The 64,422-nt window shown below is 42.0% G+C and overlaps 1 protein-coding gene and 2 pseudogenes across 1 annotated transcript; 2 read left to right on the top strand and 1 right to left on the bottom strand.

Moving 5' to 3' along the window:
* Nucleotides 1–4,401: 4,401 nt before the first annotated feature.
* On the bottom strand, nt 4,402–5,100 carry LOC112217328 (annotated as a pseudogene).
* Nucleotides 5,101–9,185: 4,085 nt separating this feature from the next.
* Nucleotides 9,186–10,003, top strand: LOC112217327 (annotated as a pseudogene).
* A 1,001-nt stretch (nt 10,004–11,004) lies between these two features.
* Nucleotides 11,005–16,288, top strand: LOC112217583 (gap junction alpha-1 protein). The gene is made up of 2 exons (XM_024377990.2): nt 11,005–11,158; nt 13,490–16,288. Exon 2 carries the CDS (start codon nt 13,503–13,505, stop codon nt 14,652–14,654), a length of 1,152 nt encoding a protein of 383 aa, XP_024233758.2. The 5' UTR covers nt 11,005–11,158; nt 13,490–13,502; the 3' UTR covers nt 14,655–16,288.
* The last annotated feature ends 48,134 nt before the right edge of the window (nt 16,289–64,422 follow it).

Here is a 64,422-nt window from a genome sequence, read left to right as displayed (position 1 = left end):
CTTGAGAGTCGGGAGATGATGTGGAAACCGGCCACTAGGGGCAACAGTGAGCGCTGTTACCTTCAAGTAGATTTCGGATTTGCAAGGGCATTGGGGATGGTGGATCGGTGTACACATCTGCCTCTGATTCCAAAGGTTGCAAGTTGAAAGCCAGCGATAGAAAGATGTTTTTGAGAATTTTTTTTTAAGCCTATCCCAAACCTTAACCCTTACCTTAACCATTCGGCTTTAATGCCCAACCTTTAGGAATGAATGCCTAAACTTAACATTAAACACTTAGAAATGTTACATTTTCAACAACTTCAATATTTTACATTTGAGAAACCTGGACGAACGTTTAATTCTAACGTGAGACTGTGAGAGCTAGTTGCATAAAGCACAATGAACTCCAGATGAATCTTTTACACCTGCCGTGCTGCATGGGTAAATCTACTCAAACTCTGAATTACACAATAATTCATAATTGTTAACAAAAAGAACGAGCGATACAAAGACAGGGCACATAGTGTTGAACTTGAGGGTGCTACTAGGATATAAGACTATGATGCAAATAAGCTACTGGGTCATACCACGATACAGGAATAGATCTCAATAAATACTGGGAATAAATTAAAACCGTGATAGGATTTGAGGCTCTGAATGCACACTTTAAATAAACCCGCCGGCCTGTACATGAGGCTGCCTCTCAACAAACCTCCCGCTCAAGCTCAGTAGCTTAATGTGATAAATATGTATGGTCATATTGTTGATGTTTTATTTAGTTTGTTATTTTATTTTTTGCTCCTCTCTATCGTGTACCTGGGCCCCTAGTCCCGTGTCACAGGCATCTGGGAAAAAAAAGCAGTTTTGTGTTTGTCTTTCTCTGCCACCTCCACCTGGTTGAAGCCACTCAACAGCTCCAGCGTAGGGAACCAGCAGGTGCCACTCAGTGCATCAAGGATTTTTCAATTCTTGGGAGTGGGTAAGCATCTCATCTCGTTGTAGCATTCCTTCTCCTGTTATCCACCCACATCTTTATTGAGCCACCCTTCTTCATAACAATGACTATAGGTGAGGAATACGGACTGCAAGTCTCCCTGATAATCTTCTGCTCTAACAGCAGTTTGATGTGAGCCTTGACCTTCTTCTACTGACTTGGTGGAAAACATCTGTACCTCTGACATTCTGGAACATCATCCATGTGAGGAATCTTATGTTCTATCAGGTCAGTGTATCCTACATCTCCATCCATCCCCTTTAGCAAAAACATCCGAGTACTTATGCAGTAAACCCCTGACCTGTTCTTCCTGAGATGGACTCAATTTGTGAAACTGTAGTTCACCTGTTGTGAAATGGATGGTTTATCTGGTTTTGAACACAACTGAATATGTTCTATGAATACAGTAGACCTACTCTCATCGGGAATATCTGTAAACATAACCTCTGTTTCTGAACTGCTAAACACCACCTCTGCTGACTGGGTGGAAGCTAAATGCATACCTGGTTCCAGATACACATTCTCTACCCCCACATTCATAACTGGCCTGTTTCTTGAGCTATAAAGGCACTGGTGATTAAGATACCCGCTGGTAAGTCACCTTCCTCTAGTGTCAAAGGTTCTCATAGTTCTGGAGCCCCTGGGCTCAGCCCAACCTGGCAGCCAGTCGCTGAGACCAACTTCATATTGGGATTAAAATGTGTGCAGGGGAGAGAAGATTTACAAACTTGTTGTCCTGTTTGTCCTAGGCTCAACATACCTCTAAGGCCTGCCTAAATGTGGCTTCACACTGGTATCTGGCAGTATTCTGGACCATGATGCTGCTTGAGAATGCTGAAATAATTTTGAATTACATTCATTCCCACTAGTCCTGGAACCTCCCCTTTTCTCTCCCTGGTATCTGGGTCCATGGAGTCCTTGACCACTAAAATTCTATAAGGACCAACGCTGGAGTCGAGAAGCAGGTACGGGGAGTCAACATTTAATTAGGAACAGACATGGAACAAGACAGGAACAGCATCAGCACACGGATATACAAAGACAGACGACAATCAATGCAGCAGAGGGGAAGAGAGCTGGGGAACTGACAAATATAGGGGAGGTAATAAACAGGTGATTGAGTCCAGGTGAATCCAATAAATCCCTGATGGGGGGAGTGGGAGCAGGCATGACAGAATTCCTTGTTTCGGCCGCCTCCCGAAATGGGTAGCAGTCGAAGGCATTGTATTGCAGTGTTTGAGGCGTCACTACAGACCCGGGTTCGATGTTGCAGCCGGCCGCGACCGGGAGACCCATAATGCGGAGCACAATTGGCCCAGCTTCGTCCGGTTTAGGGGAGGGGTTGGCCGCCTGGGATGTCCTTGTCCCATTGCGCTCTAGCAACTCCTTGTGGCGGGCCAGGCACATGTATGCTGACACGGTCGCCAGTTGTATACAGTTTTTTCCTACACGTTGGTGTGGCTGGCTTCCGGGTTAAGTGAGCAGTGTGTCAGTTTTCCACAACCGACACGTGACCTTCAGGCCGAGCTGGCATGGTTTGGCTCCTGCCCCCTTGCTAGGTTGGGGTTCACATTCTGGTTACAACACCTGGCTATGTGGCTAGAACATTAACATTTGAAACAAATTGGTTGGTTAGCCACTTCATCCACAAGTGTTTTATGATGAGTTTGAACAGCTTCAAGTAGCTGTACTAGTATTGGGTATGTCTGATTCATAACCAATGTGGTTTCACAATCAACTGGATCCTGCACCTCATGATGTGATTTAGATTTTCCCTGAGAAGTTCCCTTGTCAACCCAGTGAAGGGCTATACATCTAGGGAAGATGGGTTAGGGCTTTGTCTAATCATTTTCTTTAAGTCTCTACATATTGCTTTATCTTTAACATTTTCAGGAAATACATTTCTGAGTGTATTATACTCATCTTCAAAGGTCTTGGGATCACAGCCAGCTAACCTCCAACCTACTCTCTGGGTTGTATTTAGGTCTGTATTTTATCTCTTGTTTATTTAACTAGGCAAGCCAGTTAAGAACAAATTCTTATTTCACAAAGACGGCCTACCGGGGAACAGTGGGTTAACAGCCTTGTTCAGGGGCAGAATGACATATTTTTACCTTGTCAGCTCAGGGATTTGATCCAGCAACCTTTCAGTTACTGGCCCAATACTCTAACCACTAGGCTACCTGTCACCCTTCCAAATCAAAAAAAGAAAAAGAAATCCACCGACTGGGTAGCTGTGATATAACGCGAACACCTTTTACATCCTCGACCCACTCATGAGTTATTACATTGCTAGAGGGTGGCCCACTAAAGATCTTCCAACATTTGATTTTGTACGGTAGATCCCTCCCTTTTACCTTTGCTGTGGCCTCAGTTGCTGCCAGGGCCGTAGCTACATATGAGGACACCGATGTCTGGATCTCTGCAATCCCCCTCCAGCAAAAATCAATCGCGGTCTCAACTTGCTGTTGAGTTAAAACAGTAGAACACCGGTGCAATGTCTAAACTTGGTAGTGCATCAACAGTTTTCCCATTGTTATATGTCACTCCCTGAGAGTCAGTCAATTAGCCCATGTTAACATTTACTTGATCGGTAGATTGGGCTCTGAATGCACACTTTCAATAGCCCCGCTCCCCTGTATATCTCGACCTCTTCTCAACAAACCTGCTGCTCACTCCCTCCGAGAACCATACCTCTCTGTTGCGTGCAGGCACAAGTTTGGCATGCTGCATCATGCGCAGCCATCTTAGTACCCGCGAGGGTACCTGAAACCCCTCCCCTTGCGCACTGCCACACATGGGTCCAGAGAAGTTGGCAGATGTATTTGTTGAAAAGGCACATTTTTATTAGAAAATGCACAGCACTATTTCATGATTCACAGAACAATCAAGAAACGCACAACAACAAAAAATGAATTCAGTCACATTTTAATAATTTAGCAGACAGTCTTATCCAAAGCCAATTAAAGGAGCATTTAGGGTTAAGTGCCTTGCTCAAATGCCCATAGGCAGATTTTTCACCTAGTCGACTAAGGGATTCAAACCAGCGACCTTTCAGTTACTTGCCCAACGCTATTAACCACTAGGCTACCTGCCGCTGTTAACCCAGATGTCGGCAGCCTATGCATCTAACCCTCTAACATTCCTAGACATATGAGATATTTAAGTCACAACTCAGCAATTTCTCATTATTCATTACAACATCCCAGTGTTTCCTGCATACGCATAAAAGGGTGTAACACAAATGTAACACAAATATCTATGCAATACATTCAATCAGTGTTACACAACAGAGTCAGAGATCACTGTTATGGTTGTGAGGTCTACACTGCATGGCATTCATCAGCATGGATATCTATACATGAGAAAACAAATGATGAAGACAGACAGTGATTCAACCGGACATCTAGCAAAAGGCATCTTTATCAAACTGTGTTTGTCATACGCCCCTGCCTAACCTTTGACCCAATCAGGTAGAGCATCTCGACCACATTGAGGAGCAAAGAGACACAAGCCATCACCTGCAGTAAGATGATAAAGACAGCGTTCTCAGTGGGCCGTGACATGAAGCACTCTACATGGCCTCCCTTACATGGGTATCCACTGTATTTAATCTTACTGGGCAACACAAAGCTATACAGGGAACACTGACCCACTATGAATCCAACCTCAAATAGAATCTTAAAAAAACACATGGGACATGTTACTGACAAGCAAGGTCCCCTTTATGTGAACTTTCCCCTTGTCGTTAGTGTAATTCGTGGTGACTTCACACTTCATTTATTTCCTTTTGATTGTTGGTATCTTAGTTTGTTCTCCATGCGGATGACGTGTCTGACATGAGCCAGGTAAACGCGAGTGGTGGTGGAGATGAAGACGATCTGAAGGACCCAGAAGCAGATGTGGGAGATGGGGAAAGCCTGGTCTTAGCACAAACTCTTACAGCCCGATGAAAGTGTTTTGCAGACCATATAGGATTGTTCATTTCCCCATACTTTGTCGATCCCTGCCACCCGTACCAGCTGTCTAAACACAAACAGGACAGTCAGTCAAACTTTCCCGACAACCGTAGAGTGGGATTGTACTTTGTCCAACAGGGAGGCAAGAAAGGACCAGTCCTCCATGATTGAAGTTTGGCTAAATGGTCAAAGGGAAGATTTTTTTTTTAAACATGAAAACGTGATAATAAGTGTGTTATTACAAATGTAGATAAAGTAGTCAGCCGATGTTCTATGTAACATGTTTTGCTGCCGCGTAAACTAAAGGATACAGTACCGGCTGAATACAACTATTAAACCAAAGCAGCTTTCTCACCTCAGAGGTGAGCACCGTCTCCTCACACCAGTCATTTTCTACTGAACTCTCTAGAGGAATTGGATTCTCTCCTCTCACAGTTTGACATCTGTTTGTATCATTATGATGTCAACACCGTCCACCCCCATACTCACTGACAACCTGCACGACTTTCATTCCTCTTTACAAATGTTTAAACCAAGGAAGGCGGAACTCATGCTCTTCCTCAGAACTGCCTTTTCAACTAAATATGTCATCATTGGCCAGTCAACACCCAATGTCTCATCCCTGTGAAGTAATCAAATGTCTGTAAATCCAAAAGGCCATGGTGGATTCATGGATGTTATCAAACACGATCCATGGTATTTGGTTCTTACCTACTGTAGAGAGTAGGCAACTGTACTTTTCAAAGATGCCTAACATCAACAGATGCGTTTGCTCATGGAGGATCTCAGCTGTGTACAATAATTTCAAGTACTGACACAAACATTCAGATAAGACAAACATCCGGTAAGAATCATTAACTTTCTGCAGACAGCACAGTCAGAGAGGGTTTGTAACGGTTCTCTTGTGGTGAAGGAGAGTCGGACCAAAATGCGGCGTGTAGATTGCGATCCATTTTTAATAAACCAACGTAAACCACGAATCAATACAAACACTACAAAAACAAAGAACGTAATGAACGTAACAAAAACCGAAAACAGCCTATACTTGTGAAAACTAACAAAGACAGGAACAACACTAAGGACAATCACCCACGAAACACTCAAAGAATATGGCTGCCTAAATATGGTTCCCAATCAGAAACAACGATAAACACCTGCCTCTGATTGAGAACCACTTCAGACAGCCATAGACTTAACTAGAACACCCCACTAAGCTACAATCCCAATACATACACACCACATACAAAAACCCATGCCAAAACCCATGCCACACCCTGGCCTGACCAAATAAATAAAGACAAACACCATATACTTTGACCAGGGCGTGACAGAACCCCCCTAAGGTGCGGACTCCCGGACGCACCTCAAAACAATAGGGAGGGTCCGGGTGGGCGTCTGTCCATGGTGGCGGCTCCGGCGCGGGACGTGGACCCAACTCAATCAATGTCTTAGTCCCTCCTCCTCGCGTCCCTGGATAGTCCACCCTCGCCGCCGACCATGGCCTAGTAGTCCTCACCCAGAACCCCACTGGACTGAGGAGCAGATCGGGACTGAGGGGCAGCTCGGGACTGAGGGGAAGCTCGGGAGTGAGGGGAAGCTCGGGAGTGAGGGGAAGCTCGGGAGTGAGGGGAAGCTCGGGAGTGAGAGGAAGCTCGGGAGTGAGAGGAAGCTCAGGCAGGTTGATGGATCTACCAGATCTTGGCTGGCTGGTGGTTTCGGCAGATCCTGGCTGACTGGCAGATCCTGGCTGACTGGCGGATCCTGGCTGACTGGCGGATCTGGCAGATCCTGGCTGACTGGCGGATCCTGGCTGACTGGCAGATCCCGGCGGATCTGGAAGAGACTGGTTGACTGGCGGTTCTGGAAGAGTCTGGTTGACTGGCAGATCTGGAAGAGTCTGGTTGACTAGCAGATCTGGAAGAGTCTGGTTGACTGGCGGATCTGGAAGAGTCTGGTTGACTGGCGGATCTGGAAGACTCTGGTTGACTGGCAGATCTGGAAGAGTCTGGTTGACTGGCGGATCTGGAAGAGTCTGGTTGACTGGCGGATCTGGAAGAGTCTGGTTGACTGGCGGATCTGGAAGAGTCTGGTTGACTGGCGGATCTGGAAGAGTCTGGTTGACTGGCAGATCTGGAAGAGTCTGGTTGACTGGAAGATCTGGAAGAGTCTGGCTGACTGGCAGATCTGGAAGAGTCTGGCTGACTGGCAGATCTGGAAGAGTCTGGCTGACTGGCAGATCTGGCAGATCCTGGCTGACTGGCGGATCCTGGCTGACTGGCGGATCCTGGCCGACTGGCGGATCCCGGCCGACTGGCAGTTCTGGCAGATCCCGGCTGACTGGCGGATCTGGAAGAGTCTGGTTGACTGGCAGATCTGGAAGAGTCTGGTTGACTGGCAGATCTGGAAGAGTCTGGTTGACTGGCAGATCTGGAAGAGTCTGGTTGACTGGCAGATCTGGAAGAGTCTGGCTGACTGGCGGATCCTGGCAGACTGACGGATCTGGCTGCTCCATGCTGACTGGCGGCTCTGGCTGCTCCATGCTGACTGGCGGCTCTGGCTGCTCCATATAGGCTGACAGCTCTGGCAGCTTCTTACAGACTGGCAGCTCCTTGCAGACTGACATCTCTGGCTGCTCCATGCAGACTGACAGCTCTGGCTGCTTCATGCAGACTGACATCTCTGGCTGCTTCATGCAGACTGACAGCTCTGGCTGCTCTATGCAGACTGGCATATCTGGCTGCTTCATGCAGACTGACAGCTCTGGCTGCTCCATGCAGACTGGCAGATCTGGCTGCTCCATGCAGACTGGCAGCTTCATATAGGCTGGCAGCTCTGGCTGCGCTGAACAGGCAGGAGACTCCAGCAGCGCTGTAGAGGAGGAAGGCTCTGGCAGCGCTGAACAGGCGGGAGACTCCGGCAGCGCAGGAGAGGAGAAAGGCTCCTGCAGCGCTGAACAAGCGGGAGACTCCGACAGCGCTGGAGATGAGGAAGGCTCTGGCAGTGCTAGATAGGCGGGAGACTCCGGCAGCCCTGGAGAGGCGAAAGGCTCTGGCAGCGCTGGGCAGACTGACGGCACTTGCGGCGCTGTGCAGACTGGCGGCATTTGCGGTGCTGGGCAGACTGGCGGCGCTGGGCAGACTGGCGGCACTGGCGGCGCTGGGCAGACTGGCTGCGCTGGGCAGACTGGCGGCACTGGCGGCGCTGGGCAGGCTGGCGGCGCTGGGCAGACTGGCGGCGCTGGCTGCGCTGGGCAGACTGGCGGCACTGGCGGCGCTGGGCAGACTGGCGGCGCTGGGCAGACTGGCGGCGCTGGCTGCACTGGGCAGACTGGCGGCACTGGCGGCGCTGGGCAGACTGGCGGCGCTGGCGGCGCTGGGCAGACTGGCGGTATTTGCCGCGCTGGGCAGACTGGCAACTCTGATGGCGCTGGGCAGACTGACGGCACTGATGGCGCTGGGCAGACGGGAAGCTCCGGCAACGCTGGAGAGGAAGGCTCTGGCAGCGCTGAACAGGCTGGATGCACTGTAGGCCTGATGCGTGGTGCTGGCACTGCTGGTACTGGGCCGAGGACACGCACAGGAAGCCTGGTGCGGAGAGCTGGCACTAGTGGTACTGGGCCACGCACCTCCGGGTGAGTGCAAGGAACAGGACACACCGGGTTGTGAAGGTGTACTGGAGACCTGGTGTGTATAGCCGGCATCAAATCCCCCGGAACTCCAACACACCGCCGAATGCCGCCCGAACAAGGAGAGGGACCGACTTCGGCGGAAGTCGTGACAAAGTGTGACAACAAGCATGCAGTGTGACTGTGAGTCAGGCTGACCAAACCCATCAGGTTTATAAGAATGGACTACCCTTTCAGTCTTTCAATATCCTAATCCATGGGCACAAACATTATTCCTCGCCTCTGGCTTGTTGATGAAAATGTATTTCTGACCTGAGCAACAAAACTGGTGAGTAAATCCGTTTTGTACAAACTGAGGATAATACAGTATCTCATGTAAATGTAGATATCAATAGAAATATACAGTAAACGATCATAGATTTTGATTAGAAATTATTTTAACTTAATTTTAAAATAGTCCTATGAAACTAATGTACTTCTCCAGTCGGGTTGACAGCTCACTAGTTTACTATCAAAGTCGAAGTATAATCTTAGTAGGATTTCACTATTTCTCTATGAAGGGATTCCTGAATAAAATGTAATTAGACTACTCCTTTTCTTATTCCATAGATACTAATAAGCCGCAATGGAGGACTGGTCATATCTTTTAAATTACTGGACAAGGTGCAGTCCCACTCAACAGTGATTGGGAAGATATGGATAAGTGTCATGTTTAGCTTCAGGATCCTGGTTCTGGGTGCTGGAGCCGACAGTGTGTGGGGCGACGAACAGTCTGATTTCTACTGCAACAACGAAGAACCTGGTTGTGAAAATGTCTGCTACGACTGGATCTTCCCCATATCACACATCCGTTTCTGGGTCATGCAGATCATCTTCATCTCCACTCCAACTCTTCTGTACCTGGGCCATGCCATGCATGTCATCAGCCAGGAGAACAAGCTGAGAGCCATACTGCACAGCCAAGAAGATAATGGCACGTTGAAGAAGCCCAAATACACAGATGACAGGGGGAAAATCAAAATCAAGGGAATACTGCTGCGTAGCTACATGACCCAATTGCTCTTTAAGATAGTGTTAGAGCTCGCTTTTATTGCGGGACAGTACTACTTATACGGGTTTGTCATGAAATCCTTCTTCCAATGTCAACAAGAGCCCTGTTCCAAACTGGATGCTGAACGCTTCATGTGCCGTCCTACAGAGAAGACCATTTTCATAATATTCATGCTTGTTGTGGCCAGTGTGTCTCTGCTTTTGAATGTGGTCGAGGTGTTTTATTTGATTTTCACCAGAGTAAAATGTGGAGCCAAGAAACAGTGCCCACTGCATATCAACTCATCTGAGAACACAGCCACCCTCTACAACCCAGAATCAGCATGGCACGGTAACATGGATGGACATAAAGATCACTCACTCATTACTACACAGAGTCCAGAGCGAAGCTGAACTGTTGGAGGAAGAGAAAAACACTTGTTAGGTTTCCAATAGATTTCACTTGATGGCGCTCTGCTCTGTGAAGTGGCATACTGTAATGAGTGGCCTACAAGAAATATAAAATGTGTAAAGTTACATTCCAGTGAATTGAGTATGTGTTTGTTCATATTACAGTTCATTTCTATGCTGACAGTGTGATGACAAATGTTTGGCAAGCTATGTGTACTGTAAACGGAAATGAGAAAAACACCACACAGCCACTCATTCCGAGAGCATACACTAGATGGCAGCATAAACTTGGTGATTGAGATGACGTGGACAGCACTGCTGATCTGCATCATTAGGCTATGTGTTATAGTCTTATCTATAGGTCTAGATCTTTGTACATAAACACACGCAACACAAGTTACCTTTCATGACACTTTCAGTCCGTCATTTTTATTGAACCTTTATTTAACAAGACAAGTCAGTTAAGAACAAATTATTATTTACAATTAAGGCCTACCAAAAGGCAAAAGGCCTCCTGCCACAATGGGGGGGGGATTAGAAAATACATTAAATATAAATATAGGACAAAACGCAAGAGAGACAACACAACACTACGTAAAGGGAGACCTAGGACAACAACATAGCATGGTTTAAGAAATGATGAAAAACAAGATTATCAAACATGTTTTGATCTACATGCGATTAATATGAATTATTTTAACCCATTAAAACATAGCCTATTCCACAACTAGGCTACTCGTTTACAGGTTTGCCCACAGGACCTAATATAGAACGCTTTAGTATAGGCTGTAGACTTGATCTTGGTAAACTCATACTGGTCTGAAAAAGGTGCTATTAATCTTTGTTAAAAAAAAAGGTTCATTTTTCTATTGCACAATTACATTTCAGTAGAAGAAAAGTTCAGAAACCGAGCGTAGGGATGTCTAAGTCTTGACGTAGGGGTCAGGTGACTGACTCCAAACTTTTCTGTCCATCGTTTATTTTTTTTCTCTCTCCCCCAGCCCGTATGTGGACTGTTATAAGCAAGGAAAGTTTGACAAGTCAGTCTCAGATTCTCCGTGGTCCCAAACTTGGATTTCAAGATAGCGGTGACTGTTTTCAAGAAGTGACGGAGAAAGTCCCTAAGGGCTCTCTTCTGACTTCTCAGTAACTTTCCAGGTAAGCTTTGCGCTATATCAACTGCTATTATTGACATGAAGAAGTAAAAATTCGTATCTATATATATTTTTGTCACTGTCAGAAGTTATGCGGAGAAACTAATTTGCGCTCAGAATCCAGACACACTGTGCCAATTCAGACGCATTGTATTTCTATAGGCTATCTGCTATAGTATGGTCCATAATATATCCTTTATAAAACATTTCATTTTTTCTGTGTTTAACAATGAAAAGTTTAAATGATCCATCTGTTTCTTTTGCTGTTTTTTTTTTTTTTTTTTTACCAATTTCGTCTGTTTAGTGCTTTTAAGATAAACGAGTAACCCGAGGCAAATTACTCAAAGCAGCATGGAATGATTTTATTTTTTTTACAAGCTTTATAGAGGACTTTAACTGAACAGTTTATCAACTGTAAACTGGGGATTGATTTGTTTTAAAACCAGCTACATCGTAACCAAGCATATTGACATGCTTCATTGATATTTTTCCCCTTGGCCTTATAGAATATCCTCGTGAAGTGTGATCAAGTTGGGCGACTCAGATCTTTAAAGGTCTTCCTTGCATCTCGAGAGCACAGTTCCAATCTAAGGGAATCTTGAAGTTGAGCTGATGTGCTTACAACCTTACACATTTCTTTATTCGCCCAACTTCTCGTTACATTGCCATAATAACATAAATTCAAGATCAGAGATCTCAGGGGGATGATGGCATCAGTGGGTTTCTTACTGTAGACCAGCAATGTCTACATGGACCTGTTTTTTTATTATTATTCAAGTTTCCAAATGGTACTGTGATATTAAATAGGCCTACAAACGACTCAGTGAAACATTTTTTAAATGTTTTTAAATTGTTTATCATGGTACCATCATTGTTGAGTAAGAAGCAGTCCTTGGTTATTTTCCACTATACTGTAGGCATCCTGCACAGTATGCAGTACAGTATTAGCTAAGTGAAGCCATGCTGTTGGTACACCCTTCAACAGATGGCTTCTCCTCATCCATGGTTGTTTATTTGTTTACTGACATCTTTCAGAATCTTTATTCGGATGGTACTCACGTTTACGAACTTGATTCCCATCTGACGTGCAGTGTCATTAGTATCATTAAGAATTGGGTCTTTGTAGCCGAGCTAGGCAGGTCACTAATATGCATACAATGAACTGGGGCCCTGTGCTCTAGACTCCGAGGCTCAGAGAGAGCGTGTTCCAGACACTCCCCAGCAGAAGAGCTGTTGGTCCCCAGTCTTAGGCTTGCACTGAGAGCAGAGAGCTACAGTATCGTGCCTTAGTCCACTGTCCACTTCCTTCATAGGCTGCACAGGTAGATTCTACCAGATTTTGGGAATTATATCTACTGAGGATGATAGGTAGTGAGGATAAAAATGACACATCTATTATGAAGATCGTGTAGTTATTTTCTCCGCTGACTAGTAAATGCATGTGTTATGTGCGGAACAGTAACTGTGTCTAAAACTGCCATACATTTCTTTGAGACTGGGGTGTATTTGCATAGCAATCCTTAGATTACACAGTACGGCACAATTTAACATGGACAAATGCTGACATACACGCTATTTGACATCTTTTAATTTGGTCAGCGTCTCTTATTTCGACGTTGTTTCATGTTTATTACAGTTGTTAACAAACGATGGTTTGCTGAGAAACAGGTCCCCAGCGCATGTTTTAATACCCTGCCGATGAAGGGGAAACAAATGTCTGCGCTTGTGTTTCACCAATCTGGGCCCTATCATCTACGATTACACTGTTCACTTACTCAGTATTTTAAGAAGTTCCATCAACACTGGTAGGACCACACAATGTGATTCTCCTCTCATGACTTCCAATAGCCTTTAAATTGGCTTTCTGGGTTGACGATTCATTAAGCATAGTGAAAGGTGGTCGTTGACATTGGTCTTGTTCAGGTCTTTTCCGGCAATTGGATTTGTTCTGTGCGTCACTACAGCCATCGCAAGACTCCTAGTTGTTACACATTTTCCTCAAGCATTGAGATTTATTTGACACATTGACTCTGTACCGGTACCCCCTGTATATAACCCCGCTGTTGTTATTTACTGCTGCTTTTTAATTATTTGTTTTTCTTACCTCTTACTTTTTAAAAAACTTTTTTTTTGTGGTATTTTCTTAAAACTGCATCATTGGTTCAGGGCTTGTAAGTAAGCATTTCAATGTATTCTGCGCATGTGACAAACACAATTTGATTTGATCCGATTCACAAATGTAACTTGAGATAGAGTGCTATATAACCATGTTTACTGTATATAGGAATATGTTTGAACACTTACAATATATTCATTATTTTCTGTCTGATTGCAGCTAAAACTCCATCATGGGTGACTGGAGTGCTTTGGGGAGGCTACTGGACAAGGTTCAGGCTTACTCCACGGCTGGAGGGAAGGTGTGGCTCTCTGTCCTCTTCATCTTCAGGATCCTGGTGCTGGGAACCGCTGTGGAGTCTGCCTGGGGGGACGAGCAGTCCGCCTTCAAGTGCAACACCCAGCAACCTGGTTGTGAGAATGTGTGTTACGACAAATCCTTTCCTATATCACATGTACGGTTCTGGGTGCTACAGATTATCTTTGTCTCGACGCCGACTCTTCTCTACCTTGCCCATGTGTTCTACCTGTTGCGAATAGAGCAGAAGATTAACCGCAAAGAGGAAGGGCTGAAAACCATCCAGAACGACGGAGGCGATGTGGACGTACCTCTGAAGAAGATTGAGTTAAAAAAGCTCAAGCATGGGCTGGAGGAGCATGGGAAGGTTAAGATGAAGGGAGCCCTCTTGAGAACCTACATCGTCAGCATTTTCTTTAAGTCCATCTTTGAGGTGGGCTTCCTGGTCATACAGTGGTACATTTACGGCTTCAGCTTGGCCGCTGTCTACACCTGTGAGAGGTCCCCCTGCCCCCACAGAGTAGACTGTTTCCTCTCCAGACCCACTGAGAAAACCGTCTTCATCATCTTCATGCTGGTGGTCTCTCTGGTCTCCCTGGTTCTGAATGTCATTGAGCTCTTCTACGTGACGTTCAAGAGGATCAAAGACCGCGTGAAGGGGAAACAACCGCCCGTCCACTACCCTGGCACTGGGACATTAAGCCCCACCCCCAAGGATCTGTCCACCACTAAGTATGCCTACTATAATGGCTGTTCCTCTCCCACTGCCCCCTTGTCACCCATGTCACCCCCGGGGTACAAGCTGGCCACTGGGGAAAGAACCAACTCTGTTCGCAACTACAACAAGCAAGCCAACGAGCAAAACTGGGCCAACTACAGCACGGAGCAGAACCGCCTGGGCCATAATGGCAGCACCATCTCCAACTCCCACGCACAGGCCTTTGACTTCCCTGACGACACCCAGGAGAGTAAGAAACTGACCCCAGGGCACGAGCTGCAGCCGTTGGCCCTGATGGACCCCAGGCCCTGCAGTCGAGCCAGCAGTCGCATGAGCAGTCGGCCAAGGCCAGACGATCTAGATGTCTAGCCCCTCCCCAGCCCCCCCTGTCGGTGGCCTTGGAGCCAGAGAACAGAGAGTACAAGGGGGGCGGGGCGGGGCGGGGCAGGGCGGGGCATAGCCCATTCACTGTCCTAACTAGAGAGTCAATAAAGAGACATTAAAATACTTACACTGTTGGAGGTACTATACATTTATTGATGACTTTGAAACTAGTGGAGCTAACAAGCTTTAACAACAAAAACATCTAGTGGGCATGTGACCCTGTTCCGATAACTGTGCCCACGTTTCACTTTAGAAGAATATGCCTTGGCGATGTATTAGTTATCATTATATGGCCTCACACAGTTACATTCCATTTAGAAAGATTGCACTTCAATATAATAGCAATGTGTCTTTTTCCATGCTTTGCAAGTAGTTTGAAAACATTGGGCTTGTATGTCTCCGTCACACTCGTCTTCTGTCTGACTTCCAAGTCGGTCTTGTGAAACAGGATTGTAAGAAGGATGCTCAGTTTCATGAATTAATATTTATTTATTAGTAACAGTACATCCACCACTAGATAAAAATGTACTACTATCCAAGGTCATATCCATATAAATGATATAAAGTCACTACACCCACCTGCATATTTATTGATAATAATAAAAAATGATTAATAGAATACAATTTTCTCAACAAATAAGAGGTTGCTTTTATTATCGTGGACTGTCATTTCCTGATAAACTTTGAATTTATGTGGTGTCGGTTGTTTTATTTGATACTTGTTGTTTTGGGTTTTGTGGGTAAGAGGTTGCTTTCAGACTGTGGACTCAAGTTGTTGTAAGAGAAATACAGAGCAACAGTTTCTTATTGCTACATTTGGGTCTCGAAGCATCTTTGAAAGACAGCCTTTATTTTTGTTCTCATTTTAAAGTGTACGTCTTCTTTTTCTTTTCTTTCCTGTAGGATGGTAGAGGAGGGCAGTAGAATGATAATTTGTCTTTACCTTTTTTTTAACTCAATGTAATCATTCATTGCTGCTTGAGAGATAGATTTTTAGTACTGTAATTCAAGCTAACTGTTTCACCAATGTGAGTTTTTAGAAGACTGCTTATAGAGCTAGACTAATATTTAGTCAAATATATTAGAAGGTATATGCCAATGTAGCTCCACAACTACCAAACACTTGTAGATGGGATTTCAATTGGACATTTTCATGTTTTCTGTGTTTTTTTCTTCTCTCCCAATTCTGCGTCATGGTATTTCGGTACGTCTACAGAGAGTTTCATGGGTTATACAGCTGCGATGGTGTTTGCACTGAGATCTTGACTACGGTGTAATATGAGGCAAAAAAAAAAGGGGGCAAGTGTTTTCTGATATCTAAGTTACTAATTCATGTTACTACACCAGGCAGAAATCACTACAGTACATACATTCAGACAGGGCTTTTTTTTGTGACCGCTGGTTTCAATGATCTCAAAAGGCTAAAGCAAAGGGCCTCCATTCAGAATACAAGACACACTTCGGTGTACATTTGTTTAATAATGGGGTCAGATAATGTCATTCCATGGAAATCCACTGTTGTACAGTGTGTAAGTGCATGAGAGCAAGAAACAAAAAACTCATTAATTATATCTGTGAAAGGCAATTTTAACCAATAAAGATTTTTTCTTTCTTTACAAGTCTGTCATCATATGCACCTCATTCTGCCTTTCCTCCTCTTGATTCAGTCTATGTCTATAGTCCAGACTCATTGGGCCACCAGAACCTAAGTGCCTTAAAAATAGGTATTAAATAGATATCATGGTTAAAAGATACACTTGTCATGTGTTGAGACAACAGTAGCCTTTCTTCTATCATAGGTAACAACCCCCCCCAAATAATCATATATGAGATCCCCTGCTCGATATTAAGAGAATGATAAGTACTATGTAGTATATGTAGTGAAAATGCCTTGGAGACTTTGAAAACTTCATAATATGCAAAGACTCAGCACTTTTTTCTGTTATCCAAGTTTCCTATTTAACCTTTCCACAAAGCTAAATAAAACCACATGTTTGGATCCAGTCTGCAGACCACATGTGGCTGGAGCCGAATAGAAAAGCTCGACTTTGATCCAATGCTAATTAATCTACATTTTTAATTTAACAATGACTTTTTATCAGGACTTTTAAACAAGATGTCACTGTAAGACACAAAAACAGTTGAAACACACCATTTAAAAGAAAAATATTTATTACATAACGTATTTACATAACAGTAGATACCAATTAAGAACTGTTGCCAGAGTTTGAAAAGTAACAGAGCAGCAGTTTACTCAATTAAGATAAAGTTATCTTAAATGTCTTTCAACCATCTGTATTCTCTGTTTAAAAGCAAATACATTACTGTTGAGTACTAAATGGCAGAAATAGTTCAAACGTAAAAGCAAAATGAGCAAAACTAAATCACAGCATTTTCACATTTCAAACAGAAGTCCTAACACATTCGAAAGCATTCAGAAGGTGATGGAACACTGTGGTACCACAACTTCTGACTCTCTGGTGCAGATGCACACTTGATAAATGTCAAATAAAGTCCTGGGATTGTAACTGCACAACATTTGACTGTGTTTCTGTATGTTTAATTGCTTCTTTTTAGACAACAAGGATTCAAATGAGAACAGCTTTACAGCACTTTAAGCTTTATTTACTTCACAGACTACTGTAAACCTCAATGTCTGAGTTACATTTCCACCGCCTGTTCAACCGTTCAGACCACAAGGCCAGGGCGGTGCTACCAATACATACTTGTAGTAAAGCTAGTAGAAACAGCTGGTGCCTGGTGTAGACCTCACGTGATATTTCACGTCACAAAATAAGCTTTTAAAAGTTATTTGTTCCTTTTATCATGTCAGTAGGGTGGAAAGGAGTTTTATTAGGCATCTTTGACAGATTAGCCCTTGTCCTCTAAAGGAAAGGCAGCGTGCAAAACGACAGACGAATGGGTAGCACAACACATCAAAAGTGAGATAAACTATCTACTGTACTGTATATGGTAGATATAGCCAGGTCTATAATTATTGGCAACCTTTGATAAAAATGTCCAAAAAAACCTGTATGAAATATATAATACAAATACTGAGCTATGTTGCATATTGCAAGCAAAATATTCCCATAACATCAAATATCCACCACCATTTTTTACCCTGGGTATGAGGGTACTTTTCTGCATATGCTTCTGTTTTTCTATGCCAAATCCAGCACTTAGATCGGAACCTGTGCCATGATCAGATGACATGAAAATAGAGCTCTTTGGCCACGCACACCAGTGGCGTTAAAAAACAGAAGCATATGTAGGAAAGTACCCCATACCGACGGTAAAATACGGTGATGAATTTTTGACGTTATGGGGATATTTTGCTTCCACTGGTCCTGGGGCCCTTGTTAAGGTCAAGGGCATCATGAACTCTACCCAGTGCTAGGACATTTTTTTGCCAAAAACCTGGTTGCCTCTGCCTTAGTCTGTGTGATTAATGGGGGCATAACTAAAGCGGTGTTTGTGAGATAAGGACATATCCCAAAGGGGCCTGTGGCAGGGTCTTTTTACAAAATCATCTGTACAGTTTGAATTTTTTGAGCTACAAACTATTAAAAGCTATCTATGAAAAGCTGAGAATCCCACGAATACACGTACTGCATGTTTTCCTCTGTTTCCAAGCTACACAAGAGTCGTTAGAAGATAAATGATTCTTCTACATCGAAGATCATCATAGGAAATCCCTATAATACTGTATTAATCTCACATAGTTGTTGTCACAAACTCCAAACTCCACACAGTTGTCATTGACTAGTTGTATATTAATTTACCCACTGATCAAACCATTTCTGTACTTACAGCATACATAGAAATTCCTTTTTTTATCAGGTTTTTGCTTTGGCAGACATTATTTTATTGTTTATGTCAAGTTGTTTTATATTCTACTTGTAGCCCTGGTTGTCCTGAAAATAAAATGGAAAAACACTTCATTGTAAGGCTAAATAGAAGAGCTGGACATGCAGATAAATGAAAGTCAGATAAATGAAAATACAATTTTTGCTGGGGTCTCGGGACTGATACTGTAGGGTTATGGTTTTAAGATCCCTTGCAACGCGTTATCCAATCTCATAAAACATTTTCGAAAAAGGCAAAGGAGAGGGTTCTGGAGTATAGAAAACGGGGTGCCAATAATTGTGACCCCTTTCTTTTTTAAGATGTTGCATTATTTGTTCAACAAAATCTCTTTCTCTGAGCAATTGTATTAGTGTAAAATAATTTTAAAAATTGTTGCATACAATACAGCTCATTATTTGTATAAATATTTTTGCTCATCTTTATCAATGGTGCCAATAATTATGGACCTGACTAGACAATATAGCATTCATTTTTTAACTGACCTGTTTGTTTTTTTTGTTTTTTACATGGCTTCAGTTTCCCATCTCTTGTTAGGACAAAGCTGTGGACACATTACAGACTTGACCCTATTTACTTTACAGTCACCATTATTGGGTCAGCTAACAAACTTCGACATGCAGCTCTTTCAAAATCACAGCGTGGAAACATCCCACCTGCTGCTGACTGGCGGTTGCAGGGATTATAGGTGAAACAGAACATCATGTTTCATCCCTTCAAGCAGGTCTTTCATCAGACTCAAACCGAGCACGGAGAGCATAAACCCAGGCTGGATAAAACTCAACCATTCCACATGTATGTGAGAAAATGTGGGAGATATCATAGTCACTGTATGTGCTACCTGTGTACTGTAATCGCAGATCTTCTTTAATTGGTAGATCCACAGTGAGTGATGTTTCCTGAGCTGTCTACAAACTCCTAACTCTTTCTATAAGCATAAGGAAAGGAAAACAATAGGATGCTTCCAATTTTAAATGGCAAGAGTAGCAGATCTCAAATGGTCTCAGCTTTCTTTGTGGTTACAAATTGGATTCATACCCAATACATTTTCTTCAAATCTTTCCTCTGCCGGACGGAGGCCCCCAAACAGAGCACTGTGGTTTTATTAAACACGGGAAAGCTGCTCCAAACATGTCTAATGAACACGAGGAAATGCACTGAGTCAAAGTAGGTTTGTGCTAATGCACTTTTACTGTCAGTTAGACAAGCACACAACACCATGCCCATTCTATTGGGGATCTGCCCTGACAGTGTCCACTATAAGCGGAGCCATAGCAGGATGTATGTGCTGAAATGTGGTGTCCCAGAGCATAGGAGCAAGTTGCCCCAGGGTTTCCTCTCACGGAAAAGGACATAAAAAGTTAAACAGTTCTGTGTCTGAACTATGTGTTTTTATTAGTTCATTTTTTTATGAACTGACTTAAATAGAAGAGTTGAATAATTGTTGAAAGTTACCAGACACTGAAAGCTAAAAGCATTCGTAGGGGTTCTTACCATAATATCAGCCATAAGACATCACTTCATTAAACTTAATGAATTCTTTTTTTATTAACCATTCTACCTGCACCTGCACACACACACACACACACACACACACACACACACACACACACACACACACACACACACACACACACACACACACACACACACACACACACACACACACACACACACACACACACAGAGAGAACAACACATTCATATTTTTATTATGCCTTTATTTCAAGGCACATAAACCACAGATTGCAGAAAGCTAAGCTGTGACCCAGACATTTTTGCTTTTGAAGTCTGTGAGCAGCATATGAGGTATATGGTTAATGAGCTTCCTTGTCCCACACAACTTGAGCCTAAGGCAGAGAGAGATGCAGAGAAGAAGCACTGAGCACAAAAACAGGGTCTCTCAGGTAGCTGGAATCAAATCAAAATCTAATCTAATTTTATTCGTCACATGCTTGGTAAACAAGAAGTGTGGACTATCTGTGAAATGCTTACAGGCCCTTCCAAACAATGCATAGAGAAGAAAAGAAAAGTAATAACATGACAAATAAATACACAATGAGTAACGATAACTTAGTTATATACACAGGGTACCAGTACCAAGTCGATGTGCAGGGGTAGAAGGTAATTGAGATAGACATGTACATATAAGTAGGGGTGAAATTACTAGACAACAGGATAGATAATAAACAGTAACAGCAGCTTATGTGATGAGTCAAAAGTGTCACTCCTGCTCCCGCTCCCCCTCTCTGGCGCTCGAGGGCGCCAGGAGGCCCATCATTACGCATACTTGTCACCATCGTTACGCGCATCAGCACTTCATGGGACTCACCTGGACTCTATTACTTTATTGATTGCCTCCCCTATATCTGTCACTTCCTCAGTTTCTTCCCGTGTCTGCATTAATGTTGTTTTGTTTCCCCTGTCCAGACACTGTCCGTGTTCTGTTTCATGTCCTTTGTTTATGAAATGTTCAGTCCCTGTACTTGCTTCTCATCTCCTAGCGTCTGTCCTTACACAAAAGTGTGCAAAAAGGATCAATGCAGATGGTCCAGGTAGCTATTTGGTTAACTGTTTAGCAGTCTTATGGCTTGGGTGTAGAAGCTGGTCAGTGTCCTGTTGGTTACAGACTTAGTGCCTCGGTACCGCTCGCAGTGCGGTAGCTGAGAGAACAGTCTATAACTTGGGTGGCTGTTGTCTTTGACAGTTTTTAAGGCCTTCCTCTGACACCGCCTGGTATTGAGGTCCAGGATGGCAAGAAGCTCGGCTCCAGTGATGTACTGGGCCGTTCGCACTACCCTCTGCAGCGCCTTGCGATCGGAGGCCAAGCAGTTGCCATACCAAGTGGTGATGCAGCCAGCCAGGATGCTCTCAATGGTGCAGCTGTAGAACATTTTGAGGATCTGAGGGCCCATGCCAAATCTGTTCAGCCTCCTGAGGGGGAAGCAACATTGTTGTGCCTTCATGACTGTGTTGGTGTGTGTGGACCATGTTCATTCCTTAGTGATGTAGAACCCGAGGAACTTGAAGCTCTCTACCCACACCACTGCAGCCCTGTTGATGTGGATGGGGCATGCTCCGCCATCCTGTTCCTGTAGTCCACTATCAGCTTTCTCTTGCTGATGTTGAGGGAGAGGGTGTTGTCCTGGCACCACGCTGCCTGGTCACTGACATCTTGCCTTTGGTCTGTCACATCGTCGTCGGTGATCAGGTCTACCACCGTTGTGTTATCGGCAAACTTAACGATGGTGTTGGAGTCGTGCACGGCCACGCAGTCGTGGGTGAACAGGGAGTACAGGAGGGGACAAAGTGTTGAGGGTCAGTGTGGCAGATGTGTTGTTGCCTACCCTTACCACCTGGGGGTGGCCCGTCAGGAAGGGTGAGAGCAAGCCTTGTATGAATCATTGATCACGAAAAGCGCCGCCTCTGGACGTGCGTGTTCCTGTTTGCTTATGGCCCTATGCAGCTCATTAAGTGCAGTCTTAGTGCCAGCATCAGTTTGTGATAGACAGCTATGGAAAATATAGAGGAAAACTCTCTTGGTAAATAGTATGGTCTGCATCGTATCATGAGGTATTCTAACTCAGGCAAACAAAAACTTGAGACTTAACATTATAGATCGTGCACCAGCTTTTTTTTAACAGAGAGACCCACCTCTCCCCACTCCATATTACCAAAGGCTACTGACCCGTAATGTTCACCTAAAAAGGTTTTCGGGCACTGAGAACATTTCAGGTCTGCTGAGTACAAAATTCTGTGCAACTTCCAGCGTGCGTTATCATTTTTTATTTTGTGTTTGAACTGTGGCCAAGAAGGCTACTGTGGCTATTTGATCATAATGTAGGCCTACCATGTGTGGTGTTCAATGTAAGTCTAACTACTTGAGATTTTTTTTTTTTTAAACATGCAGGTCTTGACATGAACTTGTTTATCCACTTGTCCTTCCGACAATGAGGTGACTGAACATTTTGTTGTGTTGTTTGATGCAAGAAACCACTTTACAAAATACAATTCATTATTATTCCAATACCATTATTACAGAGAATCAGACAAATTATGCTACCCTCTGCCTATTTGCTACTTAGCTTATTCAAACATGTCTCAAAATACACCACTGCCCTTTTAAGAAAAAAATCATCTTTACCTGACTCGCTTTAAAAAGATGGCAAGAAATGTACGTTTTGTGGTTTTGTAGGAAGCGATCACTCCCACATTGCTGACTACAAATTCGCTATATTCGCTATAACTCACTAACTAGCAAAGGATATGAACAAATGTGCACATGTGGCTACATGTAGCTCTCCCTTTGATCTCAAAACAAATGCATCTAATCACAACAGGTCATGCTGTAAAACAGTCCAGTTCAAAGTGAATGGCACAAATCCATATATGGCAATGGTCTATTTGCATATCCGGCTCTGATTGGTTATAGCGCACCGGTCTGTGTAGACTAAAGGCCTGAGTCGTGCCTGTCAATGCAATAGAATCCTATTCCGATGCGCTCGGCCTTCTACAAAATCTCTTGCATAGTTAGTTTGCATACTAAGTGTTGCAGAGTTCGTTTTGTTTCAGTATGATCCATTGAAAGTGATTAATATTGTGTTGATTTGATCACAATTCCCACAGTAAAGGGAAATGTTGATAGTGTTAGCTAAAGGGGAAAACTATACATTTGAGTGAAGTTCTATCTCGTGCTTCCCTGCGCTGGCTTATATTTCTTCTGCATGGCAGTCCCGGGGGAGCTGTGCGCCCGTGTGCAGTTTAGAGGGAACATTGCCGACCGGTCTCGACGATGCATGGAAAAACCAGCGAGATGTATATTATCCATGTCCTTGTTCAGTTCTTGTACAGTTCTTCAGGTTCCGTTGATAGGATAGCCTTGAACGGAGCTCGTCCAGTTTGTACTCTAGTGACTGTACGTTTGCCAATAGAACGGAGGGTAGAAGCGTCTTCTTTGCTCACCAGCGTAGTCAAGTCAGGATGCCAGCTCGCCTGCCTCTCTTCCGCTGTCGCTTTCTCTTTGGAGTCCCGGGGATTAGGGCCTGGTCCAGAGTAGGAAGATCGTCCAGAGCTGACGACTTGTTGAAGTAGAAACTGTAATCCAAATTGTGGTTAGAGATCGCTGTTCTGATGTCCAGAAGCTGTTTTCGGTCGTAGGAATTTATGGCGGAGACATTATGTCCAAAAAAAGTTAAGGTCAGCGTAAAAAAAACACATGTAAAACAACTGCTATCCACCGCGGCGCCAGTACAGTGGCTAAGGGTAACATGAAAGATGTCCAAGTTAACCTAAGTATTAGAAGCCAGTTCAAGCCACTGCCCATGAATCAAGATACTGTATTTGGATTTAGATGGATGGGATATATCGTAAAATTTTTACCATTTGACAGCTTTTTGTTCTTTGAAAGGTCATCATAAAGTACAGTATGTAGCATGCATAAAAAGACCATAGCTAATTTTCCTGGCACACACAAAGTATTTCCACATCTCACTAAATACTGTTCTGCACATTTTCTTAACACATCCACATCAGCAGTCGCTAACAATGTAGCCTGGTTGGTACATAGGCAATGCTGGTTAGTCTATATTTAGCCAGTTGGGTCCTGGTTTTCCATGGAAAGATCCAAATCTCCAAAATCAAGCCAGGAATGACAAGTTCTACATTATATTTCACATACCTAATATGCTTGAGATTGAATCACTTTCACATTGAAGCACAAGATTCTTTTGGCAATGCTGTACATATTCGCCATAGCAATAATTTCACCGGGAGAGGTCTGTAAGCAGTTATACGCTTGCTCTAGCTGAGGGAACAGAGTGAAATAACCAGAGGTAATGTGTGATTAATGGCTTGGAGAGTCACTGGGTCAGGCCCAAAGTCAACCTCTCACTTGCGTAACAAAATAAAGACCCTACAGTACATACTGTATACCACCTGGCCTCTCATGCAAATGAAACAAAACAAGACCAGTTGGTAGTAACATATAATTCTTAATCCCAAAGCAAGTGAGATGGCTTTAGACAGTAGGAGGAGTACAGAGCAGAACAGACTGCCCAGTGGAAACTGTTACTCACTGTAAACGGATCCAAATCTCCTTTAGGAAAAAAAAACTTTCTGATTATCATTCTGTTTTGATTGATAATCAGAACCAGTTAAGTCCGGTGTTTAAGCTAAATCTGGATTTGCACTAGCACTTAGCAATAGCTAAAGCTTACCTTCACCCAAATGACTACAGTCCTTAGTTTGCCCAAGTATTCATCACCACAGTAGCCTATATCACAAGATACAATTCATAAACACTTTGCAATCACACCAAGAATGCAAACCCTTAAACCCTCTGACATGTATATTTGTTTTCATATTACTCTTTGGAGTTTTCCATAACATGGTAGATCAACCTGGTCTCAGGGCAAATTTGTAGGATTTGGTCTGTAAATTTGCTACAGTGCCTTGCGAAAGTATTCGGCCCCCTTGAACTTTGCGACCTTTTGCCACATTTCAGGATTCAAACATAAAGATATAAAACTGTATTTTTTTGTGAAGAATCAACAACAAGTGGGACACAATCATGAAGTGGAATGACATTTATTGGATATTTCAAACTTTTTTAACAAATCAAAAACTGAAAAATTGGGCGTGCAAAATTATTCAGCCCCCTTAAGTTAATACTTTGTAGCGCCACCTTTTGCTGCGATTACAGCTGTAAGTCGCTTGGGGTATGTCTCTATCAGTTTTGCACATCGAGAGACTGACATTTTTTCCCATTCCTCCTTGCAAAACAGCTCGAGCTCAGTGAGGTTGGATGGAGAGCATTTGTGAACAGCAGTTTTCAGTTCTTTCCACAGATTCTCGATTGGATTCAGGTCTGGACTTTGACTTGGCCATTCTAACACCTGGATATGTTTATTTTTGAAGCATTCCATTGTAGATTTTGCTTCATGTTTTGGATCATTGTCTTGTTGGAAGACAAATCTCCGTCCCAGTCTCAGGTCTTTTGTAGACTCCATCAGGTTTTCTTCCAGAATGGTCCTGTATTTGGCTCCATCCATCTTCCCATCAATTTTAACCATCTTCCCTGTCCCTGCTGAAGAAAAGCAGGCCCAAACCATGATGCTGCCACCACCATGTTTGACAGTGGGGATGGTGTGTTCAGGGTGATGAGCTGTGTTGCTTTTACGCCAAACATAACGTTTTGCATTGTACGTATAGTATTGTACATATTTCTCTGAGACCAGGTTGCTTGTTGCATCATAACCACAAAGAAGAAAAATGGAGACAATTCAGGTTGGTGGTTGGGAGAACTAACAACAAAGGTTAGGATAACTTACGTAAAAGGTTAGGAGAACTAAAATGAAAAAGGAGAATTAGGTAAAAAAATACTTTGAAACAAAAGTATACACCACGCACACATGGTTATGGGCTTTAAAAAAAGAAGACACCTGTACAATGTCAGCTATAGACTTGAAATGTATTACATTTTGAGTTTGCATCCCAATATTACACTTTATATACATCACTGAAGACTGAAATATAACAAAACGGTTTAACATAGAAACACTGGATTTTTGTCGAACATTTTTTTAAATGATGTACTAACTATGAAATTATTAAAAATATGAATAACATTCCATCCATGAGGCCAAATATAGCGCTTTTGGTCATTGACTGCAGGAAAGGGCTAACTAGATTCAGTAGATTAGTGAGGACTGTAGGCTACAAATGACTTTCAGAGGCCAATACAACATGCTGAGTATAACATAGCGCCACTTTAAAGCTGTGGATGCAATCAACAAACAAGTTGAAGAACACATCCACCAATGTCAAAACTGAACTTGTTTTCATTGCCAAGCTATTACGCAATATACGTCTATGTACATGAGGCGTTGGTTATGTTGAAGATGTAATGAAGATGAAATGTCAAGATGAGAGGCTACTGTCTTGCCTCTCAAGCGATTGTAGTTGTAGTAGATTTACCGGGGCAATATCTTTGCTACTGATAATGAGTCACGCAGAGCATACTGCTTTTCTATTAGCATACACGCCTGCACACTGGGGTTGTGGGTATTTAGCTGGATGAAGCAGAATGAAAAGAGAGGGAAAGAGCATAAGCAACTCATGTAGAAAAGGAGGAGACAGGCCACTGTGGAAATTGAACAGGAAGTGGAGGGTACGTGTGCTTTGCAACAATGGGGACTGGACAGGTTTTGCAAAGCAACATGAAAGAAGACAGAGGATGTTGATCCTGCTAGTTCCTGCACACCATCCAGACAGTTTTTTGGGAACCCTCAACATCCTTTGTTCAATAAAAAAAGAGACTCTCAAAATGTTCACGCTCTGATAGAAAGGAGCCAATCCCAAGTGTTTTTGGACAGAACACAAAAGGCCCAAATGTGGAACAAACTAGTATGTTCAAGAGGGAAGGAAGGAGGACGCAGCACAAATGAACAGGATTAAATGGCATTGAAAACAGAGGACCAAAAAATGTAAGATGCTAGTGCCACTACCTTGGGGCAGTTCTAGTGATGAGATCTCCAAACATCAGAGATACTGACATATTCCCTCTCCATCATCCTAGACAAATGGTAATTGTACTCAGGACTAATGTGATAATCCGTTTGGTTTATGTTCTTAAATTAACTCATAGCTATTTTCCAAAACACTGCACATACAATGACCCTATGGCATGTTTTATGTACTAAAACATCAACAAATATCAAATGTTTCATGAAGGATTGTTAGACAATAACTTGTCATGTTTTCCACAGCATCTTGCAGTGGAATTACTAAATGGAAGTACAACAAAAAACTTGCCACATGGTACAAGCTGGTTGAATCAACGTTGTTTCCATGTAATATCAGTGAAATTACGTTGGACCAAAGTGGAATAGACGTTGAATTAACGTCTGTGCCAAGTAGGTTGGGTCGAGAGATATGGAAAGAGAGTTCTAGAAATGTATGACGGTACTGTATGAACAAGAGCTAAACACGTACTGCACGATGAGAAGGCCAAGCAAGGCAAATGCCTTCAGCAACCGAGCCAGGCACAAACAACAACAAAACCAACAAACATGTTAAACCGGGAACCAACAAGACGCTAATTAGTAATCAACTCACAGAGAACCCTTTGAAGAGGCTTGGAAATGGCACAACCTCTTGCAGAATGGACTTTGCCACCCTATTACTACCCATGGTAGTCTGGTAGCCATATCCCAGACATTGCTTTCTCTTGGCCAGCCATCTTCCCAAATCTAATCTCAATCAGGTCAATCACACAATGAAAATAATTGAGGATTTGTGTCCTGCCATAACAATTAAAGAAGTTTAGATACTAATTATACATTATTCCATCTGTGTTATTTCATAGTTTTGCTGTCTTCACTATTATTCTCCAATGTAGAAAATAGTAAAAATAAAGAAAAACAATTGAATGAGGAGGTGTTCTAAAACTTTTGACCGGTAGTGTAGGTCTAATCTGTTAATGATTCTGTTATTTTGAAGTGAAGCTAATGAGTTGTTACCTTGGCGACCCCCATTATCTCCAAGCATATGCACTGGATTAGACCTGGATATAATGGCTAATATGCACAGGGATTGGGGACAGAGGAGTAGGTACCACTGCAAGCAATGCACCGAACTCCAGGATTCAGCAGAGACTTCAAATCCTTCACTTTGACTGAGTACAGCCAGAGAGAGAGAGAGATCCTTCCTCACCCAAAGTATATTGGCAAATGTCTAACGTTCCAACCCAATCCCACTGCCAGAACTAATCAGCTGAAAATGCTGATTCAAAATGATGCTGACAAATAAAACCAAGCCCTTACTCAAGGGAAGGCCCATTCAAAGTGTATTTACTAACAAGGGAGCTGTGTACCCAGGCACACATTCAGGATTTGTACTTCACGGACATGAGCTCTCATTGCCCTTGACAGTAGCATGTAAAGTGACAGACCTAAGGAATGCAAGTATTTAGTCTCAATGTGTTTGATGGAAAGACAAAATGGCGCACAACTGCAGAGACACCCTCCCACATGCGCAACTAAACGTGTTTGGCTTTTTCAAATTTTCCCCGCATGAGCCAATATCAGGAATTTTTTCCCTACGCAACCCCACCTCTGCTTCGCACGCCTCCGAATGCCTTGCTGTCAGTCTTTGGGATGTTGGCAACAAAGAGTTGGACACATACTTAAATGCACTGCCAAGCTCTGTATGCTGTTATGAAGGTTTTAAAAGAAACACCTTTGAGTCCAAAAGTACCGTATGTATTTATACAGCAATTATAATTTCTATGGGTTGATTTAAAAAATGCACAGCAGAAGCAATGAGCTCATCTGATCTAGAGAAGTGGATATAAATTAGGGCATGACCACATCTTTTAAGCTTCAGTCATTGTTATGGTCAACAATTACTTCAGCTGTAGTACATACATGCATGTATACTTTGAAATAGTTTCTCAGATGGAAAATGATTTATGGTAGAAATGTGAGAGTAAGATTAAGTACCATTTAACTAAGCTAATGGACAGAAAGTGCACTCCAGGAGACTGAGTTCATTCCTTCACGTACTAGAGGTGAGTGCACTAAGCTCTTGATGTCTGCACCCCTTTGTACCAATATAGTTCACAGGCAATAGAAAAGTGTGAAGAACGGTAACCATAGCAAATCAGACAAGTGTTTAATTTGGCTCGCTGTCCCTTTCATCAAATGTTATTTCCTTCCTTCCTGTATGCGCAAACACTCTTCTCACAATGTTCTGATAGCCTTTAGGTCTAGTCTAGAGGAAAGACCTGCACATCTTTTCATTATTAACTTCAGATTTGTACTTCCTAGATTTTACGAACTGAATTGTTCTTGCCGTCGTCTGTGTTGTCTGTTGTAGATATGACTTGTGATGTATGTCTGTATTTATGACCCTGTTGGTGATGCTGTGCTGTTGTTTGTTGAGATGCAAGACAACTTTCCTGAAAGTGACACACAATAAATAATAATAATAATTATTAGAAGAGAGCATTATGATAATTAACTACCATAGCAATACAGAAAAAATGAGTACATAGACTGATCTGGACTTAATCAGAACAGAAACACTGTGTCTGTGGAAAATAGGATGACACTACCAACCACGTACACTTCTCTTAAAGACCTGAAATTCAAATCTCACAACAAACCTTGAAATGTGGCGTTCTTTTGATTTTCAAGAAGACTAAAGCCCATTCTTTGCCCACAACATTAGTTTTCAATAAAATGATGTTATGTTCATGAACTTGAACCCAGACACAGCTTACTCCATGATTATGAAATCGTATGTTATGCTGCCAACTCATCATGTCATTCTATGTATTGGGTTTGTTTTGCCTAAACATAATTATTGAGGAAATGATTATTTTCACCTTTTCAGTTTGAACGTTCCCACCATTATGTTCCCACGGTATTTCAGAGGAAGTCAGTCAGGCGGGCTTGGCCAAGTCTCTTCCAAACAAATTCTTTCATGTTTTTTGGGGGGCAACAGTGTCACCCAGTCACAGTATCCTGGTTCAGTACCATTCATTATTGGTTTGGAAAACCTTATTGAACCTCTAGCAATCTCCCACATTGGAACTGTATCAGACAGTCAGGTGAGTCAATATAGATGGAGGCCATTCAGTAATTTACATACTAGGTATGTCTGTCCAACAATATTTATTTTTTGTTGGGCTCAGCAATAAGTCATGAAAATGAAAGCAGTTGAACATTTATATGCTGTAATTACTGAACCGTTTGGCCTGGGTCTCTCAGACATAGACAGGGCTTAATAACCCTCTTCTTGGGTTTTACTGCCCACAAAACAGCTTCATAAACAGTAGTTACCAGTATCACCTGCTGGGTGTGCTTGGCCTGTGGACAGTGCCAGGGACAGTGTGGCTATGCCACAAGAGGATACCCTCCAGCACCCCTGTCTCCCTCGCCACAGGCCCCAGCTGAGTTTCACATTTCAAGGTAGAGTAAGGTAGAGCATACACCAATCCCTAACCTTTTCGTTTTCTCAGGTAAGTCAACATTTTAGGAGGGTTGAGTGGAAATTTTATCAGGGTGTAATGTGTAAAGACATTTTCACCATACCAAAAAGGGCTCGGGCCCATCCAAAACATGACTGTATGATATACACTGTGTGTACAAAACACTAAGGACACCATGCCTAATATTTAGTTGCAGCCCATTTTGCGTTCAGAACAGTCTAAATTCGCCATGGAAAGAGCAGGTGCTCCTAATGTTTTGCACCCTCCGTATAGACCCATCTGCTGTAGGAATGGTGACATAGTGCTGTGTCGGACTGGTTCACCTCCCGTCTGCTACTGAGGAGTGTGTAAGTGAGCTCAGTTTATTAAGTCTGGTGGAAAGTTTATGTGGCTTTAAATTAGTGGCCATGCCTATGTGAAGGCATGTCGGCTCCTCGTCAATTGAGTTACCAAGTCTCCGTGAGAGGAAGAAAACCCAGCAAGAGTGTCTGAGATTGCATCATCCATCACCAGAAGAATAGAGCTCTAAAGGGCCCCTGCATAGCACTGCCTACTGTAAGTAACAGCTCTTGCGCTGTTTATATTCTTCATCGTGGGTATATTTTAGACATTTTATATTGGAAAAAAACACGAAGTTGGTTCTCTGAAGGCATCCTTTTCTATCGGTAGGTCTTTCACTGAGACAGAAGAACGGGGCATGTAAACACAAAGCATCTCAGAAAATGTCCTCGGAATCCTGAAAAAAAACTGTTTAGGAACAAAAATACTCCTAGCTCAGAGTAGGTTTTAGGAAGATGTAAAAGGAAAATTTCTGAATGTTTCATCTTCATATTTATCATCTCCAGCACCCCCCCCCAAAATCAACATACACTATATATACAAAAGTATGTGGACAACTGTTCAAATGAGTGGATTCGGCTATTTTAGCCACACCTGTTGCTGACAGGTGTATAAAATGAAGAACACAGCCATGAAATCTCCATAGACAAACATTGGCAGTAGAATGGCCTCACAGAAGAGCTCAATGTCTTTCAACGTGGCACTGTCATAGGATGTCCCCTTTCCAACAAGTCAGTTCATCAAATTTCTACCCTGCTAGAGCTCAACTGCAAGTGCTGTTATTGTGAAACGGAAATATCTAGGAGCAACAATGGCTCCGCCGTGAAGTGGTAGGCCACACAAGCTCTCAGAACGAGACTGCCGAGTGCTGAAGCGCGTAACGTGTAAAAATCAACGGTCTTCGGTTGCAACACTCACTACCAAGTTCCAAAATGCCTCTGGAACCAAATCGCCTCTAATACAACCCTAAGTAGTGATAGACTGCCTCTTTTACCTCAGCTGGCAGCTCTTTCATGACACAAAGTGCATCCAAAGTTGTGAACTTGTCTTGGCCCAGGTCGAGGTGCATCTGGATGCAGATTTCTGTCCTCTCCGCCTCCCTGTCCTCTCTTCTCCCCCTGAAGCCTCAGCTGAGGGCCTGGGCCTGCAGGCTGGCTGGTGTTAAGTTCTTAGTGGGTCACATGGATCCAAGCCCAGGCTCAATGTGCAGGCTTGGGGATTGGGGCTCCAGAGGACAGCTGTTGTGTTTAGCAGGGCTGAAGCTGAAGAGCAGCTAGGACTGTTGCAGCATCACACAGCAGAAAAAAAGGTCTCTTCATTTCACTATGATGAAGGCTGTCAAACTGATGTGTCCTTTTCAGAAGATTACAGTGGGAAAATAAGAGCTTAATGGAGTTTAGTAAAGGGCAATTGTATGGTTTTTACCAAACTGCAGTCGTGACAGCATTTGGTATCCATTTGATTTGATCTCCCACAGTATGGTGGAGATAGATGGTTGGTGATTAACTTGGAAAGAATATATATAATGGATCCCCATTAGGAAAGGAAAGGGATTGGAGATTCATTAGCCAAAGCCAATGGCAACAGCAAGTCTTACCGGAGTCTGACACAACGAAAAAGGCATAACAGGCCAAAGACTTTACAATTTACATACATTTAAGAACATGGACATGTAGTGTGTGTATCTATCAGTTACACATACATGTCAGTACATACGCACAAAAAGTAGGTCACATGGGGAAAGGCATTGTGAGGTGTTGCTATATTTGTTTTTTTTAAACCAGGTTTGATGTTAACTAGTGCTATATGAGATGGAAGGAAGTTACATGCAATCACAGCTCTGTATAATACTGTACGTTTCCATGAATTTGTTCTGGACCTGGGGACTGTGAAAAGACGTCTGGTGGCGTGTGTGTCAGTGCTGTGTGTAAGTTGACTATGCAAATAAAACACATGATTGTTTCTTAGTAAAAAAAGAAGCGATGCAGTCAGTCTTTCCTCAACTCTCAGCCAAGAGAGCCTGGATTGTGAGCTTTGTTTGATTGAAATACCTTTTTTGTTAGGAACAGTTCTGACAGTAATCTGTTGAGAATAACGACTTTATGTCATTTACAGGAACATTTTCCCTGACTGAAAATATTTCAGCTATCAAGCGGCTGTTTCTATCATCAAATTCTTTTTTACCATGTAATTCCAACAGGAGGGTATTTGTTTCCACCTGTTCAAAAGTCTGGAGTGTCGTGTTTGTGGCTGTGTGCCGGTGAACGTCATTTTCTAGTCAAATTCATTTCTTCCGAGCCAATGCCCCCGTGCACAAAGTAAGGTCGATACAGAAATGCTTCGTCGAGATTGGTGCGGAAGAACTTGACTGGCCTGCACAGAGCCCTGACCTCAACACCATCCAATACTTTTGGGATTAATTGGAACGCCGACTGCGAGCCAGGCCTAATCGGCCAACATACAGACAAACACAGGAACTGAAACAGAATCATTTACGCCTGAGGAAAGAACCAAAGGGAGTGACAGATTTAGGGGAGGTAATCAGGAAGGTGTTTGAGTCCAGGTGAGTCTCATGAGGAGCAGGTGCGCATAACGATGGTGATAGGTGTGCGTAATAATGAGAAAACTGGCGACAATGAGCGCCAGAGAGGGGGAGCGGGAGTAGGCGTGACAGTACCCCCTCCCTGACATGCTGCTCAAGCCGCAGGACGCCGACCAGAGGGATGGTCCTGGGGCCCAGGAGCGGGCCAGTTGCTCTGCTGAGGCACGGGAACCTGTCGAGCCGGCTGAGGCACGGGAGCCTGACTAATCGGCTGAGACATCCCTAGGAGCTTCACCAATGGAAGCCTGATGAGCCAACAGAGGCTTGAGAACCTGTCGAGCCAGCTGAGACTTGAAAGCCTGACGAACTAGCTGAAGCATCTCCGGTAGCTTTGGCAATGGAAGCCTGACAAGCCAAACCAAGGCTTGAGAACCTAGGTTCTCGAGCCAGCTGAGGCATGGAAGCCTGACGAGGCAGCTGAGGCATCCCCGGTTGCTTCGACAGTGGCCCATGGACCAAACAACACCATTAAAAAAATCCTGGGTTGCTTCCCTTTGGTGAGGCGTTATTCCATAACGTGTACGCTAGGAGTCGAGAAGCAAGTACAGGGAGTGAATTTAATAAATAACGGAACAGAGAAATGTCCTTGTTTTTTGTTCATTAAAGTAACATCAAATTGATCAGAAATACAGTGTAGGCATTGATAATGTTGTAAATGACTATTGTAGCTGGAAACAGCTGATTTTTTATGGAATATCTACATAGGTGTACAGAGGCCCAATATCAGCAACCATTACTCCTGTGTTCCAATTGCACGTTGTGTTAGCTAATCCAAGTTTATCATTTTAAAAGGCTAATTGATCATTAGAAAACCCTTTTGCAATTATGTTAGCGCAGCTGAAAACTGTTGTCCTGATTAAAGAAGCAATAAAACTGGCCTTCTGAAGACTAGTTGAGTGTCTAGAGCATCAGCACTTGTGGGTTCGATTACAGGCTCAAAATGGCCAGAAACAAAGCCCTTTCTTCTGAAACTCGTCAGTCTATTCTTGTTCTGAGAAATTAAGGCTATTTTCTGCGAGAAATTGCCAAGAAACTGAAGATCTCGTACAGCGCTGTGAGCTACTCCCTTCACAGAACAGCGCAAACTGGCTCTAACCAGAATAGAAAGAGGAGTGGGATTCCCAACTGAGCAAGAGGACAAGTACATTGGAGTGTCTAGTTTGAGAAACAGATGCCTCACAAGTCCTCAACTAGCAGCTTTATTAAATAGTACCCGTAAAACACCAGTCTCAATGTCAACAGTGAAGAGGCGACTCCGGGATGCTGGGAGAGTATTCAGACCCCTTCATTTTTCCATATTTTGTTACTTTAAAGCCTTATTCTAAAATTGCTTAAGTTTTTTTTTTGCAACTGTATAAAAAAACAAAAAATGGAAATATCACATTTACATAAGTATTCAGACCCTTACTCAGTACTTTGTTGAAGCACCTTTGGCAGCGATTACAGCCTCTAGTCTTCTTGGGGATGACGCTACAAGTTTGTCACACCTGTATTTGGGGAGTTTCTCCCATTATTCTCTGCAGATACTCAATAACTCTGTCAGGTTGGATGGGGAACGTCGCTGCACAGCTTCTTTCAGGTCTCTCCAGAGATGTTCGATCGGGTTCAAGTCCGGGCTCTGGCTGGGCCACTCAAGGACATTCAGAGACTTGTCCCGAAGCCACTCCTGCGTTGTCAAGGCTGTGTGCTTAGGGTTATTGTCCTGTTGGGAAATGAACATTCACCCCAGTCTGAGGTCCTGAGCACTTTGGAGCAGGTTTTCATCATGGATCTAGCTGTACTTTGCTCTATTCATCTTTCCCTCAATCCTGACAAGTCTCCCAGTTCCAGTTGCTGAAAAACATCCTCATAGCATGATGCTGCCACCAACATGCTTTACCGTAGGGATGGTGTCAGGTTTCTTCAGGCCGTGACGCTTAGCATTCAGGCTAAAGAGTTTAATCTTGGTTTCATCAGACCAGAGAATCAGGCCGTAACGTAATAAAATGTGAAAAAAGTGAAGAGGTCTGAATACTTTCTGAATGCACTGTATATATGTATACATGTAATATATACAGTGCCTTGCGAAAGTATTCGGCCCCCTTGAACTTTGCAACCTTTTGCCACATTTCAGGCTTCAAACATAAAGATATAAAACTGTATTTTTTTGTGAAGAATCAACAACAAGTGGGACACAATCATGAAGTGGAACGACATTTATTGGATATTTCAAACTTTTTTAACAAATCAAAAACTGAAAAATTGGGCGTGCAAAATTATTCAGCCCCTTTACTTTCAGTGCAGCAAACTCTCTCCAGAAGTTCAGTGAGGATCTCTGAATGATCCAATGTTGACCTAAATGACTAACGATGATAAATACAATCCACCTGTGTGTAATCAAGTCTCCGTATAAATGCACCTGCACTGTGATAGTCTCAGAGGTCCGTTAAAAGCGCAGAGAGCATCATGAAGAACAAGGAACACACCAGGCAGGTCCGAGATACTGTTGTGAAGAAGTTTAAAGCCGGATTTGGATACAAAAACATTTCCCAAGCTTTAAACATCCCAAGGAGCACTGTGCAAGCGATAATATTGAAATGGAAGGAGTATCAGACCACTGCAAATCTACCAAGACCTGGCCGTCTCTCTAAACTTTCAGCTCATACAAGGAGAAGACTGATCAGAGATGCAGCCAAGAGGCCCATGATCACTCTGGATGAACTGCAGAGATCTACAGCTGAGGTGGGAGACTCTGTCCATAGGACAACAATCAGTCGTATATTGCACAAATATGGCCTTTATGGAAGAGTGGCAAGAAGAAAGCCATTTCTTAAAGATATCCATAAAAAGTGTCGTTTAAAGTTTGCCACAAGCCACCTGGGAGACACACCAAACATGTGGAAGAAGGTGCTCTGGTCAGAGAAACCAAAATTAAACTTTTTGGCAACAATGCAAAACGTTATGTTTGTTTGTTATGTTTTAAAAGCAACACAGCTCATCACCCTGAATACACCATCCCCACTGTCAAACATGGTGGTGGCAGCATCATGGTTTGGGCCTGCTTTTCTTCAGCGGGGACAGGGAAGATGGTTAAAATTGATGGGAAGATGGATGGAGCCAAATACAGGACCATTCTGGAAGAAAACCTGATGGAGTCTGCAAAAGACCTGAGACTGGGATGGAGATTTGTCTTCCAACAAGACAATGATCCAAAACATAAAGCAAAATCTACAATGGAATGCTTCAAAAATAAACATATCCAGGTGTTAGAATGGCCAAGTCAAAGTCCAGACCTGAATCCAATTGAGAATCTGTGGAAAGAACTGAAAACTGCTGTTCACAAATGCTCTCCATCCAACCTCACTGAGCTCGAGCTGTTTTGCAAGGAGGAATGGGAAAAAATTTCAGTCTCTCGATGTGCAACACTGATAGAGACATACCCCAAGCGACTTACAGCTGTAATCGCAGCAAAAGGTGGCGCTACAAAGTATTAACTTAAGGGGGCTGAATAATTTTGCACGCCCAATTTTTCAGTTTTTGATTTGTTAAAAAAGTTTGAAATATCCAATAAATGTCATTCCACTTCATGATTGTGTCCCACTTGTTGTTGATTCTTCACAAAAAAAATACAGTTTTATATCTTTATGTTTGAAGCCTGAAATGTGGCAAAAGGTCGCAAAGTTCAAGGGGGCCGAATACTTTCGCAAGGCACTGTATATACAGTACCAGTCTCAAGTTTGGACACACCTACTCATTCCAAGGTTTTTCTTTATTTTTTAAATATTTTCTACATTGTAGAATAATAGTGAAGACATTAATACTGTGAAATAACACATATGGAATCATGTAGTAACCAAAAAAGTGTTAAACAAATCTAAATATATTTTATATTTGAGATTTTTCAAATAGACAACCTTGAATGAGTAGGTGTGTCCAAACTTTGCTCCAGTAGTGCTCACTTCACGAGCTCAGGGCATGCCCGGACCAGCATGAATTTGTAGTCTATTTGTGTGCTGCTAATAGTCCCTTGCTTTAGCTACTGTCATGGAGTTCTCTAAATATTTTCATTAAGAAACTGATAATACACACAGGTGCAAAATCAAGGTAACTTACAAAGATGTGGACCAAGAGCACGAGAGGGAGTGCGATAATGTTGTGTCCACAACTAAAGAATCATTGTGGAATCTGAAAAGACACACGTCCCAAAAGCATGATGGTGTACTTATTACTACACTAAAACAAAAATATGAACACAACATGTAAAGTGTTGGTCCCATGTTTCATGAGATCCCAGAAATTATCCATACGCACTAAACGCTTATTTCTCTCGAAGTTTGTGCATAAATTTGTTAACATCCCTGTTAATGACCATTTTTTCTTTGCCCAGAAAACGTGACAGGTGTGGCATATCAATAAGCCGATTAAACAGTATGATCATTACACAGGTGCACCTTGTACTGGGGAGAATTAAAGGACACTCTAAAATGTGCAGTTTTGTCACACACAATGCCACAGACTGCAATAATGTCCACCAGAGCTGTTACCAGAGCATTGAATGTTAATTTATCAAAATTAACATTCAATTTATTTACCAAAACATTGTTTTAGAGAACTTGGTAGTAGGTACAACGGGGCTCACAATCTCAGACCACATGTAACCACGCCAGCCCAGGAACTTCTTCACCTGCTGGATCGTCTGAAACCAACCACCTGGACAGCTGATGAAACTCTGGGTTTGCTCAACCAAATATTTCAGGGAGGCTCATCTGCACGCTCATGGATCTCACCAGGGTCTTGACCTGACTCCAGTTCGGCGTCATAACCAATTTCAGTGGGTAAATGCTCACCTTCCATGGCCAACTGGCACAGTGAAGAAGTGTGTTCTTCACGGATGAATCCCGCTTTCAACTGTACCGGGCAGATATCAGACAACGTGTATGCCGTTGTGTGAGTGACATGTCTGCTGTATGACAGTGTGTTGCAGTTCCAGCCAATATCCAGCAACTTTTTTAAGGTATTGATGACCATATCTGTATTCCCAGTTATGTGAAATCCATAGATTAGGGCTGAATGAATATATTCAATTGACTGATTTCCTTATGTAACTCAATACAATCTTTGAAATTGTTGCATGTTGCATTTATATTTTTGTTCAGTGTACATGCACATGCTAAAAGAAAGGAATGAGGTGGGTAGCTAATTAAGTGTGTCATTGTTGCAAGGTATTTATAAACAAAACATCTGATCTCTTAAAAGTTTCCTTCATTTATGTTATATTATCTATATAATGATTGATTTTGCCCCAATAGTCATGGCATATTCCAGCATTCAAGGAGCTTTCCGTTTTGATTGGGTTATTTTGTCTAAAAACCTTTAGGCCTACCTTCATATATAAAACCAAATACAACTCTGCATCCCTGCCCAGCCAAGCAAGAGTGGCCAAAATGGTGCTCTCCAGGGACCATCTCATGAGCCTTCAGCCACAGACTGGCCAAACTCGTGTTTCTAAAAATGAATTCAAAGGCACTATAGACTGAGCCTAAAAAACATTTTTTGTTTAATTTTAATTTAATTCTAAGTAAGTCACAGCCTATATGCACAATTTATAGACTACAATAACTTAATACAACGAAATGTTGTTTAAATGCTGAGCGTTTAATGCTCCTGACTCCCTACCAGCCTTGTGTGTCACACTTGCAAATGCTTCTCAATGTCTTTCTTTGTAGACTATAGCCTTGAAATAATTTAAATAATACAGCCTAAATAATTAATTTGAGTTTCTTCTTAGGCTCCCTGTTTGGCTCCTGACCTATTTAGTGTCACGTCCTGACCATAGAGAGACTTTATTTCTATGGTAGAGTAGGTCAGGACGTGACTAGGGGTTAGTCTAGTTTATTATTTCTATGTGGGGTTCTAGGTTTGGTTTTCTATGTTGCTGTTTCTGTATGATTCCCAATTAGAGGCAGCTGGTAATCGTTGTCTCTAATTGGGGATCATATTTAAGTAGCTGTTTTTCTCACCTGTGTTTATGGGATATTGTTTTGAGTTAGTGCACGTAGCATCTCTGTTGGCACGGGTCGTTGTTTGTTTCTTTGTTTGTTTTGTTCTAAGTTTTCACTTTAACAAATTATGTGCAAACAATATCGCGCTGCAGCTTGGTCCGATATTTATTCTAACGAACGTGACATTTAGAGTGTTTATATGCTCTTTAGTATGACATGTAGCCTATTTGAAATGATGAGCACTTATGTTCACCTTTTCATGTTTATTCAAATACGTTTCATTCGAATGATATAGTTTGGTTTCAATACTTCAAAACCAAATGCTAGGTCCAGGTCGTGACAAAAATAGACTGGTGTTGTGATTTTAATGAATGGAGTGAATTTGGAGCTGCAGTTTTTTTTTTTGTGAGCGAGGATGCGTTTTTTAGCAAGTGAGGAGCGCAGGAGCGGTGCGCAAGCACTCAACTTTGCTCACTTACTCTGGGATGGGCTACCTTTAGACGAGTCCCATGACACTTGCTCAAACGGGTCGGATTCTAGAAACAGAAGTTGGCACATCTGACTTCAGATACTGACATCACATACTGACTTCAGGCGAGTCCCGTGACACTTGTGGGGGTTGTGGAGCAGAACGGAGAACACCATCGTGTTTGTGACTCTCCCCTTTCCATAGAGTGGTTATAGTTTGGATGCTACAGACATTTTTGTGAGAAGACCTATTTTTGGGATGTCACATGTTCTAACAAACACCGTAGTTCGGCCACCTTCCACCGCAGATGCAAAAGACCAACATAGTGATGGATTGAGACTCAGCCCATGCAAAAAAACAGATTATGTTTAGCTTAAATTGACAGATTTTGATGGGGATTTTTTTATTATGTGACTTAGATTGACTTATGGGTGCATCAATAGACTCTTAAAGATTTTAACCAGGGGCAGTATCGAAAATTGGCCATAAATCCTGAGAATAGAGACAATTTTACACCTACTCTTATGTGAAAAATGTAAAGCTATGCTTGAAGCCTCTTTACTCATAAGAGTCACACCTAGTCACCAGATATTTTGGACACCTCATGTCTCGCTAATAGAAAAATGCAACGAGTCAGGAGGTTCCCTCATAATAGACAGGCAATTGCTTTCGAATTGTTGAAAAAATATTTAGATATTTCTGTATGATTCATTCATAAATAATTTAGACCCACATGCAACAGTATCTTTTGTACTTTTGACAATTATTTTACGTGAAGGCTACTTCACATGATATGCCTAATTAAGTGATAATGCCCGAGAAGCTGGTGGAGGATATATTGGTATGGGTGTTGTTAGGCCCGAGACGAAGTCTCACTGTGCCAATATATCCGCCAAACACCGGCTCCGAGGGCATTATCACTTTTATTTGGGTGTTGGGTTACCAACATATTGACATATTTTCATTAAAAACTTTATTTTGATGAATTTATTCATACTATTTTATCCTTCCACAAGATATAGTTCCAACACAAATCTAGGGTAGTTACCCAAACCGGTTGGTCGTTTGTTCTGTCGGTTCGGTTGCCAGAGACGCGACCCAGTCATTCAGTCTTTTTGTTCTGTATCTATCGACGCTCTTATCCCTTGCTTGCTAGCTAGCCAACTGTGGCTAACTTACAATCAAGTCAAATAGTGCAGCCAGAATAACAACAGTAGCTGCGTTTGTTTAAGCTGTTTTCTAGTGAGATTTATTTGCGCACATCCATAACAATGAGCTAATGAGGTGCGATTTTGTTTGGATAGAACATGTGTTCTCTTCGGGACACTGTTGTTCAGAGTTGCTAGCCAACAGCACAGCTAACACAGTCACCTCAAACTGAAGCTGGAAAGACTGCAAACGATCTGCACTTAGTTTCCTTTTAATTTACATTTCTTTGTATATATCCATAAAAATGATGCCAGCTGATTCATGATTTAGACTGACTGAGAACCGCTGCCTGCCTGTCTGTCTTGTACCGACTCCCAACACATTTATTACTATGGGACAGCTGGAGATAGAATTTGAATATTGAAAAATATTGCAAATGTCGGAGAGACAGACAGCAATACGGTACCTCAAACTGCCGTGATTACCAGCTGAGATAAACATTTAGGAGTTGATTTTACTCTTGGCTCAGAGTTTGTCAGAGCAGTGACACCCTGAAACTTCTCTGAGCTGTTTTTTTGGTGGTGTTGTTGTCTTAAAACAAGTTTTATCAGGATTTCTGGGACCTTTTCTGAGAGACTTTGTGGATACGGGCCCAGATGTCTGTTTCCAGTCACATTGTCTTTATTGAATCCATAGCACTTTGTGTGGCAGTGCGTTTTGGCTGTATTCCTCTTCTGTTTTTCTGACACTTTTAATTAGCTGGTTAGAGTTGAGAAACTGCATATCTCATACATTACTTCCACAAGCAATGGCTTAAACATTCTAAACTATTTGCTGACTGAATTCTGTAAAAAAATTTAAAAAAAAAAAAGGTGTTCGGGCCACATCACAAAAACACTACAGAGGTCTTAAATAACTCTGTAATTCAACCTGTATGCCTTGTGAGATATTTATCTTTTGTTCTTACATATAATTTGTCCGAGCCACTTATGCATCAGCTGATTTTGGGACTACTGCATCAGTTGAACATTGTTTAACACCACTATCATGAGAAGGCTGGCTTTTTTGGTCAGCACATCAAACAGCACAGTAACTCTCATGATTGGTCAAAGCAATCAGGCCCTGATTGCCTAAGCCATCCAAGCTCTTATTATGTGTAATCTTTGGTAATGTTGCAGACAACCAATAGATCTGACGTCCTCATTTTGTCCCTGCCAACCTGATATTAAGAAGGGTGAGGTAAAGACCCATTAATGCAAACTAGAATACTGCCTCGCCAAGTAAAAAGTGGTCATATCGTTTCTACACTAAACATATTCTTGTTCTAAGGCGTCTGTTGTATTTGAGCTCATTTGAATACTTGAGCGTGGTGCTGGGACTCTAAAAATGGGAATGCTTCTGAGAAAACAGACTCAGCCTGCCAACTGCACGGCTGTGAGAGAATAACACTTACCGTGGCAGTTTGTTCCTTTCACTGGGGTGATGCCTATCTCTGTCCCACAATACCTCATGCTCGCTGGTTATGTGAGGTACACATCTTCAGTCTCTCTTAAGAGTTCAGAATCATGTTTAAAATAGTTGTTTTTTGTTTCCACTGGGTGCAGTCAGCATGAAGCAGAAACAAAGAAATGATCCCGTCAACACTAATTGCTCTTGGCTATTGTGTCCATGAAGCTCTCTCCCAATGTTGCTGCTTTTTCAAAGAGCTTCCTCTGAAGACATACAAGCTATCCATCAGTCTGTCAGATGGGTTTATTTCCACACGTAAAAAAAGGAGACCCATCTGAAGAGTGCTACATTAGCAACGTTGCTTTGCTCAGAATAGAGGGACATACAACGTTTTTGATGGGAAAACACGTTTTGAAGACACTGTAAATGGATGCTCATTGCCATTTCTGATCAAGTTTGGCCAAGACAGATCTGTCTGATTTCAGATTCATGCGAATGATTAGCTAACAGATGTAACCCTTCATTGTCATTCATGATGACTCAAATGAACATGCTGGAACGCCAGACTGTAATTGCAGCCTGGAAAAAAACTGTTCTAAAGAGGAGAAAACTGAAATATCTCCTGCATGGAACTAACGTGTTCACCTTAGCCTGGAGGCTGGCCAAGTATGGCCAAGTATGGAACTTCCATCTCCCTTACTTGGTAGGTGCATACTGTACTGTAGAGCTCTACCACACCACCTGCATTCCTACTGAAAGAGATCTCTAATCTACCATTAAGTCCAAAAGTTTATTTTCAAGGATGACCTTGAGTGTTTTCCATTTTTAATAGTAATATTTAGACTGGCATCACACTTGCCAGTGCAAAGAGATATTTTATAATTAGTTAAAAGTTAATTTGGAAACAGACCACAGGCATTATGGAACCTTTCGTAATTGATGCTGGAAAGATTTTGAAAGCTAAAATACACAGGGAGCTCTTCTACGTGCAACGACACAACAGGTCCTATTTGGATAGTGTTCACTGAGAAGCATTATGGAATAACATGCAAATGAAGATTTGAGGAGAGTATATGACTTAACTTCGCCAAACATCTTGAGTTGAGGAATGGTCACAGTGTTTTTACACAAGTTTTTTAAAAAGCAGAAAAGAGGATTAAGGTTATTTTTTTCAAGTCAGGAGCAGAGAGCCCACTTGACATAAGTATGTCCCTGTATGGCTCCAAGAGAGCCCCACTTAGTACACTCTATCGCCCTTTGCCTCACACAGACCTTAAACAAGTCGTCCCAGCGTCTTGTAAAATGTTATGTCGCAACCATTAAAAGAGCTTGAACCAGAAGGTGTTATCCTAATTATGTCAAATCTTCCTTGTGGAGGAAAAAAAAAAGTCTGAGGTTGAAGAAGAGGCAAATCAGGGAAGATAACTCATCCCTCCATCCCGCCAACTTGTAATTATAGCATGGAACTAGGCTTTCTCCACAGCTGACCACCTGACCACACTCCCATGCAATTTTAGCTAAGATAACATCAGACCTCTGTGACCTCTCTGAGAGAGAAAGTGAATGGTTTACGTTCAAAATATGTTATTATCACCTAACTTTCGCACTTACTGAGGATTTGTGTAGAATACGTTAACAGTAAACTAGATAATGCAATGGATTAATCTCAGAAAACATTTGTATATTTCTAAAAAATTATCTTCTCTGCGGAAGTTGAGGGGAAACCTACATTGAAACGTGTAGCCAGCGGTGTAAAGTACTTAAGTAAAAATACTTTAAAGTACTACTCAAGCAGTTTTTTTTGGTATCTGTTCTTTACTTCACTATTTATATTTTTGCCAACTATTACTTTTACTTCACTACATTCCCAAAGAAAATAATGTACTTTTTACTCCATACATTTTCCCTGACACCCAAAAGTACTCGTTACATATTGACATGAAAATGGTAAAAATCACACACTTATCAAGAGAACATCCCTGGTCATTTCTACTGCCTCTGATCTGGCGGACTCACTAAACACAAATGCTTCCTTTGTAAATGCCTGAGTGTTGGACTGTGCCCCTGGCTCTCCGTCAATAAAAAAAACAAGAAAATTGTCCCGTCTGGTTTGCTTTATATAAGGAATTTGAAATGGTTAATACTTTTACTTTTACTTTTGATACTTATTAAGTACACTTTAGAAGTTTCATTTACTTTTGATACTTAAGTACATTTAAAACTTTTAGACTTTTACTCAAGTAGTATTTTACTGGGTGACTTTCACTTTTAATAAAGTATGACAATTGAGTACTTTTTCCACCACTGCATGTAGCCTAGGTTATCATTCTGAAATTATATCCTCATTATTACTGACAATACCCCTTTAAGACTTTTATTGTGAAGCACTTAATTATTCCCAGAAGGCACCTGCGCCTGTCCAGGGGGAAAGAGAAAAGCTTTGATGTTGATGGGATTCCAACTTGGCTGCGTTCTTGTGATTCTGAGAATTAATACAAGATAAAGTACTTTACCCGTTGTAACCTTAGTATAAAATAACTTAAGGCCCACAAGTCCTCTGGAGGAGATTGAATGTAATATCCACAATCAAGAAATTAAGGTTTACATGTAGTATTAAGTTTGGCTCGCTCTGGCTTCATTTTATATCAGGGCATTGTTTGGCCTAAAAAAAGCCAAGAAAAAACAAAGTTATTGATGCTGGTTTAAAAGCCTTAAACAGAGGAAAGAAAAGGCAGAGACCACATCAGACAAAATAAACTATTCCTGCAACTTGTAATTATGTTTGAAATGTGGTAACTAGAAATTGAGATTTCCAATTACTTGCAAGGTCTTTTGAGATATAAGTCTGCTTCACATGGTTCCACTTTACAAGCTTGAAGAGTAACAAACAAATTGCACCTCATTTGGTTCACTGGGGTATTTTTAACTACCTTCGGCTAGCGTGGCTGCAGGACAATCAATAACGTGCTGAGACAAAAACGGACACTGCAGAAAGCTTGATAGGGCGTACACAATGCCGTTGTTTTACGTGAGAAATATAGAGGCACAGCTTATGTAGGGCCTGGCTGAGCATCATAAACGTCATGCAGCTAATCACTCCGGGAGAATGGAGGGACAACACAGGCTTACGCTGACATGCCAAATGAAGATGTTGTCACCCATGACATAGAGAAAGGAAGGATTCGTCTTTGAGATGATAAGAACAGCTATAGTTTAATCCCTCTGAGAGAACAAGTATGGCTCAAGCGGGTACTGTTAATTGTTTTACTTCATAAGTGTCCTGCTGCAGCAGCTAAGGTGTTTTTCAACTCCACATGACGCTGTTCTCGTTTTGGCATGGACTTCAGAAGATGTGTAGGATTTCAGAAAGCAAAGCACCTTGTTCTTTTTATTGCTTAGAAGCGCCGTCCAATAGTGCAGCTTTTATAACGCTACATAGTGGGGTGTTTGTTCGATTGATCCTCACAAGCAGGGCCAAGCTGGCGGCCTGAAGAGAGGAACCCATAAAAGGCTGCTAGCCTGAGTATAGACAGCATGGTGTTAGCTCTCCTCTGTAATTGGTCACTTTAATAGGAGGCTCCGGTTCAAACCCGAGAGATTCGGAGAGCTGCAGAGACCATGCTCACCACCCCCCTTCTCTCTCTCTGCTGGGAGCTGAGAGGTGGATAGCACACACATGCACGCACCTGCTCTCATTGACTCACACAAACACACACACACACACACTGGAGAAAGAGACACACTGGAGAACAAGAGGTTCTCGATAAGAATACATTTACCACATGAATTAACAATAAATGATTTGTCATCAGGATGTAAAAAGTGTCATCCTTGAAGATATCATTTGTCCTACTTCTATGAGAGGCTAGCTAGCAGACACTATGTTATATAAAACAGGCAGCGTCTCAGGACAAGCCACTGATTCAGTTATGTATCAGAAACTATACAGCATTCCAAACAGATACCAGGAGTCAAAAAATTAGCAACAGAACACAATAGAGCTCAGTGACTGCATTATTAACCAGAGGATATAACTCACAACACTGAGATTACACATTGTTATTTCACTCCCATAAAACTTTATTAGTTTAACACAATAAATGGCCCAGTCATGCTGAAGTTTTTCATGAAAACAAAAGAGGCCTCTGCCGCTCTTTTAAAAGAAACAGCTTGGTAGACACTAAGCAATTCTGAAAGCGAGTGGTGGGAGGAAGAGGGGGGATATGGGTAGTGAGGGTGAAGGAGCTTCATCCCTCTTTAAAACAAACTGGCATAACTCTCCTGTGTTATAATAGACGCTTCCTGAGCTGCTGACTGTATTAATGTCTTTTTAAAAGCTCCTTTGTAAAGAGGAGAAATGGTTGACTTCACACCGAAAAGTGTCACATCCATTTTAATTGAAGAAAAAAGTCCCTCGTCCGACAGGCAATTCTAAGGAGTCAAATGTCCGTTGGGAAAGTATTTGATGGTAGAAAGAAGACAGAAAGTTAAACATAGACCTGTGCTGCATGTAAATAAGTTAAGATGTTTGTCTGTTGAGTTGTAATCCTATTCAGGACTGTTGAAGTGATGTACTACTGTTTGTGGCTATTCATCAATCTAATACATGTAGGAATGATTACGGAAACTCCGAGTAAACTATACAGTGATAGGAAGTTGAAAACTAGGACAAATTCAAACCAACTGAGCTCCATCTCTACAAGCATACAATCCTAGAACGCTTGAATTGGGATTCTTCTTGACAAAGTTGGCTCTGTTGACATTGTGTGGTCACCACATGCAGCAGCAGCAGCAACAGCTGACTGGTCTGATAGAGAAGAGAGGGAAGAAGAGAGGGAGAAGAGAGTCGGAAGAGAGGGTAGATCAGCGGGAACAGCTGCTTTTTCCACAGGGGTCTCAGGGCTAAGCCCTCTCATAACCACGCTTCTTGCTGGATCAGGGCCTTCAACAGTTATTACCACAAAGGCCTTTCTGCTGATGGCTCGGGCACATTGTTCCCATACTGGTGGCGTCCTGTCTAATTTGAAAGGGAATGTATGGTTACAGATGCTGAGTGCTGACCCAGTGCAGTGAAGGAGGAACAGGGCCGGCAGCAGACAGTAGCTGTACAGTCCCCCTGCTTGACCAGTCAGAGGAAATTAGGTACAGTACCCAATCCCCCTCCAACTCCCCACCACACCTATCCATGTTCCTTTGACTGTGACCTTAATTAGAAAAACAACACACTGTCAACAAACAAGATGCTGAATGGAAATAGTTGAAGAAAAGATCTTCTGCAAACGTGCTGAGCCTTGACCAATAAGCACGAGTCTGCTGTTTGCTTGTCTTTTTGCTTGTCTTTTTGTGGAAGGTAGCATTCTTTTGGGAGGAACAAATAGTTATGTTGGAGGTGACTACAACTATTTGAGTACAGATCTCAGAAAGTAACTACTTTTTAAAACTATTTGAATACAGATCTGAGAAAGCAACTACTCAAAAAAAATATTTGAATACCAATCTCAGGAAGTGACTACTTTTCTGAAACTATTGGATTGGCTGCCTTCAACTAATGGCAGGGCTGTATCTGGAACTGCATTTTGAAAATAGAAATATAATGAATAGAGCACACACAATCTCCTATAATATTCCAATATATCTGACAGCCACATTGGATCTCCACAATACATTTCTATCTGAACATTTTTTAAATGTCCATTCTCCTGAATATCCATTGTGCAGGGGTACATAATCAAGTCAAACCAATTAACCAACACTTACCATTAAACTGTTCTTGTTCCTGTGTAATAAAACTGTAATTACTTTTGGAGCAACATTTTATTAGCATGTTGTTACATAATACCTTGACAATTTAATTTTAATTGCATAGCAATGAGCTGTGTTTTTTTGTAACTACTATACACAAGAGGAATAGTGACTGTTCCTATTCCACTTATGTAATAACTCCATTATTATGCAATTCCATTTTAAAAAATACAAAATCCTATGTAACAACAATGTTGCTGTTGTAGTAATGTTGTAATAATCAAAGTTACTACACATGATGCCAGCTGTTACTGGATTACCTTATGTCTCACTCATTATGAAAATATATTTGTTAGTAATTTCGAAGCTGCAACAGTGGTCTATTGGATTTTTTTACAGACTTTTTCTCCCCAATTGGTAGTTACAATCTTGTCTCATCGCTGCAACTCCCGTATGGATTCGGGAGAGGCGAAGGTCGAGAGCCGTGCGTCCTCCAAAACAAAATACAACCCAACCAAGCCAAGCCAAGCCAAGCCGCACTGCTTTTTGACACAATGCCCACTTAACCCAGAAGCACCAATGTGTCAGAGGAAACACCGTACACATGGCGACCGTCTCAGTGTGCACTGCGCCCAGCACGCCACAGCAGTTGCTAGTGCGCGATGTGTTAAGGACATCCCTGCCGGCCAAACCCTCCCCTAAGCCGGACCAGTTGTGCACCACCCCATGGGTCTCCCAGTTGCGGCCGACTGCGACAGAGCTTGGACTCGAACCCAGAATCTCTAGTGGCACAGATAGCAATGTGATGCAGTACCTTAGAACACTGCGCCACTTGGGAGGCCCTAAGGTCTATTCTAATTTTGAGGTGATCTCATGTCCCTCATGTATTTAATTATAGACTAAAATCTATATTAACATTCATATCTAAGATAACCTGCCCAGGGACTGCGGTTGAAAATTAGCCGGCTGGCTAAAACCGGCACTTTTACTGAAACGTTGATTAACGTGCACTGTCCCTGTAAAAAATAAAATAAACTCAAGAGCCCTCCAAACCATGTGCTTATGATCATATATTTAGACTAATTCAACTAACTGTTGTAGTTTCTGGTTCTTCATTAAATGTTTGGCAGCATTCAAATACATTTTTTTTCTTCAAGAAAGCATATATTCAAATACCGTCAAACAGTATTTGGTTTTCTGAGGTATTCAAATTAGTTGCCATTTAGTTGAAATAGTTGCCTTTTAGTTGAAACTATATAAACTATATTCGACTACCTCAAGTATTTAGAAAAATTGGTATTTTCAAATAAACAACTATTTCGTTCCCAGGTCAGATCAGTTCCTGTCTTGAGATCATCATCCGCACCATTAAGAGCTTCATACGTACTGCCCGAGACACTACATCTGCAGAGCTGAGAGAAAAAAAGTCAGCCACCATAAACTAATGAAGTACAAGCCTGTTAATCTTGGCAAGCCTGGGAGAAATATTTAATTGCTTCGGAGAAAGTCTAATGCCTGCCGAACCATAACTGTTCAGGTTCCAACACTGTTATTTAAAACACTGTTGGATGATTGTGCAATGTGGTAACTGTGAAGCTTTGAGGGGGTTTATGATTACCAGGATGTAGCCTGTTTTCCAAACACTGTTGGATGATTGTGCAATGTGGTAACTGTGAAGCTTTGAGGGGGTTTATGATTACCAGGATGTAGCCTGTTTTCCAAACACTGTTGGATGATTGTGCAATGTGGTAACTGTGAAGCTTTGAGGGGGTTTATGATTACCAGGATGTAGCCTGTTTTCCAAACACTGTTGGATGATTGTGCAATGTGGTAACTGTCAAGCTTTGAGGGGGTTTATGATTACCAGGATGTGGCCTGTTTTCCAAACACTGTTCGATCATCTATTCCATGATGCATTTCATGGAGGTATGAAAATAGCTCCAATGGTGCCATGTATTGCATAGGATTCTCAAATATGGCATACATGCAATACTATTCAATGAGTCATTCAATTTTGTCATAGTGAATCAACTGCTTTACAATTCAGGTACTGGAAGCCATGTGTATTTTTATGAGTTGAAGTTATGTGATTATATACATCCAGATTCCACACCCCAGTCTGCAATAACTCTCCATATAATGCATAGAGCTACAGTACTAGAGAGTAAACCTGGTCAGCAATGTCAGAAGTGTTATTGGAATCAGTTCCCGTCTTTTTTTGTGACCACATCACAGACAGGCAATAATATTAAAAAAGTACATGTATATAAAGTAAAGAAAAACAGTTAAAAAAAAGAAGGAAATTACATTTTTAAAAACGTATTTCTCCTCTCTGTCCCATCTCCCCTTCCCCTCCCCCTTCTCAGTAGGTGAAACCCATTCCTATTCCCCCTCTGTCGCTCCCCACCTCTCCCACTCCCCCCCCTCCCTTATGTTTGTTAAATTGTTTGTGGGACCGAGGTACACATGAATAGAATCAGCCTGCATACATCGATATTCAATACAGATATTTAAAATACAATTGATGAATTCAAACATGATTACATTAGAATAACTCACAATAAGCGTTCAATCTTTTCGACTGCTCTATGCATCTAATGTTGTTTCCTTGGCGCTGTTCACATGAGCTATGGGCTCTAGTGAAAGAACAACAAGGACTTTTTGTAGCCATTGAGTAATGCTAAACTTATGTGGAGGCTTCCATCTGGTCACTGACATTTGTTTTACTGAAGTCAGTCCAGGCAACTACACTCATTTCGGAGGTACTGTGAGTCAGTGAAGAGTCATCGTTCAACAATAATATTGGGGCGGTAGGAAATGGCAGCACCAACTGTGCTCGACACAGACCTGGCAACCTGTGACAAAAGGTCTTCACACTGGGGCAGTCCCACATCATGTGACCAGGAGGTCTTCACACTGGGGCAGTCCCACCCACATCATGTGACCAGGAGGTCTTCACACTGGGGCAGTCCCACATCATGTGACCAGGAGGTCTTCACACTGGGGCAGTCCCACCCACATCATGTGACCAGGAGGTCTTCACACTGGGGCAGTCCCACATCATGTGACCAGGAGGTCTTCACACTGGGGCAGTCCCACATCATGTGCATGAAGCTTCCAATATTTCCTTGAGAACACAACAGATAATTTGGAATAGAAGCTAGTTTAAATTCGAAGCGTTTCCACACATTTGTAGTGTATTAATTGATGATTCAGATTTTGGAGGACATTGGGACAGTGTTTCAGACTCTTTTCCAATCAGTATTTTGTTTGTAGTCTTTAAGATGGGCTTCTAGTAGTTTTTGACATAGATTGGATACAAAGCCTCCACTTGTGTTCTGGCTCCTTAAAAACTCAATGACTGAATGGAATGGGAGTGGTTGGCTCCATGGGACTCCATTACTGGACAGAGTGGTTCTTAACTTAATTTAAAAAAATAAATGACGAACCAGGTGAATTATACATATTGTTTAAGGTCATGAAAGGATAATAAACCTTCATTGTTTAAAATAATTTTATTTGGGTTTCCAAATGTCTGACTCCAATCTCTGTTGGACAAAGCCTGTTTGATGAGGATGAACTAGTTTGGGTAAAATGGTTTCAAGACGTTCGGCTTGAACCTTGGCGTACAATTTCATGTCACTGTTAATGAGGGACAGAGGCCTATGACTTGATGTAAGTGTCCATTGTTGTTCGGCGCTTCCACACAGGATGTCATGTGGGCCTTGTGTATTTGTGTCAACGTGGGAAGCAGAGGGTTCGGCGAGCGCAGCAGCGCATCAACAGGAAGAGGAGCAGGGACCGGGGCTCACCCTGACGTGTGGCTGTGACCCCGTACTGTAGCAGCATGTACTGTATGTCCCCATTCCCACTGGTGGAGATGGGGTCGGGCTCACCAATATGTGGCTGTGACTGTAAGTCATTGTTCGTTCCCATCGGACACTAAAGTAGCTGTTGCTACACAACAAGACCTAGCCATGTTGCATACATAGTGAGTGACTCTGCAACTCTATTGCTCAGTCTGCTTAGCTGCCGCCTCCGGCAGTAATGGGTGGCAGTTTAATAAAACCGCTGTCACAGAACTTAAGTGGAATGTTAATAAAGCCACAGTCACACTGAGACAGAGTTTGAGTCCGACTGGACCTGGAAAGGGGGAATGATTTCAGTTTACAGCTTGTCAACACATACTGTACGTAAGAGCCCATTTCACAACCATTATAAAAGTCAGCCAGGCACTGGAAGGGAGACTACTACACACATCCCTTCAATGCACTAACACTTGACTGTTGGCTGAGGGTACTGGCCTCTCCCCTGCCTGGCCCTGCTTGGCTTCAGCTTGTGACATTCCCGCTGTGACGTCTTTGAGCATAGCAGCGGCCACCTCTAGCGAGATCATAGGGGTAACACATGATTTACATTAAGGTGTTGACAACAGTTACTAAGGGGTACGATTGTGAATGGATGCAGCAATAAGTTGGTAGAACTAACGTATTTAGTTTTATTTAATAAGAGAGACTGTGAGGAATAGAAAAGCAATGGGTGCCTGTTGTCGTTGTGTCTGAAAAGAGATGTTCCCCTCTCCCTAGCGTGTTTTCGTTTTTTTCTGGCCCCATTCAGTGTGGTTTCCATGTACTTACGTTGCAGAAAACCAGTCATTAAATATTTTGTGCTGAACTGCCCATTCACCCACACAGTTAAATGTAGTTGTTTATAAACTGACTCACCCTAACCAAATGTTGTGCGATCCTACATTATGACTGGGTTGTTGTGGGACGTACAAACGTCACGAAACAAAAGATTTAAGTGCCTTTGGACTCAATATTAGGAAGGTGTTCTTAATGTTTTGTACGCTCAGTATATAATATTATTATTAGTATTAGTATTCTTACACTTTCTTCAGTTAATCAAATCACTAACATGTATGATAAAGTTACACCTCTGTTACTTGGTAACTGATCTGTGTGACATAGAAGGAAACAGACTACTGAGGACATGTACAGTAGGCCTGTATTTTTGTTTTCAAGAACTCAACAAGTAATTAGTCATGACTCCCAAACTTTATGGTGAGAAAAAGTTGTCATAAAAAACACTGGTCGCTTTCATTTAAATCTGGAGCGGCCAAACAAATATTTTAATTACATTTCCACGACTTATTAAAAGAAGCCAAAAACAGAAACCTTTTCGGGTGGGGAAACAGAATGTGTCAAAAGTGCTTCGCTTGGCCTTGATGGCTTTAAAACAGTAAACAAACATTTTTTCCCCCCCAGAAAAAGCTGTCCTGACCTCTCCAATTCCTCAATGACAGGGAGCTTATCACATGGCCTTAGCTAGGCCCACGGTTATTTTTCTTCCCACAGCCATGTCACTGGCGGAAGTGGGGCTACTTGAATAAAACCCTGAATGCTGAGGCACATTGGGGACAAAGGAGCAACGTGCAGAGACTCAGGGAGTTACACACACACGCAGACATGCAGAAGCGCTCACACACACAGACACACACACACCAAAGCTCTGTCTTAGTACTCAAGGCTCTGTGAGGGAGACAGATCATTCTGATTCCATACGTCCACTTGGAATTTAAACTTGCAAAGGGAAGAAGACGGTGCTGAAGCGCACAGCTGTAAGGCTGCTGACGGACTCTGCACACTCCCTAGAGGCTTTCACAGACATATGTCACGTACGTCACCACTCAGTCACGACCAGAGCTGCAGGAAATAGACAAATGACTGTCATGTCTAGTATGTTTACAGGCTGCGGAGCTACCACCTCACTTTGCTCTTTTCGGAACTACCACCCCACTTTGCTCTTTTCATAGCTACCACCTCACTTTGCTCTTTTCAGAGCTACTGCTTCACTTTGCTCTTTTCAGAGCTACTGCCTCACTTTGCTCCTTTCAGAGCTACTGCTTCACTTTGCTCTTTTCAGAGCTACTGCCTCACTTTGCTCCTTTCAGAGCTACTGCCTCACTTTGCTCTTTTCAGAGCTACTGCCTCACTTTGCTCTTTTCAGAGCTACTGCCTCACTTTGCTCCTTTCAGAGCTACTGCCTCACTTTGCTCTTTTCATAGCTACCGCCCCACTTTGCTCTTTTTCAGAGCTACCACCTCACTTTGCTCTTTTCAGAACTACCACCCCAGTTTGCTCTTTTCAGAGCTACCACTCTTCTCTATCTTTTCTTGGACAGAAAAAATATGAAATCTGGCAAAGGATTTCCTGAGATGATATATTGTATAAGTTCATCCACAGTCTGTGTATCAGACAGGAATAGTCTCTGTGCGCTACTGTAACCACTTCAGAGTCCTAAGCATCAGCTCTGGACTATGTTGACCCACAGTGGAACCATGAAACATCCCAAATCCCATTAATATTTCATTTGTTTTAAATAAACATCCGTATGCTGTAACAGTGGTCATATTCCATAGAGGTATCCTTGTGAATGGCCTCCCAGGGATGTATGTAATAGCCAGGAATGTTGGGAGAGTTGTGACCCAGAGAGAGCAACATTGCTCTTCCCTCCTGATAATATCTAAAGGAAATTAGTTACTATTAGTGTTCACTTTCAACAGAAATATGACATTGTCCAATTTAGTAATGGACAGAATGTCTCAGCCCTCATAGAGTTACTGTAATGGTGGTGACATGTATTGTGCTAGATAGTAATGCAATTACCTAAAAGCACAATGTTGTCACCAGTCCACACAATTGCGCATAAAGTCCAATTGTTTTCGCAATCATAAGATGACATTAAGTGAGAAAATTGCTACAAAACACATCGCTGACTGCCAAAAGTGGTTTTACAGGCCTAGTAAACACATCTGAAGTGATTTTATCTGGTTATGCTACATTGTTAGGTTGGATAACCGGTTGATTTACAGCCCAAATAAGCTATTAGTGCATTTCATCTCATTCTGAGCTGTTTTGGACTGATAGAGACTGATGGAGAGACGTAACACTCAAAGTAAAAGGGTGCAATATCCGTCTATGTTTATTAAACAGACCGCGCAGCGGTAGGATACCTGTTTTCACAGTGATAAAACAGCAGACGGGCGGATCCCACCCTATCAGGTCGTATCAGAATGACTGAGGTCAGTGTTAATCATGTTGATTCACCTTTCTCCCTGTTATCTCATATCCTTGATGCCTGTTGGCCACATCACCGGGGGGGACAGGGATACCGAGGAACAGATTTGCCATTCCCAGTAATATGAAACGACATTACGCAACCACATACTTATTTTGAACACCATCTATTGTTCTATCATGAGTAGGGACAGGAGTTTGGCCTGTCCACAAAACATGTAACCTGAGCACATAGCCAATAGCTTAGGCCCATCCTGGTCAGCTCATATAGTCAGGAAGAACTCCAGAACATTTGTCCCTAATCATGAGAGATCATTTTTGACCTCTTTGAAAGTGCCCTTCACTTCTTGATGCTATAAAGTGACAATTAGTGGCATTGGCTGAACATGTTCTTTTCTGGTTGTCGTTGATCCTCTGGGAGGTTTTTGGTTTGCTATGTCCACTTCTGCATTTAAATGAGAATACGGCACCTTATAATCCCCCCCCCCCTTCTCTTAATGTCTCCTGGTCTATTATTTGTGGCATTTATATCTTCTGCAGCATAATTGTATCTTATGATAAAGGCCCTAGATTGTCCATATGCTTTAGATTAGCTATTTATACGATTTGTGAACTGGGTTTTGTCTCAGTGATTTGGTAAATACCATACACTTTGCCTTCCTGACTCTCAGACCTTACTTAGAGGGCCAAAGAATAATGATCCTCATCATGACAGTAATAAGTGTTTTGTACTAACATTTCAAATGACGTGTCATGTGCAGGTATTGTGGTAATTGTCGGTTTGAGTCTGAGGAGGGTGATTCACATCAAACTAGTTCTCTGGAGAGTATCATGGCCACCCACAGCTGATTTCGCTGTGTTATTACTGACAGCTAGCAGACACAAACAGAGTCACAGAGCTCAGCTTAAACATACCCTGAGGATGGGAGATGTCAACAAGTGCTCTCAACATCCTTCTGAATGGCAATTTTCAGTGACTTGTGTTGTGACAATTTACAGGAAAAAGATTGTGAAGAAAATTCTCTTGGGAGGTAATATGGTCTGCATTTGATTGTGAGGTATTCTATGTTGGTTGAACAAAAGGGCTTGAGTTTCTGTATGTTATCACAATTACACCACGAATAGTTAATCATGAAACATACACCCCCGCCTTTCTTCTTCCCGGAGAGGTCTTTATTCCTGTCTGCGCGATGTACTGAGAACCCAGGTGGCTGTATGGACGGGGGCATTATATGGGACTTAACTAATTGTCATGTCTATTTTGCTTTTTAATGTTTTTAGCTGGGTAATTTCTAACTGAAGTGGGAAAATGTTGCCTGTCTCTTTGGAGTTTGGCTGTATTTTCATTTGACCACTCACTGTAAGTTACTGTGTTTGTTTGCATGACCTTTGACTTTAGATTTTCTGAGCATCAACACACTAAGTATAGCATGTCATTAATCAAATCAAATCACGCTTTATTTATACAGCACATTTCAGACATGGAATGCAATGCAATGCAATTTTTAAAAAGCTGAAATAACACAAATCATAAGATAAATAAACAAAAGAATGACATAAACGGAACAACTAAAAAGCACTCTAAGGAAAATAAAATCTAAAAATACATTTCTTAAATATGTCCACAGTTTCAACCCTCAGGTTCTCTGGCAGGCTAATCCAGAGGCTCGGGGCATAATAACTAAAGGCTGCCTCTCCATGCCTCTTGGTCCTATGTTTTTTTCTCTCCAATTTTTGCCTAAAATGACATACCCAAATCGAACTGCCTGTAGCTCAAGCCCTGAAGCAAGGATATGCTTATTCTTGGTACCATTTGAAATGAAACACTTTGAAGTTTGTGGAAATGTTAAAGGAATGTAGGAGACTATAACGCATTAGATCTGGTAAACGATAAACAACTGTTTTTTTTGTACCATCATCTTTAAAATGCAAGAGAAAGGCCATAATGTATTATTCCAGCCCAGGTGCATTTTAGATTTTGGCCACTAGATGGCAGCAGTGTGTGTGCAAAGTTTCAGTCTGATCCAAGGAACTATTGCATTTCTGTTCAAACTTTTCTATCAAGACTGCCCAAATGTGCCTAATTTGTTTATTAATAACTTTTCATATTCAAAACTGTGCACTCTCCTCAAACAATAGCATGTTATTCTTTCACTGAAATAGCGACTGTAAATTGGTTAGTTAGATTAACAAGAATTTAAGCTTTCTGCCAATATCAGATATGTCTATGCCCTGGGAAATGTTCTTGTTACTTACAACCTCATGCTAATCGCATTAGCCTACATTAGCTCAACCGTCCCGCAGGGGACCCACCAATCCTGAAGGAGGATAGTGCCAGAGGAACTGAGAGACCTACTGGGTACATAACGTAAAGTAATGTCTGACATGTATTGGGGTGCACAATCATGGATTGATTTTAAAAACCTTCAAATTAATTCTAATAATCACAGGCAGCCAGTACAGAGACCTTAAAACCGCTGTAATGTGTGCTCTCCGTCTGGTCTTGGTCAGCACCCGTGCTGCAGCATTCTGTATGTTTTGCAGTTGACCAATGGCTTTCTTGGGTAGACCAGACAGGAGAGCATTACAGTATTCAAAGCCTGCTTGTAATAAAGCATGGATGAGTCTCTCTATATCAGCCTGAGAGAGAAAGGGCCGCACCTTGGCAATGCTCCTCAGGTGTAAAAAAAAACAATTTTGGTCACATTCCTAATGTGTGATTCAAAATTTAGGCCAGAATCTAAAATCTTTATTGCCGTGAATTAAAATGTGTGGCTAGATTCTTTCTGTGTGCTTTGGTTCGAACAAAAAGTACCTCGTTCTTGTCTTGATTTAGCTGGAGGAAGTTATGAGCCATCCAAGTATTTAAATCACTAATACAGTCTATTCATTTATATGTGGAGCTAAAATCCCCTGGTGACACAGAAATGCAAAGGTGTGTATTGTCTGCGGAGCAGTGAAAATCAATGCTGTGCTTTCTGATAATGCTGCCAGGGGGTAACCTAAATAAACTGAACAGTACCAGACCCAAAATTGAACCTTGATGAACGCCACATATAATGTGTGTTTTCTCTGAGTTATGTTCACCAAGGCTGACAAAAAACCTTCGCCCATTTAAATAGGTCCTAAACCAAATTAGAACTGGACCAGAGAGGCCAACCTTACCTCTCCAGTCTGTCTTGTAGGACATCACAGTCAACAGTGTCAAATGCAGCACTTAAATCTAAGAGCTGTTTGGCAGCTGTGTTGTCTCTCATTTACCACTTTAACTAAGGCTATCTTTGTGCTGTGGTGGGCATGAAAACCAGACTGGAATGGAAAAAAAATACATTTGGCACTTAAAAAATAATTTCGCTGTTTGAACACCAATTTCTCCAGAATTTTCCTTAAGAATGGAAGGTTGGAGATATGCCAAAAATTGCTAAAAGCTGAAAAATCTAGATTACTTTTGTTCAGAAGGGGTTTCACCGTATCAGTTTTTAGTACAGCGGGGAAAGTACATGTGAACAGAGAGTGTTTGACAAGAGCTTGCGCGTCTTCAGATATTGTCAATCAGAGACCACGATAGACAGCTGCCTCTGTCTGGTGCAGAAAGACACAAAACAGAAAACAACTACCCACAAAACCCATGTGGGAAAAAGCTACCTAAGTATGGTTCTCAATCAGAGACAACGATAGACAGCTGTCGCTGATTGAGAACCACACCGTGCCTTTGCATGGTAGGCTAGGGCACAATTCATCAAACTTGCTTGACTGATACCCAGCCTAATGTTGGTTATCTCTGAAATATGCCTCAAACTCATCACATTTAGATGTGGAGGAAGGTTCCCAGTTTGCAGAGGTATGTAGGATTTGTATTTTGTAGGGATCCCCTAAGTGTGCAAACTTAGGTAGGAAATGCCAACAACGAACAGTGAGCCATCTTATTCATGCATAAAAAACGGCTGCGTGGTCCCATGGTGTTTATACTTGCGTACTATTGTTTGTACAGGTGAACATGGTACCTTCAGGCATTTGGAAATTGCTCCCAACGATGAACCAGACTTGTGGAGGTCTACAATTTTTTTCGGAGGTCTTGGCTGATTTCTTTTGATTTCCCCATGATGTCAAGCAACGAGGCACTGAGTTTGAAGGTAGGCCTTGAAATACATCCACAGGTACACCTCCAATTGACTCAAATTATGTCAATTAGCCTATCAGAAGCTTCTAAAGCCATGACATCCTTTTCTGGAATTTTCCAAGATGTTAAAAGGCACAGTCAACTTATAAGTGAAATAATCTGTCTGTAAACAATTGTTGGAAAAATGGTTTGTGTCATGCAGACAGTAGATGTCCTAACCGACTTGCTAAAACTATAGTTTGTTAACAAGAAATTTGTGGAGTGGTTGAAAAACAAGTTTTAATGACTCCAACCTAAGTGTTTGTAAACTTCCGACTTCAACTGTATATAGATATATATATTTATCCCACTTAAAAAGATGAGAGAGGCCTGTAATTTTCATCATAGGTACACTTCAACTATGACAGACAAAATTACGGGAAAAAAATCCAGAAAATCACATTGTAGGATTTTTAATTAATTTATTTGCAAATTATGGTGGAAAATAAGTTACGTTACAGCCGTACTGTAAAATTGATTAAATTATTGTTTTTCCTCATCAATCTACACACAATTCCCCATAATGACAAAGTGAAAACAGTTTCTTAGACATTTTTGCAAATGTATACAACATTAAAACAGAAATACCTTATTTACATAAGTATTCAGACTCTTTGCTACGAGACTTGAAATTGAGATCAGGTGCATCCTGTTTCCATTGATCATCTTTGAAATGTTTCTACAACTTGGAGTCCAGCTGTGGTAAATGAAATTCATTGGACATGATTTGGAAAAGCACACAGCTGTCAATATAAGGTCCCACAGTTGACAGTACATGTCAGAGCAAAAACCAAGCCATGAGGTGGAATGAATTGTCTGGAGAGCTCAGAGACAGGATTGTGTCGAGGCATGTACAGTGAGGGAAAAAAGTATTTGATCCCCTGCTGATTTTGTACGTTTGCCCACTGACAAAGAAATGATCAGTCTATAATTTTAATGTTAGGTTTATTTGAACAGTGGGAGACAGAATAACAACAATAAAATCCAGAAAAACGCATGTCAAAAATGTTAGAAATCGATTTGCATTTTAATGAGGGAAATAAGTATTTGACCCCCTCTCAATCACAAAGATTGCTGGCTACCAGTTGTCTTTTATACAGGTAACGAGCTGAGATTAGGAGCACGTCTTCATGACACACCGATGACGCGGGCGGTCTTCACTTGAACGACTCTAACTTTGTCAAATAAGCACCAATTGGGGTCAAACAAAGCTAGCTAGATAGCCAATGAGCTGGGCTTTACGGGAGTGTCTGTAAACCCCGTATCTGCTGTAAAATGTAACCACTAACCTTGTACGACAGCATGTCTTTTCCTTTTGGACAAATATTATAAGAATATTCAGAGTTATGAAGTTGTTTTGCAAATGTTGAACTTATAATATGGCTACTAATACTGGAAAAGCTAAATCAAAGTCCAAGTATACAGATTGTACGATATTCTTGCAGAATATTTTTATATGAATGCAAATGTCTCCTTCACGATTTGCCCAAATGTACAATGGTGACTACACACTAAATGTAATTCAGTTCGCTCGTACTTCAAGTTATCCGTATGAAATCTTGCACATACACTACTGCCATCGGAATTACAACCAGAGTGATGGCTGGAACTGGGACCTTTCTGTGGCATTTCAAAGATGGTGCTAGAAAAAAAACGGTTGTTTTTTACTTTGTATTTTCTTCTACCGGATCTATTGAAATTATATTCTCCTACATTCAATTCACATTTCCACAAAGTTCAAAGTGTTTCCATTCAAATGGTACCAAGAATATTAATATCCTTGTTTCAGGGCCTGAGCTACAGGCCATTAGATTTGGGTATGTAATTTAGGTGAAAATTGACAAAATGGGGGCTATCCCTAATTAATGGTCTGAACACTTATGTAAATGTGATTTTTCCATTCTTTTCCAAATAAATTAGCAATTTCGGGGGGTCAAAATGGGGTATCGTGTGTTGATTGATGAGGGAAAAAAACAATTTCATAATTTTTAGAATAAGGCAAAATGTGTAAAAAGTCACCTGGTCTGAATACTTTCCAAATGCACTGTATGTGTGTGTAGAGTGCATGTGCTAGCACCATGTGCGTATGCATGTGTCTGTACCTGTGTGTGTCTCTTAACAGTCCCCGCAGTTCCATAAGGTATATTTTTATCTGTTTTTTAAATCTGATTCTACTGCTTGCATCAGTTATCTGATGTGGAGTAGAGTTCCATGTAGTAACTTGGGGAATGTGAAGAGACCTCTTGTGGCATGTCTTGTGAGGTATGCATGGGTGTCCGAGCTGTGTGTTAAACAGACAGCTTGGTGCATTCAGCTCTTACAAAAACAAGTAGTGATGAAGTCAATCTCTCCTCTACTTTGAGCCATGAGAGATTGACATGCATATCATTAATGCTAGCTCTCCGTGTACATTTAAGGGCTGGCCGTGCTGCCCTATTCAGAGCCAGTTGCAATTTTCCTAAGTCCTTCTTTGTGGCACCTGACCACACGACTGAACAGTAGTCCAGGTGCGACAAAACTAGGGCCTGTAGGACCTACCTTGTTGACGGTGTTGTCAAGAAGGCAGAGCAGCGCTTTATTATGGACAGACTGTTGGTTCATTCATGGCTTTTTCAGACTTGGCCTAAAGCTATGAGTGTTAACGTTTCAAGCCATCTCCACCCCAAGTGAAAACAAACTAATATGACTTCATGTGAGTACAATTTAGATAACTATTACTCACAGCCAAATATGTCAGAATTCAGGGGGTTAGCGTCACTTTTTATATAAATCGAATAAAAAAAAGTAATATTTGTGTAACACTACAAACACATCTACTTTAACAAACTGCAGGACAAACAATTGATGAGACCATGATGTTCTACAGTCTGGAGTATCAGCCATTATCTGAAACAGATGTTGTTTTAGCTAGCTTTTCTTAATTACAATTTGGGACTCGGGTAGATGGAGCATTTGAACTTTGACCTTTCAAGTCTTTGTCAATGAGACATGGAGGACTTGTTGCTGGGGGGGATTGTTTGGCCTTATTTGCTGCATGAGCTCCTCCTTGCCTTGCTTTAAGAACTGTAAACACAGACACGGGTCAATTCCTGCAATTGCCTTCCCTACTCCTTGCATTAGGCACATCCAATTCCTGATTATTAATAGCTGTGACTGTTGAAAGGCATAACTACTAAGAACAAATAGGGAACGAACAGCACAGTGGGCAGATGTTTTCTTTTCAGCAATGAGATTGTTACTGATATGCTGAATGGCAGACGCCAAAATAAGATCTTGAGATTAGACCTTGTCCATATTTAGAGACTCCATGTTCAGTGTAATGAAACAAGTTATTGTGCTCTTCACAGTCATTTATATCTGTGTGTTGTGCTGTACCGTCTTGCCTGGAGTTGGTATTCCATCAGGCCTGCTCTGTGCTGGGTGGATTCCAATGTCTGTAAAGACAGAGAGGAGATTTACTCTGCTAGGATTTTATTCAAGGTGGCTAAACAAACAATGTGTGTACTCAGCGTCTGGCTGTATATTAACAGTGTAGGAATAACATGGCTCATAAGGACTCACAGAAGCTTAATGTAGACTGGGTAATTTGTGGCTGGCTCCAGACAGTGGACATCACATCTTCCAGCCCAGTGACTGCATTGATTACTGTGTGGAGGCTTTGTTAGTCTACCCTAGCTCTGCTGTGTATGCCCTGTGGATACAGTAAAGTTGGGAAACATTGTGTACAGCAAATTTGGCTACATTAAGTAAGTCACACTATGCACAGAATTACCAAGAAAGTATTGAGCCAATTAATGTATTTGTTTTGTGTTTTGTGATGTGGGGTTTAAACCTGACATAAGTTTGTGTTGTGTGTTTTGTCCTAATATAATGTACTGAAAGTTCAGTCACACACGCATGTACGCATGGACACATCAACACGTAGAAAAAAGGGTTCCAAAAGGGTTCTTCGGCTGTCCCCATATCAGAACCCTTTTTGGTTTCAGGTAGAACCCTTTTGGGCTCCATGTAGAACCCTCTGTGGAAAGGGTTCTTCATGGAACCCAAAAGAGTTCTACCTGGAACCAAAAAGGGTTCTTTAAAGGTTTCTCCTATAGGGACAGCTGAAGAACCATTTTAGTTTATAGATAGACCCTTTTTTTCCTAAGAGTGTAGAGACACACATATATTGGAAAGGCATGTGGTCCTGGAGTCTTCCAGGAACATCAGATTCTGAAGTTGAGTACTTCCTCCCCACCCGCCCTTGTCCCCCCATTCACATTTCTTGCAGCCAGTAATACAGTCATTTGTTTGACCTCTGTAATTTTCCTGAAGGACATCCTGAGGAGGAACAATAGTGGAGAAAAAAGCAGAGCAGCAGTTCCCAAGCTTTCCACGCCATTGTTTATCTCACAATGGTACCACTCAGTTCCCAGCGCAATGACACCTGCACTTCACAGTAAATCCCATCAAACAGCGTGCCACACACTCAATTCCGCCCACTTGAAGAGAACTAGAAGAGTGGGAAAAATGAGAGTCGTGGCTGGTAGAACAGACAAAATATCAAAGTCAGTGTGGCTTACAGTAGGTCCACTGCAAGGCAGATTGTCTGTATCCCTATGGCAAGTACACTCTCAAAAAAAGCTTCAGAATTGTACTTAAAATGGTACTGTACAAATGCTTATCAATGTAGTGGTACCCTGTAAGGTACACCCATTGTAGCTTTAGTTGTACCCTTGCAGTTCGTACCTTAAAATAACCAATAGTGTACCTTAGGGGATGAGATAATACCTTTCTTACATGTAGTCCACAGGTACAAAAGTATACTTTAGAAAATGTACAAATTTGACTTTTTAGGGTACCGTTTGTTCCTTTTAAGTGGAAAAATGTACCTCTAAAAAGGTTTTTGGGGTGTAGTTTTAACACTGTCAGGTGTAAAGTTGTAT

Source organism: Oncorhynchus tshawytscha, linkage group LG18 (assembly GCF_018296145.1).
Source record: "Oncorhynchus tshawytscha isolate Ot180627B linkage group LG18, Otsh_v2.0, whole genome shotgun sequence".
NCBI classification, from domain to species: domain Eukaryota; kingdom Metazoa; phylum Chordata; class Actinopteri; order Salmoniformes; family Salmonidae; genus Oncorhynchus; species Oncorhynchus tshawytscha.
The sequence above is the reverse complement of the archived record's forward strand: the minus strand, read 5'-3'. Positions and strand labels throughout refer to the sequence as shown.

Excerpts from the sequence above, each read along its gene's own strand:
- LOC112217583 (XM_024377990.2), top strand. The coding sequence starts at position 13,503 with ATGGGTGACTGGAGTGCTTTGGGGAGGCTACTGGACAAGGTTCAGGCT.